The 72,089-nt window shown below is 39.9% G+C and overlaps 1 protein-coding gene across 3 annotated transcripts; it reads left to right on the top strand.

Annotated features, from left to right (window-relative positions):
• Positions 1-53,293: 53,293 nt before the first annotated feature.
• Positions 53,294-68,591, top strand: LOC147606872 (gamma-aminobutyrate transaminase 1, mitochondrial-like). Of its 3 annotated transcripts, none has more exons than XM_086791615.1 (19): positions 53,294-53,455; positions 55,456-55,518; positions 55,623-55,742; positions 56,297-56,369; positions 56,760-56,857; positions 56,936-57,028; positions 58,277-58,350; positions 58,440-58,478; positions 58,598-58,686; positions 58,822-58,898; positions 58,993-59,067; positions 59,159-59,206; positions 61,732-61,815; positions 62,627-62,714; positions 63,498-63,576; positions 63,670-63,763; positions 63,904-63,982; positions 64,924-65,039; positions 68,361-68,591. In XM_086791615.1, exons 1-19 carry the CDS (start codon positions 53,414-53,416, stop codon positions 68,472-68,474), a joined length of 1,545 nt encoding a protein of 514 aa, XP_086647741.1. In that variant the 5' UTR covers positions 53,294-53,413; the 3' UTR covers positions 68,475-68,591. The 3 variants fall into 3 exon arrangements, with proteins under 3 accessions (XP_086647741.1, XP_086647742.1, XP_086647743.1); XM_086791616.1 differs by lacking the exon at positions 53,294-53,455 and adding an exon at positions 54,024-55,118; XM_086791617.1 differs by lacking the exon at positions 53,294-53,455 and adding an exon at positions 54,206-54,328.
• The last annotated feature ends 3,498 nt before the right edge of the window (positions 68,592-72,089 follow it).

Below are 72,089 nucleotides of genomic sequence, written 5' to 3'. Positions count from 1 at the left end.
TAGCAATGGAGAAGGAGAGGAAAGTCTTTTTAGCCGCAACTACAACAACGGAAGCCCTAACCTCTGGGAGTACTTCAAGAGGGGAAGACCGAGTGAGTAGTGTGGAGAGAAGTATGGAGAAACTCATTAGTGAGTTTTCAGAATTGAGGGTCCAATTGCTTCAAGCTCCAAGGCAAAGGCCTCCCTTGCTTCCAAGGCCGGGAGGGGAAATTATATGTTACGATTGCAATGTGCGTGGGCATTTGAGGACCAATTGTCCACATCCAAGAAGGATGACACCAAGGGTAGAAGGTATGGCACCACCACCACCTATTAATGAAGGGGGGAGGGACTCATCTATACATGTGATTGGAGTTGGGGGAGTCAATGATGAAGAAGTTGAGGTGTTTGTGGGAAAGCTAACAAGGTCTAACAATACCCAAGAAGAAGGAGAATCTAGTCAAAAAAAAAAAGAAGAAAAAGAAGAGCTCAAGGAGGAAGATTGGGCTAGGAGATTTTCAGCTTGGTGAAGGAGTGGCCGACTATGATCTAGTAAGGGATGTTAAGACTTTCAAACCTAACATCACCTTACCACAATTGATTGCAATGTGTCCTTCTTTACGTAGGCAATGGTCTAAGTCTGTGTAAGTACCAGATCATCTCGACACAAGAAGAAGAAGGCTTCGGAAGAGGCCCACAAGGTGGACATTGAATTTGTGGATGATGTACTGATCGTGGATGCGGTTGTGAAGGGCATCACAGTTCGACGCGTTTACATGGATGGTGGGGCTGCACAATCAACGTCATGAGCCAATCACTCATGGAGGATCTTGGCTTGAGGTGCACCGAACCATCATCATTGAAGATCAAGCTTGCTGATAGCTTGAGGCTAAAAGATATTGGATCAATGCTTTCTTTGCCAATTAATGTTCTTGGGATAGAAGTCCAAGCTTGTTTTCATGTGATACCTACTAAAGCAGACAAGTTGGCATACCCAATCATACTTGGTCATCCATGGTTGCGGGAGGTCAAAGCTACACAAATATGGGGAACTAGGGAGATCATCTTCTAGAAGGGTAAGAAAAAGGTGAGGTATGACCTAAGGATGGGTCATATTAGCAAAACCCTTCACCATAATGATTCATCTAGTGAATCATCCCTTGATTCGGAGGAGTCTTCTGTATCAACATCTTCATCAGAAAGCTCTTTTAAGTCTAGGACAGATGAAGGGCCTACTATTGCTTCAATGGAATTATTTGGTGTCACACTTGATGCATCACCTAGTCATGGGAATTGTGATGATGTAATTAAGAGTCATGAACTTAATGTAAAGAAGTTGTCTTCTTCCCTCACTATGGAGGAAAAGAAGGAGTATTTAAACATGTTAGACGAGTTTCCTGGCTTGTTTGCAAACTCTTACAAAGAGCTAAAGGGTGTTGAGGTGGTGCAAGCTTGGTTCAAAGCCTGTGGTTCAAAAGCTGCGGAGGCTTGGAGAGATCCAACAGAAAGCTTTGAAGGATGAAATCTCTCGTCTTTTGGCTGCAGGTTTTATTTTTCCTGTCGATAATTCTGAGTGGGTTTCACCAGTGGTGGAAACCCCCAAGAAAGGTAAAAAGTGGCGCATATGTGTGGACATGCGACCACTTAACAAGTGCACAAAGAGGGATCATCATCCATTACCATTTCAAGATGAGATCCTTAATGAAGTAGGAGGGCATGAATTGTACATAGTGTGTGATGGGTATTCTGGATATTTTCAAATAAGGATCGCAGAAGAGGATCAAAAGAAGACTACTTTTATTACACCTTGGGGTTGTTTTGCTTACCGTGTCATGCCTTTTGGTCTTACTAATGCACCTGCAACCTTTCAAAGGTTTATGAATCTTGTTTTTCAGCCATACCTTGGCACTTTTATCTGGGTGTATTTGGATGACTTCTGTATTTACAGTTCTAAGTTGGAACATTGTAGTAAAGTACACTTAGCCTTCAAGCGACTTTACGAGTTCCTAGGGAATTTAAATCCAGAAAAGTGTCGCATTGCAGAGTCCAAGGTGGCCTTGCTTGGTCATTTGGTGTCAGCCGAAGGAATCCATATTGACCCAGGAAAAGTGGATGCAGTTTTGGCTCTTCCTCCTCCAAGTTATGTGAAGCAACTCCGTATCTTTGTTCAAAAGGTATCTTCCTTAGGGAGATTTCTTAAAGAACTATCTCAACTTCTTTCTCCTTTGCATCAATTGACACATAAAGGGGCACACTTTAATTGGTGTGAGGAACACAACACCGCATTTCAGGCAGTAAAGGATGTAGTGAGTTCAGCTCCCATTCTTAAGTAACCAAAGTGGAATAAGGAGTTTTATGCAAATCCTAGCATAGGTAATTATGCAATTGGTGCAGTGTTGTTGCAAAAAGGGGATAAGGGTTACATGAGGCTCGTGTATTTTGCCAATAGGACTCTTCTTCCTGCAGAAAAGAACTATACAAAAGTGGAGAAAATAGGTCTTGCTCTTGTGTTCATCAAAAATTTCGAGCCTACCTTCTTCCAAAACCTTTCACTTTTCTTTGTAACTCAAGCATCATGCCTTATGTGGTTCGGCAAGTAAATCCTCCAGGAAAACTTCAAAAATGGCTATGTGAGTTGTAGGAATTTGACTTCTCTTTCCTAACGGAGGACTCCACCAGGGCTACTCTAGCTGACTTCTTGACTAGGAAGGAGTACGAGGAAGAAATGAGGATGGTAAGAAAGAAGGTGACAGAGCCCCTTACTCTACACTCAAGCTATATCCTAATTACTACCTCATCTCTTTATCTTATAGCCAATGTACTAAGTCCATGAGAACATTGATATACTACCACAAAAATGATAGTAAAATAAATAAGAAGTATTGTTTGCATCAAAAGTCTTCTTTTTTGGAAGTGAGGCATTAGATTCTACCAGAAATTGAATTAGCTAGTTATAAAGGACATGCTATTATGTATATTCTCCTCCACCTCAAATTCTAGTTTGAAGAGGTTTTCTTGTCCTGATATGGGCTCCATATGAAAATGGATGGCCCTTATGATGTGTGAGCACATCAAAACTGAAGGCTTGTTTACAAAGAGCTCCCAGAAATCATCCTCGATTCTTTGGTAGTAGAGTCCTGTAACTACAAGCGATTTTGTAGCACAAATATTGCCCCAATTAATGGGCATCTCTCAAGGTATTCTGTGCTTTTCTTCAGTACACTTCATAATGAAGAAGTCGCCTTCACCTTGCTGCCCATTGTTTGGCACATTGATAGCAAAGTTGTCTCAACACACAATGCGTCACTCAATGCATAAGTGGGGATATCAAGACCCTCTTCTTCACTAGATATGCCATCTTGTGCATCTCCATCACCCACTGGTTGAATGGTGTGATACTCCCATCTATCTACATATGATGTGTTCTTACATCTCCTCCATTTTTCCTTCATACAAGGATCACAAAAGCATGAAAGACTCCTACATCTTAAGGCACATTTATTTGTAGGTGAATATCCATAAACAGAATGCATGGAGCATGAACCTCCATCACACTTACAGTCCCACTTATTACTTCTATTTTCTTCATCCTCCTTGATTTCCCAGAACACTCTATTAACCTCCTTACCACAAAACCTTGCCCTTAGAAAATCCATGACATTAGCTACAGACCTCAAAGTCCACCCATTTGGTTTCTGTTGCTCATGTGTGAGCTCTCGCTTAATCATAGCCCCAGCTCCATCATGTTCCCCTTTCCCATGTCCTGAAGCCCGAAAGATCCATAATGTTTCTAAGCCCATTAAGCTAAAGTGCCTTGCGAGACAAAGTAGAATGGATGGGTGGATTTGAATTAGCATGCACACTCGTCAAACCACACCCAATGATGTTTAAGTGCAAGACCTTGAGCTTTAAGCCCCCTGATCATGTAACAGGAAGCAGTGTTGCACAAAAAGACTTCCATGTATCTTGTCGTATGAAATATACAAATGGAGAGTTTTAATGACATCATTTGAAGAAGTGTGAACATATGTTATGTGCACTAGGATGATTGCTTGATTACAATACCAATGCATTATGTGTATTTCATTTTTCTCTTCGAAAGAATAGTTCTCAACAAAGTTAACACGACTTAGACTACCACATCAACAGGAAATTTTTCAATGTAATCTTTATATTGTTGGGCTTGCCATCTGCAAATGAAGTTTTTTGAGTAAAACTCTTTATGTGCACTCTAAACAAGGATAAAAATTCTATGCACTTCATCTGCCGCACCACAAGATCCTTTCTCTTTTTTATTTCCACCATCTTCATGCAACTATCTTGTCTCAAAAGTTTGACAAGGAGGAGCAAGTTATTGACATTTATTGTCTCATTGGGACATAACACCAGTCTTTGTTTTCCGCATTCACCACACAGTCCCATTAGGCATTTATAATCGTGGAGCATTAAGTCTTCTATCCTAGGGCAAAGTAAGGACTCCCAGATAGTGGTAACACTAGTGTAACCAAAGTGCCTAGCTGTGAACACATCCAATTGCTTGAACAAATTATGCAAGCACATTGGCATGCTACCTCATGAAATCCAAACTAGCTATGCTGCATGTAATTGAATTAATCCTTTAAAAACAACATTTGCACATGGGCAACACAACAACAAGTATATCGATCCTTCAACTTGCACCCAAAAAAGGGCTTAAGGCCCTAAAAGCTTCTTTGAAAAATTCTCAAATGCAGATAGTAGGTGTTGAATCTTTTGTAGAACCCCACTTGCCACCAAAAAACAAGGAGTTTGTTATATAGCTAGCACACTTCAATTTACAATACATCTGGAACATTGTACAATATTTCTGGACAAATTTAGAGTGCTTTTGGACCACTCTACGGGGCTTATGCACAACTCAACACAACTTCTAGATAATGTAATATAACTTCTAGACCACTTTACACTGATCCCATACCATTTAACAATAATTATGGGCCTCTTTAGTAATTCTAGGCAACCTAGGACCACATGAGGATATAACCTTCACACTACTTTGAGACAACCTAACATTACTTCTAGACCACTTTTAAGTACACTAATGACAACCTGAAAGTACTTTAGATGATACATAAAGTACTTTTAGAAGTACTTAAGGACCACATGGAAGTGCTTTAGGTGTGCTAGGAGGACTTGAAGACTCTCTTAAAGTGCTATACATGGATTCAAAGTCCTTTATAACAGCTTAAGTATTATCAAAAACATTTTAACACTACTTGGAAGTGTTCTACGAGTATAAAAGTTACTTAATGACCAGTTGAAAGAGATTTAGGAGGATCAAAACCATTTTAACAACACTTCCAAGTATTTCAGAAGAACATAAAGTATGTTAAGACCACCTTTAAGTGCTTCAGGTCCACTTGAAAATGATTTTTGAACAAGTTTAAGTACTCGTGGACCACCTAAAAGGTTTTAAGGAGTATCAAAAGAATTTTAATAGCACTTCATAATGCTTTAGCAGTATATAAAGTATTTTAGGACCACTTGAAAGTGCTTCAAACCAAGTTAAAGTGCTTGTTTGCAAACCAGCTGAAAGAGGTTTAGAATAAGTGAGAGTCCTTTAGACTAAATGGTAGTGTTTTAGGTGTGCTGAGAGTACTTTACGACAAATGCCGTCAAGTGCTATAGTTAGATTAAAAGTGTTCTGGAACTGCTTTAATAGTATTAAAATATCTAGGAAGTGCTTTAGGAATATCTAAGTACTTTTTAGCCACTTGAAAGTTATTTAGACCAACTTAAAGTACTTAAACAACAAATGGAAGTGTTTTAACTATAATAGATGTATTTTAGGACTCCTTATAAGTGCTTTACTCAGAATTAGAGTACTTCTACATAACCTAGAATTTCCTTTAGTGTATTTAGAGTACTTTACACTAGTACTTTTTGGACCTTAGAAGGATCTTTGGAACTGCTTTGGCACATCAAAGAGACTTTAAGTTTACCTGAAAGTGCTTTAGACATATCAAAAGTAATACACTATTTTAGGACCACCTAGAAGTTCTAGTACACCAATTAAGAGTACTTCATGGCCACCTTGAAGTTCTATAGGAGTATTAAACATAATTTAGGGCCACTTGGAAGCATTGCAGGAGTATTAAACATACTTTATGGCCACCTGGAAGTGTTGTAGGAGTATTAAACATACTTTAGGACTACTTTACATAGAATAGAAGTATCTAAGGCTCGTTAAGCAAATGTGCAGGATGCTTTACAACATCACATCTCCCAATCCTCAATTTACATACATCTTTTTTGTTGGGTGAGATTCTTGTCTCAAACTCTCAAATTCAAATCGAAGATCTTTAACAACATGTGTTATGATGTTACTTTGAGGCGGTTGTCTTTGGCACATTTCCAAGCGGTGGACAAGACTCTATCCTCATCAGATTGTAGGTGAGTATTGGACGCAAATAGGTTTCTTTTATAGATACCTAGCACCCTTGCTACTTTTGCTATGCTAAAACTATTGTTGTTGCCTCCATCTCCATTAAAACCATCACCATTAAGTACCATTTTTATAGAGACCTTCTTTAAGAAGAGCTCATCCTTTGATCATGGCACTTTCACCTACGCCATAGTGTTGCAAATGTTGGCTATCAGAGCTCTTTTGCAACCAATTTGTTCAGGTACAACATCCGTGAATTTGGGATGATGGAAGAGTTCTTCAATTTTTTTTTTTTTTGTAGCTTTGTCTCGAGACCCTTCGTCTGCTCAAACCACGAGTTAGCTACAACCCTGCAAATCCTCCTCATTTCCTTCTCATCCATGGTCTTATTCTCATCAAAAAATGCTTCTCCTTGGCTTTTTTTTTATGCTCCTTTGCTTTGTAGCCCAATACAACCCTTAGGGGGTGCACTAGATGAAAAATGCTCGTATCACGTGCTTTCAAGGGCTAATAAAAAAACCGTAATTACATATGGTTTGTCAAATATATTTATACTAGAAAAACCCCTAGTTACATATGGGTTTTCAAATATATTTACACTAGAAAGTTTGATTTTTTTTCCAAATTGAATAAAAATAACCCTTCTACAGGTACATACAGCTATGCACCATATTTACAAGCTCTATGCGTAGGGTTTATGTATAAAGCTCTATGGATGATCTATGTATAGATAGCTTATGCAAGAGCTCTACATATAAGTTATACATAAATCTATCCATAATCTCTATGCAATGAGGTTATGTAGATATCTCTATGTGTGCTCTATGTATCTGATATCTTGATCTATGTATATATATCTCCATGTAGGCTCTCTGCATAAGCTGTATAAGCTCTGTGCATAGAGCCTCTAGAGCTTATGTATAGTTCTCTTATATGTGCATGGAGGTATATGATAGAACTCTATGCATGTAAATCTGTGCATGGATCTTAAAGCTTATGCATATAGCTTAGAGCATAAAGATTATGCAGAGCTTAGAGCATAAAGATTATGCATAGCTCTTTGGTATAAGAGCATAGAGTTCTATGCATATAGCTTAGAGCATAAAGATTATGCATAGCTCTTTGGTATAAGAGCATAGAGTTCTATGCATATCAAGACTGTAGATATACTCATTGAGTTTTATCTATGCATAGATTTATACATGGATCATAGAGTTCATGCATAGCTCCATATCGTAGAGCCATGAGGTTATGCATATCTTTATACAAAACCTCTTCTACATAAGAGCATAGATCCTTATTCATTAGCTTACACATACAGTTTAGAGGTTAATATGTATATAACTTATATAGCATAATAAAGATGGAGCTTATGCATAGCTCCATGCAAGAGCTATGAACTTATGCATATCTCTATGTATCTCTACAAGAAATCCCTTTTCTGCTTTGCAAGAGACTAAAATTAGCTCTTTTGCATACAAGTCCTATGTATAAGAGGTCTATGCATAGATCTCTTTAACTAGTAGCTCTATGGATAATGCATGGAGCTCTTATGCATAGGAGCTCTATGGATAACACAAATATATCTAGTGCATAAGAGTTCTATATATAATACATGTGTATAAATGCTCGATCCATTGGATCTCCATGTGTGATTACTATATGTATATAGGTCCTATCCACATGATCTATGCTCTAAGTAGAAGCTCTCTTCTCTCCACACATAAGATCTATACTTATATATAACACCCCCTTAGGTACATAGGGACTTTGAAAATCTTTTTTCAACTCTCACATTTCACAAATAATGATTATCCATAGGAGCTTCTATGCATAAAGCTCTTATTCATACAAGATGCTATGTATATTTTTTAAGTAGAATGAGAAGTATAAGTAAGAGGAGGAAGATATTGTTTTTCTTCTTCTTCTAATTCTTATTATTACTTTTGCTAAACTTCCTTGTAGCATTTTTTTTTAAAAGGAGAATGGAAAAAGTGGCCTAATGCAATCCTTTCTACCATCTATAAAGGTATAATTTGGTCAAAATGGTATACTAGCATATGCACTTTTTTAAAATGGTATACTAGCATATGCACTTTTTTAAAAAAGGGGAATGGAAAAAGTGGCTTAATTCAATCCTTTCTACCATATATAAAGGTATAATTTGGTCAAAATGGTATACTAGCACATGCACTCTTTAGAAAGGCATATGCACTCTTCAAAATGGTAGACTAGCATATGCACACACTCTCTCTGTCACTCTCTCTTGCTGGAACAGAGCTCTCTCTCTCTCTCTCTCTCTCTCTCTCTCTCTCTCTCTCTCTCTCTCTCTCCCTTTAAGAAACATAGATTTAGGGTAGAATACATATTCTTTGAATGATATTTTTATGTCAAAGAAATTTGCAGAGTATGGTTGTTCAAGGTCATATTGTTCTAGCAATACTTTCACCTCATCCTAGTATGAATGTTGAAGGGCATGCAGAGGTGCAACCAAATGGAGGTAGGGTCAATGTTGGTCTACCATTATGTCACATGCCAGCATGGATGTTGATAAGCATGCAGAGGCACAAGAAAATGGAGGCAGGGTTGTTCTTGGGAAGGAAGTCACTAAAAAAATGAGGGAGTATCTCGGGGGTTCACTTCAAAATATATAAGTGTATCACTTGAGTTCATCAAAAGGGGTATTTTTATCCAAAAAAATCACAAAAATGTATAACTTATACAGAGCTATTGCATAGAGCTTGTAAATATTATGCATAGCTTTATGTATAACTTATACAGAGCTCTTGCATAAGCTTATGCATAGATTTTTTGTGTAAGGTTTATGTAGAACTTATATAGAGCAGTTGCATAAGATTATTCATGGATCTTTTGCATACACTCTATGCATAGAGCTTATAGAGATTATCCGTAGCTTATATAGAGCTCTTTGAATAACCTCATCGTACATAAGTGCCATCTAATATATACACAAAGCCCAATCATAGTCCTTGCATAGTGTTATGCATTGAGGACAAAAGTATCATTGCTCACACACAAAAGTTTTGGGTTGTAAACATGAAATCCCTTACCCAAGAAGATGGATAGAGTGTCACACAATAGGATCATGTGTAGGTCTCTTGCCCACAAGTGTAGAAATCACAACCTACAATGGAGTTAAGGAAGGTTACACAAAGGAAAACTAAACATCATAAAATATAAAAGTGGACTCTTATGCAGCATGCACGCATAATGCATAAAGATTTACATAAGCTCTATGCTCTTATGCAAAAGAGAGTTTGCATAAGAGAGTTTGCTCTATGCTCTTATGCAAAAGAGAGTTTGCACAGATATATGCATTAGCTCATAGCTCTAAGATTTGCCACTTTGCATATTTTGCTAACACGTTTTTATTACAGCAGCATTTCAATGTCTTCATCAACACTTCATTTAACCATTGAAAATTTGTTCAAGATACTGGATAGCATCAGTATAAGGACGATCCTTTCTCCATAATTTACAAAGGGAACCAAACGCACCACCATTAAGTGAAGCCAATATTATTTTCTTACCGAGCTGGGGCATCATTTCAATCAATATATGTGCAGTTTGGCATGTCTGCGTTTTTATTACTCTTTATTTAAGGGTTGATAATTGACTCGGCCCCATTTTTCTCTCTCTCTCTCTCTCTCTCTCTCTCTCTGCATTGAAGGCAGGGGCAGTGATCGTTTCACAAGACTATAACTAGTCGTCAAGAAAGGCCATGGTACAAATATAGAATCTGTGACGAGAATCAGTGTTACAAAGGAGCACCGTTGACACTAGGCATGGGTCGGGTGAGGTGTCACCATGAGCTTGGGTGAGGCGTGGTGAGGTGTCACCATGTGTATCATTATACGTGAGATAGAAATAGATCATTGTGATATATTGTGATTCTCTCATTCATACATCATTACCACAACACCACCAAGTATTGTGAAAGAACCCCATTTTAGTAGAGTAAAACCACACACATCACTCAAAGCACTAAACACTCATTAATCAAAATGTTTGTCAACATGTCTTAAAAATCATCGATGGTCTAAAAGGTAAGGCCTTACAAAATCCTATAATCTTGGATTAGAAAAAATGTTAGATGGTCTAAAACCCTTACAAAATGTTTGATTGTCTAAAAGAGGAACCCTTACAAAATTCTATAATCTTGGATTAGACCTTGTTTCCACATACGAACCAGCTTTGCAATCAAAAAAAGTGGTCGGTTTCCATGCTTTTACCACAAGAAATGAATGGAGACAGAGAGATAAGGATGTTAAATATTTGGTGGAGACCACTTGTTGGAAATTTCTACCACGTGGTATATTACTTCTAGCATTTACTATAGTTGAATGGTTTGTATGTACACTCTTTTGTCAATATGTCTTCAAACATGTTTGCTTGGAAATTTCTACCACAGGTATCTTACTTCTAGCATTTACTATCATTAAATGTGTTACCATAGTTATATTACTTCTAGCATTTACTATAGTCAAATGATTTTTATGTACTCTTTTGTCAACATGTCTTCAAACATGTCTGCTTGGAAATTTCTACCACAAGTATATTACTTCTAGCGTTTACTATAGTTAAATGATTTGTATATACTCTTTTGTCAACACATCTTCAAGCATGTTTGGTGGTCCTATAATATTGAATACGGCCTTATTTCCATGCTAAAAGACCTGGCCAACAAATGGTTGTCTCCGTGGTGTTATATTATCAACCATCTTAGCAACCATATAGATTGCTTGGCTCCCATGCAAGCAAAAAAGTAGGGGCTATTTTTAGCCCAATGGCAATTTTAGAGAGGACTTTGAGATTGTCATGCTATTTTATCACAAACATTTTAGGAAAAGTATCCCAAAATGTTTTGGTTTTTGGAGATAAGTTTACACTATATGCTATTTTATCACAAACATTTTAGGAAAAGTATCCCAAAATGTTTTGGTTTTTGGAGATAAGTTTACACTATATGCTACCATATAAGATATAAAATTTTAAATATTCTCTCAACTTTTCTAAAGTTCTAAGTTTCTAAAGTTTTAGGTTCATATAAAAAAGTCTTGGGTTTATATAAAAAATGCATTCGCCAACCCATCTATACCTATACAATTATATTTGTATCGTATTTTTTACCTTGCTCCCATGCTTCTATCAATAGAAATGAATGAAGAGAAACAAATAATGAGATAAAATAGAGACGATTTTACTGTTACATTATGGAGATGAATTGGTATTTTTTCAAGTACTAAATTTATGATATAAACACACAAATATATATAGCAATATAGTAAAATAGGGGTAAAAAGACTGCAAGTGTGAGTGTGTCTGAGTTTTGTTTAGAGTGCTACTTCTCTAAATTCATAAGTAGGAAAAAAAAATGGTTGTAAATCAACACTAAGGATTGACAAAAGACTGATCCAATATGCAAATTGCTTTCTTAAGTACAATAGAAAATTTGTGCATTCCTTATCATAATCCTTGAATAGTCAGTACAAGAAAGAGGGGGTCAAAACCACACCCTAATAAGTGACACGGTTATCTTTTTTATCAACATCTCTATGGGTGTCCTATGGAACACTCATTACTAGTAGTGTCATATCTAATGACACTTTGACCACTTATAAAAAAAGGGATTTTAGTGTCTTTAAGAATCACAAAAAATTCACTAAATAATATTGTTGAAAAAAATGACTAAGTAACCACATTTTGAGATGCTTTAAAAAATACTCTCACTCTCACTCTCCCACTCTGTCTCTCCTTCCAATCACTCACTCTTTCTTACTCACTCTCACTCTTTACACTCACTCTCACTCTTGCCCACTCCACTCACTCTCACTCTCTTGCTCCGATCACTCTGTCACCCTTGCCCACTCACTCTCTCACTCACACACTCTCTCTCTGACTCGCACACATGCACTCTCTCTCTCTCACTCTCTTCACTTACTACAAACATGTAGGGTGATTAATTATATGACGTTATAAGTATTATTATCATTTTCATGTTGAGCACACTCATGCTCTGGCACCATAGATTAATATGAACATTAATATATAGTGCTCGTACTTTTCTTAGTGAATGAATTTGAATTTGCTCAATTAAGATTAATAAACATCTCGGGGCCTTCACTACATGAAAAATTCTCATAGCACGTGCGTTCAAGAGGTAATAAAAAAACCCCTACTTACATATGGTTTTTCAAATATATTTACACTAGAAAGTTCAAACTTTTTTCCAAATTGAATAAAAATACCCCTTCTGTATGTATATTTCTGTTAATTTTTGGATTAAAAGTACCCCTTCTAAAGAACTCATGTGCTACACTTACATATTTTAGGTGAAGCCCCCGGGTTAAACATATATATATTTTTAAAAAAACTCAAAGTATAATGTAGAATGAAGGCACATATTTGGAAAATTTGTAAGATTAATGATAAAAAATGAGGTTGCAATAATATCTAATGTGTATATATAAACATAATTGATGCATAATGCCTAGAAATATCCCTTCATTGTGTCTATATAGAAAAATAACCGATGTAAAATGTCAAGAAATATCCCATGACCAATGTATAAACAAATAAATATACATTAGATCAAAACTCTTAGAGATTGTTATACTCTATAAATGTACATGAAATTGCCAATGCCCATTGTCTAGAGATTGGTACTCTCTATAAATGTACATAAGATTGCTAATGCCCATTGTCTATAGCTAACATATAGAAAAGCCTATGAAAGAACATAGATATACTATAAATATACATGAGATTGCTAATGCCCATTGTCTATAGCTAACATATATAAAAGCCTATGAAAGAACATAGATATAAAAGCCTATGAAAGTACATGAGATTGCTAATGCCCATTGTCTAGAGATTGGTTAAATGTACATAAGATTGCTAATGCCCATTGTCTATAGCTAACATATATAAAAGCCTATGAAAGAACATAGATTGCTAATGCCCATTGTCTATAGCTAACATATATAAAAGCCTACGAAAGAACATAGATATACTATATATTGCTACATTCAATAATGATGTCTATGGTAAATAAATATCTTGTCTATCCACCTCATTAGTATGCTTAGGTAGGGAATCACCTAGGATATACTCCCTCCTCTTCTATTGTAGGCTCTACATTGGCCTCCTATGATATTCAATACAAAATTAAACCCATATATATATATATATATATATATATATATAACTTCATTATTTATTTATTATAACATAACTTAATTATAAATTCACATACCTCAGGGATAGTGACTTGACATCATGCTCTAATAACTAAAGGTGTAGCCACAAATCGCCTTGACTAGTGGTGTCTCTAATCTCATCTGCACAGCGAGTGGTCTTGATGACCACAATCATTGCTCTACGTTATTCAAACAATATATAAATCAATTAAGTCCAAAAGTCCATGCTTTTAAAAACAATTACAAGTATAAACATCCTCATCTTCACTTAGAAATTTGGAGATTAAGCCATGCTTATCTCTTTCTCAGAGGTGGTTTTGATCACTTTGCTTAAGCACCACTATGTTGCTCTCTTATTGTGCTCCCATTGCTTCTTTAATCTCACTTCATCCCTAAAACACTCCCATAGGGATATTACATTATCAAATGGATGAGCGACCTTCTTGATTCTTATGCTCCTCCTATATTTAGTAAAATATGGATTTATTATTAATTATTCATACTATTCCAAAAGCCAACATGGCTAACCCATAGTCCATAAATCTAAGATACAATACTCCATGGTTGTATCAACAATTTTATAAGTTTTTGTGTAAAATATATCTTCTCTATATATATTTGTATCGTTTAAATATAATATGTCTATGTGTATGTAACTCAATTGATGTGTTTTTTATTATGAGGGCCTGATACATTTGGGCATCACCCCCTGCTTTTTTTTTTGGAAAGGGGCCTGGGTGGGAGGGGTTACGAGGAGGAATACACTGGCTTGGCACTTCATCTGTACCTGCATTGGATCACAATGGTGGAGGTCGGACAGATTCCCTCAACTCCCTAGCATTTGACACACCTCAGGATTCCTGATGGGAGGTGATCCATGATTAACAGCCTTTGGCATATTTCATGGGCATGCTGTACAGAGACCATTGAGGGGTCAGCCACTCCCCGTGCATAGACTATCAGCGCCATTTGGACAGATCTTTTTCACACGGTCTGATGTGAACATATCTTGGCAAGAGTGGCAGGCATCTCTCTTGCCCAGTTGGCAGCCACACCGCCATCCATCTTCCCATGAACTTGGGTAGCTTCAATAATTGGGACCGCTCCTCTCGTGGCATGTGGGTTGTGTGTGTGTGTGTGTGTGAGAGAGAGAGAGAGAGAGAGAGAGAGAGAGAGAGATTTTCTAATATAAATCTAGATTTTTAAAACTACAAGATAGTGACTTTGAATCATCCTTGTACACCCCTTCTTTGGATCATACTTTTGCATGAGCACACCATTATCTCTTACATCCTTGGTCTCAAGGAAAGCCTTAGAGGTTAATGCTTTATTAGCATCACATGGTGTAGCTTACCTCCTTTGGTAAAGCTTTGTCAAGATTCTTGACCTCGTCTTTTAGTACATATTTATCTTCCCCTTTTTTATTTCCCTTTGGTTTCCTTGGATTTACAATCTTGAGAGTCTTTTTTTAATTTGTATTTCAAGAAATTCTCATCCACCCTTCTTGGAGAGTCAAATTGTGCAGGCCTTTTGGTTTTTTCTTCCACCTTGGTTTGTAAACGTGTGAGCATATTTAAAGGCATAGTGGAAAACCACACATTGGCTACACTTAAGTTATAATGGTGTATACTATTGTGATTTAAAGGCATAGTGGAAAACCACACATTGGCTACACTTAAGTTATAATGGTGTATATTATTGTGATTTAACTCAATTATCTTTGGGTAATCTATGAACAAATTTCTCACATGATAGCACATTTATCATATATTTGGGTAATCTACACTTAATACAACATTTCTCACATGTTTTATGAGGTGGTGTTATTAGGGAATTGGGAGCATTTGGGAATGTGGACTCCCAAAATGGACAAATTTCTACCTCATGTAGTACACACAACAATAGAAGCACTACAATGATCATATATAGCTATTTTCCTAGTAGCTTGTGTTACCATATTATAGTAGTGATGTGTGTGAACACACTTAGGACCGCCGGGGCACTTTTTCCCTCACTAGGAGGTTTTTTCCCCCGTGCATTGTATATACGCCCATTATCTTCTAGGGCTTGTTATCTTTCATTTTTGGCACTCATAATACACTACTGTGTTGTGCTCAAGCTTCCTTATCTTCTTGAAGTTGTGTGTGCATTCCTGCAACCCTAATTCCAACAATTGGTATCAGAGCAGGCTTCCTCCTCCCGGGCAGCATCACCGGCACCTGCCGCTTCATCTCCTCCGATTGCAACGAGGTTTCACGAGCGTCTGCAGGTTAGTATATGCCGTGGGAGAGCCCGTAGGGCTTGTTTTTTTCAGAATTTTGATCTGAAGTCGTTTCGCCCTCCGTTTTTGCATTCCAAGTACTGCGCAGGCAAAACCGTCCTACTGTGCAGATTTTCTGTCAAGATTAAAATCTGCAGGACAGGTGCCCATTCGTCTGTTTTGGGCTGTGCTACATAGCACAGGTCGATTTTATACAGGTTTACCTCTTCCAGACAGCATTTACATCTAGTAGTACAGTCATTGGCCATGGCTGACAACAATGATGTATTCCGCATGTTGGCTGCTGAGGATAAGTTGGATGGCACCAACTATCCATTGTGGGCATATATGATGCGACATGTATTGGTAGCAAAGGGGTTATGGAATATTGTGCAGGGTATTGATGCACGTCCTATTGTGGCTGGGAATGCTGCAAACACATCAGAAACAGGTACTGTTGATGATGGTGCAGGCACAAGTGCTGTAGCAGCTGTTCGGGAACCACCACTTTCAGCAGAGCAGATTCGTTGGGATGGTAGAGATGCGCAGGCTCATGCCTTGATTGCGCTGTCTGTCAAACGTACCATTATCCCACATATTCGCTCCTGCAGGACTTCTAAGGATGCTTGGGATGTACTTGCCACATTGTATCAGGCAAGAAATGAGGCTCGTGTTGCTTATCTCCGAAAACAGTTGGAGAATGAGCATATGAACGAAGGTGATTCTATGGATAGCTTTTTGACAAAGATCAAGGATTTCAAAGAGCAGCTCATTTCTGCAGATGAAATCCTGTCAGACAGTTCACTTGTGCAGACTGTTTTGAATGGTCTACCAGATTCTTATCAGGGTTTTGCTTCCACTCTTCGCTTGATGATGAAAGGCAATCCCAATGCCTTATCATTTGAGGAGTTAGTTTCTGTTTTGCTGCAAGAAGACCAGTCAAGGCAAAACAGGAATAGTATGCGTGTCGCAGATCAAGCTTTCGGTGCTAGTCAAAGAAGCGGGAAAGGTAAAGCTGGCTTTTCTTCTAGTAAGCAGAAATCTGCAAATGCTGCGCAACCAAAGAAGGAAGACAAAGATGAGAAGAAGGGTGACAAACAGAAGACATTTTGCAAGTACTGTAAGGGAAATGATCATGTCATCAAAGCGTGTCCTAAGCTGGCTGCGAAAGAGGCTAAGAAGAAAGAGGCTGGTATGGCTGTTGCAGATGCCTCTCCTTCTAACAATGAATCTGCTAATGTTGTGCTAGATACAGAATGGGCATTCAATGCGCAGTGCAGTTATGACCCATCTTTGCATGACACATGTATGTCTGCAGTAGATTCAGATGTATGGTACTTTGACAGTGGTGCCACTAAGCATATCACCTCGCAGCGCAGTTTATTCACTTTCCTTGAGTCTGCTCCCACAGGGAATACTGTCACTTGTGCCAATAACTCCTCTTATCCCGTTAAAGGAGTTGGACAGATTGTGTTGAATGTTGCAAATGGCAACACCTTTACACTTTTTGATGCATTGTATGTGCCAGGGATCAAAAAGAATCTGCTGTCAGTCTCCGCATTTGCCAAAACAGGTTTGGTTGTAAAATTTGTGGATGACAGATGTACTGTTCATGATCTCTCTTGTGGTGACATCATTGTAGCATCTGGTTCACTATGTCGAGGGCTGTATAAGCTCAATATGGATGGCAAATGTGTAGAGGATTCAGCATGTGCTATTATGGATACGCAGGCTATTTCAAATGCAAAACTGTGGCATGCACGTTTTGGTCATCTGAATTTTGCAAGTTTGCTGCGCCTGCAGAAATCTGAAATGGTGTCTTCTTTGCCTAAGCTTGAGGCACCTGTCAAGCATGTTTGTGAGGGCTGCATATTGGGTAAAATGCAGCGTGCTTCCTTTCCCAAAGATGGATCAGTGAGAGCTGAACGCAGATTGCAGCTTGTTCACAGTGATGTTTGTGGTCCCATGCAAACTCCATCATTTGGAAACTACCTTTACTTCGTGACTTTCATTGATGATTTTACCAGGCATGCATGGGTATATCCTTTGAAGGCAAAGTCCGAAGTGTTTTTGTGCTTCAAACAGTTTTTGGTTATGGCTGAAAATGTGTCAGAAAGTAAGATGGGCACCCTCCGTTCAGATCGAGGGGGGGAGTATATGTCTTCAGAATTTAATGCATTTCTGGCTGAGCGTGGGATAAAACACCAATGTACAGTGCCGTATACACCACAGCAAAATGGTGTGGCTGAGAGAAAAAACAGGTCTCTCATGGAAATGGCAAGATGTATGGTTAAGAGTCAAAGTCTACCACATGGTTTTTGGCTTGAGGCTGTCATGTGTGCCACTTATGTACTAAACAGGTGTCCCACCAAAGCATTACAGGTTGTCACTCCATATGAGGCATGGCATGGCCGCAAGCCATCTGTTGGCCATTTACGTGTTTTTGGTTGCCTGGCATATGCATTAGTGCCTGTGCAACATCGCAGAAAATTGGATGACAAAGCTGTCAAATGTATTTTTGTTGGATATAGTGCTGAGAGCAAAGGCTATCGTTTGTATCATCCACAGACAAAGCGCATTTTGGTTAGCCGTGATGTTGTTTTTGTGGAAGATGCAGTTCAGCCCTTGGTTTCATGTACTAAGGAGACAGATATCAGCTCACGTGATGTCTATGATACATTGTTGCCTCTTTTCAGTGGTGCACAGTCAAGTGCAATACCTCATGAGGCAGTTTTTCAGCCTATGCAGGTTTTAAATGATGGCACAGATCAGCCTATATCTGATGCAGATGTGCATGATGCACTTGAGGATGAGAGACAAGAGATTGAGGGCTCTAGGAATATGCCTAGATGGCTGGTGCAGACTTTGCGTGACAGCAAGTTGGATGCCCCTTTGTCTAGTCGCACTCGTTCTGGCTCTCATGGTGCCTCTTATGCGTCAGATTGTTATGCATTGGCTGTTTCTAGTATGTGCGATGAAAGTGAGCCTGTTTCATTTGATGAGGCACAAAGTTCAGAAAATTGGATGGCTGCTATGCAAGCAGAATACGATGCTATTATGAAGAATGGTACATGGTCTTTATGTGACTTGCCCCCTGGCAAGAAGGCCATTGGCACTAAGTGGGTATACAAATTGAAGCGTAAGCCTGATGGCACAGTGGATCGCCATAAGGCTAGGCTTGTTGCAAAAGGTTATGCTCAAGAGAAGGGCATTGATTTTGATGAGACTTTTGCTCCCACATGTCGTATGACCACTGTTCGTAGCATCTGTGCATTAGCAGCTCATAATGGTTGGAATGTACATCAGCTGGACATAAAGACTGCGTTCTTAAATGGAGATTTGCATGAGGAGGTGTATGTATCGCAGCCTCGTGGTTTTGTTCAAAGAGGGCAGGAAAACAAAGTGTGCAGGTTAAAAAAGGCTTTATATGGTTTAAAGCAAGCTCCACGAGCTTGGTATGAAAAAATACATGCATATTTGACTGCACATGGGTTTCAGAATAGTCCAACAGAAAGCACTTTGTATGCTAAACGTGTGGATGGTGTACATCTAATCATTGCTCTCTATGTCGATGACATGCTGCTCACAGGACCAAATGAGAGTCATATTGCTGATTTTAAGGCTGATTTGAATGCCTCTTTTGAGATGTCAGATTTGGGGCATTTGCATCATTATTTGGGGATACAATTTAAGCAGTGTGATGGAGGTATTGCTTTGTGTCAGACAAAGTATATTGAAACATTGTTGCAGAGATTTGGCCTTGAAGACTGCAAGCCTATTGCTACTCCAATGGAGACAGGTTTGAAGTTGAGTCTTCATGATGCTGGAGATCACTTTGATGTCACACTCTATCAGACAGCTGTTGGTTGCCTCATTTATGTATGCATTACGAGGCCAGACATTCAGTTTGCAGTCTCACAGGTGAGCAGATTTATGCATAGCCCAGGCATTAAGCATTGGCAGGCAGTGAAGCGTATCTTTCGCTATTTGAGTGGTACTCGGCATCTTGGGTTGTTTTATCCCAAGGGGGGATCATTGCCGCCAGATTTACATGCTTTTTCAGATTCTGACTGGGCTGGTTGTTATGACACACGCGTGTCCACGAGTGGTTTTTGCTTCATGCTTGGAAGCTCATGCATATCATGGTTGAGCAAGAAGCAGCCTACTGTGGCCACTTCTAGTTGTGAAGCTGAGTACAGGGCAGCTTTCACAGCTACGGTTGAGTGTGTGTGGCTCAGACGCCTTATGGCTGATTTGGGTGTTGGGCAGCCATCTGCCACCACCATCTTCACTGACAGTCAGAGCGCATTGGCAGTTGCGCGGAACCCAGTGTTCCATGCTCGTACGAAGCACATTGAGGTGCACTACCATTATGTCAGGGAGAGACTCTCTGCAGGAGAGATCAGTTTGGCTTATGTGCCAACACAGGATAACCTTGCAGACCTTTTCACAAAGGCTCTGCCTCGTGAGAAGTTCGAAGCTTTTCGCAAAGCTTTGGGCTTACTCCCTTTTGTGGATTCGTCCACATAGCTAGACACTTCCCTATACATGAGTGCTAGCTCTTGTTCACCGCATCACTCCAGGGGGGATTTGTTACCATATTATAGTAGTGATGTGTGTGAACACACTTAGGACCGCCGGGGCACTTTTTCCCTCACTAGGAGGTTTTTTCCCCCGTGCATTGTATATACGCCCATTATCTTCTAGGGCTTGTTATCTTTCATTTTTGGCACTCATAATACACTACTGTGTTGTGCTCAAGCTTCCTTATCTTCTTGAAGTTGTGTGTGCATTCCTGCAACCCTAATTCCAACAATTTGTACCCCTTGTCTTTTTCCTTTTTCGATCAAGGAAACTTATCTCCCAATAAAAACTCTTGGTCAATGATTGGGCCTTTGATTGATTCATTAAAGGGCCCTTCAACTTTTCAAGAAGTAATAGACCTTTCATCAAGGATGGGGGTGTAACTTAAAATTATTTAGATGAAATATGGATAATGTGGTCCTCCAAAAGAGAAAGGGTTTTTGGCTTCTTTGGTCCTCCAAAAGATGAAATATATATAGCTTCTTTGGTCCTCCAAAAGAGAAAGGGTTTTTTGGAATTGTTTTTTGGAATTATTGATGATTGAGATCATTCCTTTCCAAGCTCTCGAGTAAGGTTTTTTAGTAAGATAGTATAAAACTTCCCTTTTAGATCTTCCTTTCTAAGCTCTCGAGTAAGTTTTTTTAGTAAGGTAGTATAAAACTTCCCTTTTTATAGTTTAGAGATTAATTTCCTTTCACCCCTCACTTATATTAGTTAAGGCAATAAATATCCCAATTCATTATTGTCTTCCAACATGTGGCCATTCAAGCGGATTGTTTGTTTACCACATTGATGAAAAGCATATGGATTCAAGATTATGTGATCAAGTTGTTCAAGGTGTTTTTCTTGAGTCCCAGGAGGAATTATCCCATCTTTTGAGCATCATTGAGTTTCTCCCAGGTCTCACATTGTGATTTCAAGATTTTTGTCCATAGGATGAAATCTCATATGGTTTCTTTACATTTTTGCTCAATTTCTTTAACATCCCTTGCTAAAACCATGTCTTGAAAACTCTGATTTTATATTCACGTGATCACAAAATTTTTTTTGTTAATAACATGTGTTAACATGTTATTAACATGTTCACATGTTAACATGTTCTCAAAAAAGCCGGTGGCAAGCGACCTGGTAACCGGACAAAATCCCGCCGGGCTTTTGCTATACCCGGCGGGCCCGCCGGGATAAAGCAAAACCCGGCGGGTCCCTGTGGGGTCGTCATGTAGCCCGGCGGGGTACAATTTCCTATATATATGGGCCCGAGGGGCCCTTTGGGAGTTCATTTTTGCTGACAGCATACACAGGTAATGAAACTTGTGTGTGTGTGTGTATGTGGGTGTGTTCGTGCGGGCAGCCGCCCACTGTCGCAATGCCGGTAGGATGTGGGTGGTCCGCCACACGAGGGATGTGTGTGTGGGTGAGTTCGTGCGGGCAGCCGCCCATTGTCGCAATGCGCGGCAGGATGTGGGTGGCCCGCCACACGACTGGTGTGTGTGTAAGGCCATTCTTCGGAATGGTGCTTACCCTGGGGCACTTAGTCGGTAACGCGGCTAGTCTGTGTCCTATGGTAAGTATGGCACGCCGTAGCAGTACTAGTCGGTAACGCGGCAAGCATAGTATCGTTATGGCGATGTCACCTTCCCTTCCCTTCCCTTTGTCAAATGCGGACATATGGTCGGTAACGCGGCCAGTGTATGTTCGTATCCTATTTGTATTCCCACAGAATCGGGCGGCATTTTGTCATTAACGCGGCAAGTTGGTGTCGTCCGCTAGTGCATACATTGTTTTTTGCATATTGCGGCATTTGATCGTTAACGCGGTCGAAAAAGTGTCGTAAATTTGCTTGCATATTACGGCATATGATCGTTAACGCAGTCGAATAAATGTCGTAAATTTGTTTGATTTGACTTGTATTGTTTTTATTGTGTTTGATCCATGCGATACTTGGTTGCTAACGCGGCATGAGTATTTCATGGATCAAAGTTTACATCATATTGTCTAAACGTTTTATTTTATAATATCGTGATTCGTAACTCGAAAAATATGAATATCTCTCTCTTCTTACCCCCCTCTCTCTCTCTCATGATACACTTCACAACTCTTTCTCTATCTCTCTTATGATTCACTTCACAACACGATAGATGTGTAGATAATGATTTTTTTTTATTTCTCTTAAAATATACATAATTCTTAATAATTTCTTTTTTCTCCCTCTATTTACTTAAAAATTAAAACAGTACATTATTTTCCTCTTTAGGAACTCACAAAAACATTAAAAATGTCATCTAATGTTTCTTCTCTCTATCTGTCACAACTCTCTCTTCCTCTCCTCTCTCTCTCTCTCTCTCTCTCATGATACACTTCACAATTCTCTCTCTCTCTCTCTCGCAATGATACACTTCACAACTCTCTCTCTCTCTCTCATGATACACTTCACATCTCTCTCTCTATCACGATAGGTGTGTAGATGAGGAGTGCTTTAGGATTTCAAAACATTATTTTTCTCTCTTTAGGAACTCACAAAACTATAAAAAATGTCATTTAATTTTTCCTCTCTCTATCTGTCACACCTCTCTCTCTTCCTCCCCCTCTCTCTCTCTCTCTCATTCGATAATGTATACACTTCGTAAGTAATAATGCACTTGTTGCGGTTGTCTCACGTTCGATAATGTATTGCATGATGTTGAGTTCAGTAATATTGTTTGATATATTCTGTTTTTGTTTGATCATTGATAAGTAATGATACACTTGTTGCTGTTCTCTCATGTTTGATGATGTATTGGATGATGTTGAGTTCATTAAAATTATTTGATATTCCGTTTTTGTTTGAACATTGATAAGTAATGATATACTTGTTGCTGTTCTCTCACGTTTGCTTGATGTTGATTTCAGTAATGTTTGATATTCTATTTTTTTGTGTTTAGTGATATTTGCTAGATTTACGAAGACGATCAACATGCTTTCCCCCGAAGAGCGTAAAATCGTTCTGCGAGCAATTCGCATTGAAGCAGTCATCACAGTGTCACAATGTGCTGATGATGTCGTCAAAAAGATCAATGAGTCTGAGATACTCACGCGAGATCTAATAGACCAAATATGGGAAAATGCACAGCGTCGGCTTCGAAGCGGAGGCAACGCTGAGTTGCTTGATAGACAGAAGATAGCAGATTTCAACCATCAACACATAACACGAACCATTTTGGGGAGCATGCGTGTAGCATGCAGTGATCTTAGAGATGCTGCCGCGCCTGAAGCCAATATGCAACGTCTACAGTTATGGGACGTTGTATGGAGCGAGCAAAGAGCCAAGAGCAAGCGCATGAAGGCGTTGGATGCAAAGTCCCTCCCCAAAAGAGTGCGCATTGCCCAGGACGTCACTGCAACGTCCAGCCAGGCAGATGCAAGTGGTACAGGTGTCATTAATCGTACCATCTACAATTCTATGTGCACACATCTCATTGGCATCCCGCACGAGGCTCTGTTCGAAGGGCGAACAATAGGCTCCGGTGTTTTTGGCACAGTAAAAGAGTATACTGTTAAAGGTATATCATTTTTACCGGAGCACATTACTTTTTGCGGAAAGCACTACAAAGGAGAAGGCAGCGCCAAGTTCGAGAGCTTCCAGGCAGAGCAGGGTATGCAAGTGCTACATCCATCGATTGTCCGGTGCATTGCCTTTACAAAAGAGGCTCCTTGGATCACTATTTTCCCGTACTATAATGGCGGCGCTCTTGGTGATACTCTTCTGAAGGTTTCCTTCAGATTCAGTGAGTTCACCAGAGCAATTTTTCGTTTGGATCGAGGATGGAGACAACCCCCGCCTGATAATATCCCTTTAAGTCATCTAGAACTTTCGAAAATAAAACAAATAGTAATAAGCATGCCACATATTATGCATGCCCTGGTGGAAGGCCTAGCGGCAGCACATATGGCAGGAATTGTACATACCGACCTACATCCATTCAATGTAGTGTTGGATTTTACAAAAGAGCTAAAGCCACGCATAGGTATTATCGATTGGGGGTTACTGCTGAGAGCGCCCAAAAAATGGGTGTCTCTCAATTTTGTATTTGAAGCAGACAAGAACCCTGAGAAGGTGGCACAGGCAGTCTCCTACGCAGACAGAGAGCGAAATAAACGGCCGTGGATAGCCCCAGAGCTTTATGATCCATTTTTGGCAGATGCATACACTCCTACATCTGATGTTTTTGCCTTGGGATATTTATTACAAACTTTATATGACTTTTGGCAGAAAGTGCAAGTGTTGTGGATGGATAATAGTTCCCATGACAAAGTTACCATGGATACTATTATTCATAGAGTCAAAAATTGGATGTTTCTGCCTAATTGCGATGAGCGAAAATCAATTTTGCAAGTAGTTGAATTTTTTAGATCACTAAATACTGACCCAACGAGGGCACAACGTCCTCTTGTAGAGCTATCGGTGTCATTCACCCCAACTTTGTAATGATACAGTATCAAGAGATTAAGTTTCAAGAATGGCATTTTGTTTCTCTCTTCAAAATTTGATGTGTCCAATGTTTGAAAAATTATCTCATTGAGTCTTTGCAATATCTCTCTCCTCTTGTGGTGTTTAAGTTTATGTTTTCTCTTCAAAATTTGATGTGCGCGCATTGTTTGAAGTATTTTTGGAGTCAAGTGGATATTTCTCATCGAGTCTTTGCAATACATATCTCCTCTCGTGGTGTTTAACTTTAAGATTTTGAGAGTAATGGTCAATTTATCTTACGTTGATCTTTACAGTTTATTAAAATCCTAGTCATTTACGTTCATGCAGATATGGCAGAGGCGCAAGCGAACGAGCATCAGGAGTTAGCCAAGAAGGCATATGAGCGAATGAAGGCCCTTGCACATGGCCTGACAGCCCGCGAAGCTACAAGAACAGCTTGCAGGTTGTCGAAATGGACAAATCCAACTTATGCCCAATGGAAAGACATAAACAAACGCGTAACCACAAAGATGATAAAGGAAATATGGCCATGTCCAGATGGCGAGATTAAGAAGGGAAGATAGAAGATTTCACGTTGCACTCACAATGATATCAAAACTAATGCCGAGCGCATTTTCTTGGAGGTGTACGGTCGTCCTCTCCATAACACCGACGCTCCACTCTATTTTGCTAAGATGCTATATGCTCAATTTATCCTAGAAACTCCAGTGGACTTCGCCTCCAGAGAGGCCACTGTCAACACCCACGACATACGTGAAGAGACAGTGACATTCACAAGGGAAGAACTTGCTCTCATGGTGGAGGGCGCTGGATTGGAGTTAAACCAGGTCAAAGAAAGCTTAGGGGCACAGCTAGCAGAGAAGGAGAAAGAAGCTGACCGATTAACTCAAGCGTCAACTCCTCCCCCGGCCAATAGAGGGATTCAAGAGCAGCTAACAAAGATCAGCCAAGATGTGCAGAGCATCTCTTCACGTATTGCTCCTGTGCGCCAAGGAAACCACATCTCTCATTTTTTGATACATCCTGATCTTGTGGGAGTTTCTGCTGAGGCTACAAGTTCCTCCACCCCCCAATGTCCTGTATGTTACAAAGTATTCGATGGGTGGAGCGGCCAGTATATACTACCATGTGGACACTACTACCACTTAATATGTTTAGTGAGGCAAATGCAAAATACTTCCACATGTGCATTGTGCAATGTCCCAATAAATCAAGGTATTTATACAGTGTTCGGCATGGCTAGCGAATATAAACCACCAGGACCTTTAGATGCAACTCCTAGTGCAATTCGTAATTTATTTCAAGATGAGAGCTAAGAAAAACAAATCCTACTTTTGTATTGATAATTTCTCCAAATATGATCATTTGTATAAGTACTTTTTATTAAATTAATGAAGTGACTTCTTCCTCTATGTCAGTATCTTGCTCCAAAATTCTTTCACCGTTTACTCTCTCGTCTGCTAAATTAAGCTCATCTAAGTCAATGTCTAAATAGTCTTCTATCTCAAGGGTGGTGCACAACGTGCGTCCAACATCAAAGTTCTCGTCTACTACATCATCACAATTGTACATCCATCTGGGCATATCTTCTTCATACTCTTCGCTTTCAATGTCTCGCAAGATCTCTTCATTGCAGTACATGTAAACAAGTTTATCTGCTCGATCTGCAAGAAGTCGATTGCGAATAGTACTGTGAATATATTTGTACATGCTCCAGTTTCTTTCTGAGCCTGAGTTTGAAGAGCACTGACTTAGAACCTTCATCGCAAGGTTGCGCAATAAAGCATAATGCTCACCACCATTCATCATCCACCACTTCCATGCAGGTTGCTCTTTAGCCATTTGTTGAACAAGGGAGTTGGAAAATAAACCCTCTTTCAACCGAAATGAGGTCATCTCCTTTATGCACTGTACACCATCATCATCATTATTATAGAAAGTGTTTACCACTTCATAAAAATCTTGCACCACCTCAACGTTGGACATCAAATCCATATTCCAATATTCAGGATCTAACATGTAAGCAGCACTGTGCAGTGGTGAATGCGCTCCAATCCATCTAGCATGAAAGTACTTCAACAGAACTTTTCTTTGTCTACTGGAGAATGGTACACGCCATTGCTTTTCCACCACTGAATGCTCTAATTTCTCAGGACACTCCAAACTCCGCTGGACAGTCCACCATTGCATCCATGCTTTTCCGAGATTAGATGCTCTTTGATCAAGACTTCGTACAGCATACATAACAGGCATCATTACATGGTATGCATCCATCACACTGTTCCACCAACTTCTTCTCGTAAGCGCTCCCTTCAAGACTTTGATTTTCTCTTTCACTTTTTCAAGTTGAGTGTTCTCCCAGTCATGAAATGCCATGCATGTAAATGTTTCGCAAACTGCATCTTTATTTCTATGAAGAGACTCAAAAGTGTAAAAGTGAGTGCAAAACCTAGTCTCCGCTGGAAGCTTTAACATAACTGACATGCGAGGTCGAAACATATCTAAAACTCTCTGTCTCTTGAGCATGAATTTCACAAGCTGGCGAGCAGTGTCGACGATTGAGGCAAACCATTTGGTATCATCAGATTTATACCAATCTTTTAATACAAGATTCAAACTATGAGTATTACAGCCTACCGGAAAAATATGTGGATATTGTCGCTGTAGGATTTTGGATGCATTTTTATAATTTTTTGCATTGTCCATGACGACTTGGACTACATTTTTGGCACCCACTTCCTCTATCACAGAGCTAATGACTTGAGCAATGTAAGCCCCAGTTTTGATTGAACCAGCTGAATCCACGGCACGGATGAAAGTCTCACCTCTAGGTGAAATAACCATTATATTAATTAATGGTTTTCTTTGCACATTAGACCATCCATCACTTACTATACTACATCCAGAAAGCTCTATATTGCTAAGAATTATTCTTTGTACACGTTCTTTTACTTGCGCATAACATTTCTCTAATAGATCATTTCGCATAGCATGGTACGTAGGTGGTGAAAACCCTGGTCCAAACTCACCAATTTTCTTCCATGCTCTCTTCCAATGCTCACTGTCCACCATCATCATAGCACTCCCAGAAAAGTAAATCGCTTCAGCAAGGACGAGTTGTGCATCATCGAGTCAACCTTGACATAGGCTTTCTTGCAATGAAGTTTGACGCATGGGTATATTTCCTACGTCAAAGTTTCGCTTGCAAGAAGATGCACTGGGTAGATTACTTTCTGGTTGCATATTGCCGTTCGGGGTACAAGTAGGCGATGTAGCGGGAGTTTGATGATTAGAACAACAGTGTTCTTGCTGCCTTGATACATTAACGGTAGGAGTGTCATGTTTTCTTGAATCTTTCTTTTGAATTTCTTCTCTTATGCGTTTGGCCACTATAGGTGCAGAGGGGTGGGTACATGACTTTTTCTTCGGTCCGCATAAAAAGTGTTCTCTTAGTCGAGGCGCCCCACCTGATTTTACTGCATGGCATAGCTTACACTCCCAATCTATGAATCGATCACCAACGTTAATTGCATATTGCCACTCTATCCCAGGTGCCTTTTTTTTCCTGCTATTTGAAATTTGGACTCTATTGGAGGTATCACTGGATCCAACATTGTCCTCCATCTCAACAAATAACCTATTCAACCAAGCATATAACAATGAATACACAAATGAAAAAACAACAAATCACTCACGTATAACAAAACATACATTAGCAGACAAAGTACTTCGAAACTATCTTGACAAATACAAAAGATCATCACATAACACAAAACTACTTCAAACTATCTTGCAAGGTCTTACTACAAAACTACTTCGAAACTATCATGCACATTGCACCCCCACCAATGAAGGATGCCTTTTGTACCCAATTAAGGATACTTTACACAATCAAAGATCTATGCTTGCCCAATACTCTAGTATAGGACAATAGACCTTCTCTAACATTCACAAGAAAAATCAAAGATCTATGCTTGCCCAATACTCTAGTATAGGACAATAGACCCTTGTCTACTCTAAACTATATCAAGTATCAAGAACCAATACAAGCCCCTAAGCAGGACTCTTGGCTCCATCAAACCATTCATAAAGCAGAATGAGGTAGATTACGTACGTGGCTCAAATGCAAAGCTGAATGACTCCAAATTTGTCCCTAAATCTCCGCAAGCATTAGCTACGAACCACACCCTGCCCCCAGTTCAAAGAACTAAGGACGAGTGGCTCAATAGCCTTAGGAGTGCCTACAAGGAAAGACGACAGCCCCTAAAATAAGGACGTTCTTCCCAAGAGGACACTTCTAGCAACTCCAGAGCTCTACAAGTACTTTGAGGAGAGATATCACGCCCCCAAAACAAGGACTATCTCCCCAAAAGTTGTACGATGGGTGTCGGGCAGTGTTTATATACAGAATAGTACCCCGTCGGTGTTCCTTCTTTTTCTCGGCGGGCCCGCCGGGCTTTTATCTTTCCCGGCGGGCCCGTCGGGAAAACTATTTATCCCGGCGGGCCCGCCGGGAAAGATAAAAGCCCAGAGGTGTTACGGGACTAGTGGGTTCTGGCACGTCATTGCTCAGGTCATGTGAATATACAATGTGATCACAAGTTTTAATATGTTAACAATAGGTTTTGTTAACGTGATCACGAAATTGTGAAGACGTTAATGAAATCCCTGCTTGAAAATCAGTGAGTAAAGGCTTCATTTAAGTTTCTAAAACAAACTTTTATCTCAGGTCATAAAGTTCTAAACCATTGGCTTGCTTTTCCCTCTAAACACAAATTAAGAAATGCTTGTATTTTTATATGACAATCAAGATTTCAAAAGCTTCACAAACTATATCAAGCATTTAGAGATACTAAGAAGTATTTCTTGTGCCATAAAACATAGCCATAATCTTGTATATTTGCACTATTGAAGTGTTTCTAAAGGGCTTTAAAAGTTTCAGCCCTTGTACAACCACCTTTCCTAGAGTTCTTAACATGGAAAGAGCTTGTTCATTGAAGTGCAAGTAGTGTTGAGAAGTGATTTAGTTAAAATTTATGTCATGCAAATGTCATGTGATTGTTGGAGTCAAGGTAATCATATGTTTAGGAGCTTGGTGGTACCCTAATGTGTACAATGTTTGTTTAAAATGTTTTACTTTTTAGTGGTTTTTGGAAATAAATTCACCAAAAATACACTATATGCCAGCATATAAGATATAAAATTTAAAAAATCTCCCAATTTTTCTAAATTTTTAGGTTTATGTAAAAAATACATTTGCCAACCCATTTATACTTATACTATTATAAACGTATCTTATTTTCTACACTATTCCCATGCTTTTATCACTAAAAATAAATGGAGACAAAGAGATAATGAGGTGAAATATAGAAAACTTTTATTGTTTCATAATGGAGATGAATTGGTATTTTTTTAAAGTAATAAATAATGGAGATGAATCGATATTTTTTATTGTTACATAATGGAGATGAATATTTTTTAAAGTATTACATTTATGATATCAACCTAAAAAGATATATAGCATGGTAAAATAGGTGAAAAAAGGCTACAAATGTGACTATGTACGAGTTTTGCTTAGAGTGCTACTTTTCTAAATTCAAAAGTAGGGAATAAAATCGTTGTAACTCAACACTAAGGATTGACAAGAGATTGAGCCAATATGAGTACCATAGCAAATTTGTGCATTCCCCACTACAATCATCTAATAGTTACTACAATAAATAGGGGGTCAAAACGACACCATAAGTGACACAATTATCTTCTTTATCTACGTCACTATGGGTGTCCTATTGAGTACTCATTACTATTAGTGACACAAAGCGACACTTCTAATGACAGTGTGTCATTAAGAAACACAAAAAATTTCATTAGAGATTTTAGTGTTGTTAAGAAACATAAAAATGACATTAAACAATAATTTTAAAAAGAAAATGACAAAGTTATTTTGTTTTGAGCCTCTTTGAAAAATACTCACTCACTCACTCTCACTTTCTCACTGTATCTCTCCTTCCAATCACTCTAACTCTCACTCTGACTGCCTAGTTTCTCGCTCTCTATATTTTTCACACACATTAGTTCATTAAGGTTCACTAAATGTTCTTCTTCTAGTACTTCTCACAACTGTGAGATTTTGGTTGCCTTGCTTTTGGTCATTTGGGTGTGACAACTTGGTTACCGTCTCGAGACTGGTTTCTCACTCTCTTATCTTTGTCACACACATTAGTTAATTAAGGATTTTTCTTCTATTTATGATGGTTGTAAATTTTTAAGGTCTACTAGACCACATCTAGTACTAATGGTGGTTACTTATCTATAATGCTACAATATTTTCTCTTGCTCTTATTTTGTATATTAACAATGGCAAATTTGGTCATTGTACTCTATATATTTGTGATTACCTTTCTTTGCTGAGATTGAATACATGAAATTTGGCTTCTTTGTACATGCTAAGAGTATGGTCCCATCAGCTGGCTCTGAGGTAGAAAATGCAACATAGGTGGAAAGATTCATGGTCCCATGGTCCATGTTTTTTTTGCTGGGGAAGTAGTTTGATAGCCCTCGTGGAGTGTGGTGGAGGAGGGGGGGTTTGCAAGGCACCCACATTGCTCAGAAAAAACTACTTGACCCTACTAATGGGACCATCAATCCTCTTCTATAACTGCCACTATGGATTTCTTCCTAGAAATCCACTGCCATTGCTTATGGTAGAAAAATCTATGGTGAAGGTTGATGGTACCACACTCTAAGTTATGAATTCTACACTAGAAGCTTAGATTAATAGATAATTGCTTAATAGTTTAAGCCACGAGTCTAGAGATTCAAGTCCTCTCTAATGCTCATTTTTAGATTTATGTGTTGATTTCATGTAGCTTGTATGATTTCTCTTTGAGAATTATCATGTATTTTATCCTGGGTGACATGTACTCTAGTATTCTACATATGCTAAGTTGTGAATTCTACACTACATGTTAAGTTACGAATTCTACACTAGTAGCTTAAATTAGTAGATTGCTTAATAGTTTAAGCCAGGAGTCTAGCAGTTCAAGTCCTCTCTAATGCTCATTTTTAGATTTATGTGTTGACTTCATGTAGCTTGTATGGTTTTTATTTGAGCATTATCATGTATTTTAGCCTAGGTGACACGTACTCTAGTATTTCATTTCTCTAGAAACATAGATATGCATTTTAACATCATCTTTTCTTTAGTTAAAAATCACCAAAATATCTAGCCTAATGCTTACAACATAGTTGATGTTAACATTTAAACTTTAGGTTGATGTTTTTTATATTCCCCAAAATGCCGTCAATGCTTGTTGAAAATGATGGGTTGCTTTATTATGTTCTTGTTAGAAGAAAAATCTAAAATTTCATCTTTAAGATTCACATATATTAAAGATCCTTTCCATGAAGAGTAAAGTATTAGCTGAAAAAGATGCTATGATTGTGAATGTACCAGTTTTTTATAGATGATTAGCCTTTAAATATCTCCATTTTTTAATTGTGCCAAGAATTGTCAAATTTGATGGGTTCTACCTTTGTGTGTTGTCATTTCCTTCGTGAAATGAAACTAGTCCTAAGGAAATAGAACCATGTGAACTAGAGAATATTCACCTTAAAGTGTTCATTTGGTGGAAGCCACATAGGCAACTCACTCCTCAAGCCACCAATCCCATTCTAGCTCTTAAGGAAGAAAAAAAGATTGATGAAGGGGGGTTTAAAAGTAATAATATGTAATAGCAAAATTATACTTACGAGGTAAGTGTAATAATATGTAATAGAAAATTTATATGAGGTAATAATATGTAATAGCAAAATTAATAATAGGTAATAATATGTAATAGCAAAATTATACTTTTACGAGGAAAGGGTAACAATAATGGAAATGAAAAACACACACACACACACATCATCCAAGCTCCCCAAAATCAATATGTAAGTAGAAAAAAAGGAGCCATTCTTTCGCAAAGGAAGAATTTCCACTACAACAAAGGAAGAATTGCCCATGCTGCATGCTCACACATGTAGTGAGCATGTAGCATGGGCATGACATTTGTGTAGACATATACAAAGATATGACCTTGTAGGCTAGTCTAGTACTTAGTCTTTTTTATGTTCTACTTGGGTACTATATATACCAAGTACTTTGTATCTCTTATCTTTGTATCTATCGAACATCTATTGGAGCTTTCTTGTGTGAGCACATTCGTTCACTCGTGTTCACTCCTTGTCTCCATCTTTGTTCCTTCATGTGGTATCAGAGCATTCGTCACTAGAACCCAGATTCAGCCTTGCCTTTCGTCTCGCGGCAAGTTCCCTGGTGTTCCTGTGTTGTTTTCGATCCGACATTCAGCTCGCTCCACTTTCCAGCTTGTTTCCTGACATTTGGTTGCAAGATTTCTTCGGTTTACTTCAGCCATTGCTGCCCCGGGTACTCTACTTCAGGTCGCCTACTCTCTGGGCTTACCAAGAGCAAGTTTGTTTAGTTTCCGCATTGCCGCGCATGCACACGCGCAGTTTACAAACTGATTGGTGGAGTTAAGCTCTTGAAATCAATCTCGGTGTTCCCGGAGCTGTGGAGGTAAGTGTCTTGGAGTAATACCCCCCTTTTGGAGCTGTTCGTGCACTCAGAATTTCATTCTGAGCTACGCTTCAAAAGTTGACTTTTTGTGGGCTACGAATTCATTTAGCATACAGCACGCTCCTGTTCAACACGACTTTGTTCCTGGTAAGAATCCCTTTCATCCTTACAGGATCTCGGTGGACAGGTACCTCTTGCTTGGACACAGTTGCCAGCTTGCAATTTCAGATTGTGTTGGCAAGTGATTGGATGCATTTTCAGTTTTGAGGTGCAGTGGTTTATGCCTTGGCAGTGATTACAAAGAGCCTATTTGCTCTGTGTTGCAAGGAGCCTGTTTGCTCTTGGTTGCATTATTGTGTTTTACTTGCAGTATTTGCAGTCAGTTATTTGTGCAGGCACTATGTCTCTTTCAGAGAACTTTGGCACTATTACAGATGGGGACAAATTGGAAGGTCCAAACTATGCCTTATGGTCATTTATGCTCCGCAACATTTTGGTTAGCAAGGGACTGTGGGATATTGTGAGTGGTGACCAAACTAGGCCAGCTGCTGCTGCAGCTAGTTCATCTTCATCCACAGCTCCTACTCCTGCCTTATTGGAGGAGCAAAGGAGGAGGTTTGATAGGAGAAATGCCCAGGCTCTGTCCTTGATTTCCCTCTCAGTGAAGAGGCACATTATGTCTACCATCAAGTCCTGCAAATATGCTAAAGCTGCTTGGGATAAATTGGAATTCATGTACCATGTCAAGAATGAAGCTAGAGTGCTAGCTTTGACAAATCAACTCAAGGAGTTGAAAATGGAAGAAGGGCAGACAATTACAGAGCACATTGCTAAGATTACTAATCTTAGAGATCAATTAGCAGGTGTTGATGAGGAGATAGAGGACAGAAAGCTTGTCACTATCACTCTCAATAGCCTAGCTCTGTCATTTGGCACATTTGTTACCTCTTTGTCTATCATGCTTAGGGCTGCCCCTGTCTCATTTGATGAGTTGGTAGGGCTGCTCCTACAAGAAGAGGAAAGAACCTCTAATTTTGCTCATTCATCCCGCCAAGGTGAGCAAGCTCTTACCATGCAAGGAAAGGGAAAATTTCAGTCAAAGGGAGGTAATTTTCAGAGAAAATACAGCAATGCATTTCAGCCCAAAAATGAGGGGAATGCAAGCTCTCATGCAAGTCATGGATCTAAGAAGAAGGGTACATGTAACTACTACAAAAAGCCTGGTCATTTTATTGCAGAGTATTAGAAGAGGATTGCTAATGAGAAGAAGAGGGGGACTACAAACAGTAATTTTGTGGCACCTGCTGAAAATTCAAATGCCTCTTCTCATGCACACTATGCCCAAGATGACAAGGATTTTGCCTTCGGTGTTGTGGATCAGGAGATCATTGACACAAGGGGGGAGTGGAGTACTTCACATGCTACACATGCTCATGCTCTTATTGAGCGAGTGTCAGAGGGTATTGATGCATCTTTGGCCACCACTGATACTTGGTATTTGGACAGCGGTGCTTCTAAGCACATGACCCATCACAGAGATTGGTTTGAGGACATTACACCTGTTCATGGCAGACAGGTTGTTTGTGCCAATGATGCCACACAGGATATCACGGGAGTGGGACATGTTCCTATTCTTTTGGATGGTCCAGGGAAGAAACAATACATCCGTGATTTTTGGTATGTTCCAGATTTGATAAAGAATCTGATTTCAGTTTCTTCCATTGTTTATGACCAACATATGTTGGTAGAGTTTCAGGGCAGCCAATGCAGGATTAAGGATCCTAAAAAGGTTTATGCTATTGTGGCTACAGGCACTTATGAGAAGGGGTTGTACAAGCTTGATGCTCAGCCCTATACTCAGCATGCTATGGCTATATCATGTGTATCTCAGGGTGATTTTGGCATGCAAGGTTTGGCCATGTTCATCACAGGGCATTGACCTATTTGTTTAACAACAATATGGTCATGGGAATGCCAAAATTACAGCAGCCAGTCAATGAAGTATGTGAAGGGTGTGCTCTTGGCAAATGCACCGCCTACCTTTCAAAAAGGATGGGAAAGGTGATGTGAAGGCAATAAGAGCATTGCAAATAGTGCACAGTGATGTTTGTGGCCCCATGAATGTTACTACTCATAGAGGGGCAAGGTACTTTGTTACCTTCATTGATGACTATTCCAGATTTACATGGCTCTTCCTCATGAAGAAAAAATCAGAGGTGTTTTATTGGTTCAAGATATTCAAGGCTATGGCTGAGAATCAGACCAATTCCAAGATACAAATGCTTAACACAAACAGAGGGGGAGAGTACACTTCAGATGTATTTGAAGGCTATTTGCAAGAATATGGCATCAAACATCATTTGACTGTGCCATACACACGCCAACACAATCCTATTGCCGAAAGGAAGAATAGGACTCTTGTGGAAATGACAAGGTGCATGCTGAAATTCAAGAAAATCTCAAAAGGATTTTGGGGAGAGGCCATTACTACAGCCACATACATTTTGAACAGATGCCCAACAAAAGCTTTGGTTGACAGGACACCATTTTGAGGCATACTATGGGTACAAGCCCAAGGTCAATCATTTCAGAATTTCTGGGTCGGTTGCTTATGCTTTGATCCCTGCTCAACATAGAACTAAGCTTGATGACAAGAGTGTCAAGTGCATATTTGTGGGGTACAGTATTGAGAGTAAAGGATTTCGTTTGTATGATCCTGTTACTCGGAGGGTTATTATCAGTAAAGATGTTGCCTTTGCTGAAAATGAAACCATGCAACCGGTCAATGTTGACTTGCCACCATATGATGATGTGCCTCTTGATATTATTCAGTTTGATAATGATGAGATGGATTCTCCATCCTCCTCACCCAGTTCAGATTTGGTGCCACGTGTTGAGGGGGGATTTCCCTCAAATGTTCCAGAAGGGCAGCCAGCTAGTGGGGCAGGACAGCCACATGTTTGGAAACATTGCCACCATTGTGCCAAGGATGCTACACCCAGTGGTACAGCCAGCGGTAGTGCTGAAAATTCAGTTCCAAAATGGGCACGGTTGACCCTCAGAGAAGCTAATGTTCAGCCAACTTTGGGGAGAACCAGGACAGCCACAAAGAATGCATCATCACAGGTGAATTATGCTTTGATGGCTTCAATTATGGGCACGGTTGACCCTCAGAGAAGCTAATGTTCAGCCAACTTTGGGGAGAACCAGGACAGCCACAAAGAATGCATCATCACAGGTGAATTATGCTTTGATGGCTTCAGTTAGGGAAGCTGAAATTGAGCCCTCAAAGATTTGAGGATGCCAAGGAACATCCCGCATGGCAGGAAGCCATGAAATCAGAAATTTAGTTCCAAAATGGGCACGGTTGACCCTCAGAGAAGCTAATGTTTAGCCAACTTTGGGGAGAACCAGGACAGCCACAAAGAATGCATCATCACGGGTGAATTATGCTATGATGGCTTCAGTTATGGAAGCTGAAATTGAGCCCTCAAAGATTTGAGGATGCCAAGGAACATCCCGCATAGCAGGAAGCCATGAAATCAGAAATTAGATCCATTGAAAAGAATGCCACATGGGATTTGGTTGATAAGCCCATTGGGAAGAATGTTGTTGGCACAAAATGGATCTATAAGGTTAAGTATCATGCAGATGGTACTGTTGAAAAACACAAGGCCCGGCTAGTTGCCAAGGGATATGCCCAAGAGAAGGGAGTTGATTATGAGGAGACCTTTGCTCCGGTAGCCAAGATGACTACCATTCGGTCTGTCATCTCTCTTGCTGCAAGTTATGGTGGCTGGCCCGTCTTTCAGATGGATGTCAAGACTGCCTTCTTGAACGGTGATTTACAGGTGGAAGTTTATGTGCAGCAACCCCAAGGTTTTGAGGTTAAGGGACAAGAGCACAAGGTGTGTAAGCTATGCAAGGCGTTGTATGGGCTCAAACAAGCACCCCGTGCCTGGTATCACAAGATACATCAGTATTTGCTGTCCCAGGGCTTTGTGAACACACATACAGAGTCCAATCTATATGTTCTGCAAGAAAAATCAGATTTGCTGATTTTAGTTCTTTATGTGGATGATATACTACTCACAGGTAGTGGTACTCAGCAAATTGCAGCCATAAAGACCGCGTTGTATTAGACATTTGATATGACAGATTTGGGCCTCTTGCACTATTGTCTTGGCATTGAGTTTTGGCGAACCCAGGAGGGGATATGTATGTCACAGACAAAGTATGCAAAGAGTCTCTTGGAGAAATTTAAGATGGAAAATTGCAAACATGTGGCCACTCCATTGACAAAAGGCCTTAAGCTTTCAAAGCATGACACAGCAGAGAAGTTTGATGGCACACTTTATAGACAGTTGGTGTGTAGTTTTATCTATCTGTGTTCTACCAGGGCTGATATTGCACATGCCGCAGGGTTGCTAAGTCAGTTCATGCATTGTCCCACAGTCACACATTCGCAAGAAGCCAAGAGGGTTCTCAGGTATCTACAAGGCACTCTTACTCATGGATTGCACTATGCTGCAAATTGTGACATTTCTCTGAGTGGTTTCACCGACTCAGATTGGTCAGGGGACATGGATGATAGAAAATCAACCACCGGCTATTGCTTCTCATTGGGTTCAGCATGCATATCTTGGCTCAGTAAGAAGCAAGACCGTGTTTCTCTTTCCTCTAGTGAAGCAGAGTATAGAGTAGCAAACGTAGCCACTACAAAAGCAATGTGGTTAAGGAAGCTTATGTTTGATTTGCATCATGCCCAAGATGGTGAGGCCAGCTCAATTTTGTGCGACAGTATGAGTTGCATTGCCATTGGGAAAAATCCTATTTTTCATGCCTGCATGAAACACATTGAGAATCATTATCATTATGTTCAGGATTGTATACAGGATGGCTTCATTGATCTTATCTATTGTCCTACTTAGGATAATGTGGCGGATATCTTCACTAAAAGCCTGTCAGCCCATTTTTTACTCTTAATCGACAAGGCTTGGGGATATGAGATATAACAACAATGTCAAGGGGGGTTATAAAATAACATTGTTATTCATGTGTTACCCCATAGGTTGCTATATCTTGATGGATGAATTTGTGCAACCATGGTACTTCAGGTGCCCTAGGTACTTCTGAGACGTTTCCAGAGTACTTCAGTCATATCTTTGAGGGGGGATTTGTAGACATATACAAAGATATGACCTTGTAGGCTAGTCTAGTACTTAGTCTTTTTTATGTTCTACTTGGGTACTATATATACCAAGTACTTTGTATCTCTTATCTATCGAACATCTATTGGAGCTTTCTTGTGTGAGCACATTCGTTCACTCGTGTTCACTCCTTGTCTCCATCTTTGTTCCTTCAGTTTGGTAGTCCATTCTACATATGGCTAGAAGCATGTTAACATGCTCACTGTTTGGTGTCTGGGACAATGCTAATTAACATGATTTTTATGATATTTTTAGATCCAAAGATGAACCACAATGCAAAGTTTTGGGTAACAATAATGGAAATGAAAAAAACACACACATCATCCAAGCTCCCCCAAATCAATATGTAAGTAGAAAAAATGGAGCCATTCTTTCACAAAGGAAGAATTTCCACTACAACAAAGGAATAATTGCCCATGCTACACGCTCACACATGCAGTGAGCATGCAGCATGGGCATGAGGTTTGGTAGTCAATTCTACATATGGTTGGAAGCATGTTAACATGCTCACTTTTTGGTGTCTGGGACAATGCTAATTAACATGATTTTTATGATATTTTTAGATCCAAAGATGACCCACAATGCAAAGTTTCCTATCATACATACTATATATCATTGGAAAGCTCTTGAAACATAGAATCTTGATGTATAATCTTCGACAAATTATGATTTGATTTGGAAAAATTTTACAGCATGCCTATTTTTTAATACTACTACTGCTAAAAACCACAAAAACCGTAGCACGTTAACATGCTTCCACCCATATGTAAAGATAGCAAGGTATACAACCTAAGCACTATATTCTTAGGGTTCATATCCTAAGCATTCTACGCACATAACATAATCACTGAGATAAACATTCACACTCAATCTAATATCCTTCAAATTGCCTAAAATACTCTAGAAAATAAGAAACTAATGCCACTCAAATGATTATTAAATGACTTTCTAGCTCTAACCACACATTAAAATATGGGTTAGTCAAGCCTCCGTACATAAAAGATATCAAGATATACAGGCTATAAGCAGTCTATTCATATACCAACCAAGCAACATTCACACTCAATCTATTACCATTTAAAAAACCCTTCAAAATAACTAATAAATATCTAGAAAAGAAGAAAAATATTCCACTTAAATTATTATTCAATACCTTTCTTACTATAACCACATATCAAAATATGTTTTTCACTAAAAGAGCATCATCAAACAAGACACTATATCCATGAAATTGCTTTGAGAGAGTCATCAAACAAGACACTATATCCACTAAAAGAGCATCGTCAAACAAGACACTATATCAATTAAATTGCTTTGAGAGAGTCATCAACCAATCCCTTGTATCCATTAAATTACTTAATTACAAGCTACCTCTAACTTCTAGAAGACACCCATACACATAATGAGTTCAAGAAATAAGGGAGAGAAATACTTAAGATGGACTCAAAGAAACAACACACATGAGTGGATTCCAACTTTGGATAAAGGGAATGAATTCTCCTTTCATCATACTTTTATTATATAGGAAACGATGGCTATCCTCCATGCGCCATACCAATGGACTCAAAGAGAGAAAACACATGCGTGGATTTCAACTAGGTTTAAAGGGAATGAGTTCTCATCTTACCATGATCTCATCCTCAATCCTCATTCCACACATAGGGAGCTCACACGGATTACAACCAAAAAGGTGAGGACATGCCCATCATCCTCATTTGCAAAGGTATCAACCATATCCTATGAGAACTAAATTAAATACGAAGGTAATTCAATGTGTGCACGTGTGTGCTAGGCACATGGTATAAACCATATCAAATAAGAACTAAATTAAAAAAGAAGGTAATTCAATGTGTGCACATGTGTGTTAGGAACATAGTATAAACTATATCCTATAAGGACTATATTAAATACAAAGGTAATTCAATGTGTGCACATTTGTGATATGTACAAGGATAACTACATGGTTGTCCAAGAAGTAAAGTTAAAGGGTTTAACACACATACATATACATATAGATACACATATATATGTAAACATGTAAGTACAAACATACATAGATCCATATATATATGTAAACATGTAAGTACAAATATACATAGATCCATATATATGCATATATGTATATGCATATACATATAGATCCATATATATATATGGATACATATACATATATATAAATATACATAAACATGCATACATACATGCATGCATACATACATACATACATACATACTTATATACATATATACACACAAACACACACACACACATGTGTGTGTGTGTCAATATATACTCGGGGTGTGCACTACATGAAAAATGCTCATATTACGTACGTTCCAAGGGCTAATAAAAAAATTTGAATTTTTTTTCAAACTAAATAAATTTACCCCTGTTGATTGAAGTCACATGAAACACTTGTATATTTTCAAGTGAACCCGGCAAGTTATATATATATATATACACACACACACACACACACATATATGTGTGTGTGTGTGTGTGTGTGTGTGTGTGTGTGTATGTATGTATGTATGCATATATATCTATATATAGAGATATACATATCTACACACACACACACACATATATATATGTATACACACACATACACACACACACACACACATATATATATGTACGTATGTATGTATATATATTTACACAGATATATATATGTACACATAGACATATACATATGCATATATGTATATATATGTACACATAGATATATATATGCATGTATGTGTGTGTGTTTGAATATATATATATACATGTATATGTATATGTTAACCCATTTAGTGATTAATTGATAATCCACTATTATTCTATATCAAAGAGAAAATAAAAACACACCAAAAGGATGTAGAATCAAGATATGAAGTAACAATGTCCAAATCTAGATAATGGACAAGAACCCATAATAGACAGATTGTGATAGTGATTCTCGCGGGGTTCACTTAAAAATATGTAAGTGTATCATGTGAGTTCATCGTACGTGTATTTTTATCCAAAAACTTCATAGAAATGTACATACAGAAGGGGTGTTTTTATTCAATTTGGAAAGAAATTCAAACTTTCTAGTGTAAATATATTTGAAAAACCATATGTAAGTATATTTGAAAAACTTTCTAGTGTAAATATATTTGAAAAACCATATGTAAGTAGGTTTTTTTAATTAGCCCTTGAATGCACGTGATATGAGCATTTTTCACATAGTGCACCCCCCGCGAGTAGTCATTTTTGTTCTCCAAGAGAATGTAACATTTATATAGGAAGAGCATGTAGCATTTTTGTGCTCCAAGGGCATGTAACATTTATATAGGAAGAGTTTTGTAATAATTTAATCCATGGATGTATTATAACCCACCCAGCCATATCATTACTGTGTAAATATGTGTGTAAATATGGTCTTGTATATATAAGTCACTTTATCTCATCATATGAAAGGATAATTTTTCACTATATAATAGAGTTTTTTTCCTGTTAATTATTTCTCTAATCTTCTTCTATAATGCATGTTAGTGAGCCTATATGAGTGTGTAAATATGACCTTGTATATAAGCCACCTTACCTTATCATGAAAGGACACTTTACCTCTCTCTAATATAGTCTTTGTCTTGCTAGTCATATCTCTTATCTTCTTCTCTAATGCATGTTAGTGAGCTTATATGAGTGGTGTGATGTGAGAAAGGGTTGAGGAGCATAAGTAGTGCAACATGGTAGTGTGATAATGCTTATGGGAGAATGACAATTAACAAGCTACCAAAGGTAGTGTTGAACTTGAGTGTTACAAGTTCATTCAATGAAAAATTCACTATGAAAGTACTCAAGGGGTGCACTACATGAAAAATGTTCATATCATGTACGTTCACGAGGTAATAAAAAAACCCCTACTTACATATGGTTTTTCAAATATATTTACACTAGAAAGTTTGATTTGTTTTCTAAATTTAATAGAAATACCCCTTATGTATGTACATTTTTGTGAATTTTTTGGATTAAAATACCCCTTCTGATGAAGTTAGTGATACACTTACATATTTTTAAGTGAACCCCCCCACAGTGAAAGTATAGGTGAGGAGAGGTATAGTGGTTTCCTTGTCTCTAATTTGATACATTTTTAGAAATGTCGTCGAGGAGTAATCGCTTAACTTTGTTCTTTGTTCTTTGTTTTTCTCTAAATCTATGGTTTCATACTCTTGAGTAGTGAATTTCCATGAAAAAGGCTTGGTTTTCATGGAAATTTCTATAAAGAAGAAGGATAAAAGAGCTTATTTTGTGATTCTTTATTTTGTTTACTTTTCCATGGATCTTTGTTACATTCATGGTTTGTGTTGCTTTGTGTTTGTGTGTTTTCTCTATTTCTGTGTAGATCTTTATTACACTACAAGAGAATGGGCCTTTACCGAGGATTACACCGACCCTATGTACAAAGAATTTTTTTTGTTGAAAATGGTCCTGTCATCGCTCGGTATCCACGTCAATGTAAGAGCATCAGTATAAACATCAGTATATACGTCGATACAACAGACAGTAAGAACGTCGAAAAATAAAATCTATTTTTCAACGCGTATACCAAGGACTATATCGACGTATATACCAAGATCTATATACCGACTCTGCAAAAGAGCATACCGACGCACATACCGAATCTGTGCATAAAAAAAATTAGACAGAAAGTGGTAGCTTGGGCCTGGTGTTGCCCCCAAACTGCCACATTCTGCCTGTAACCTCCAAATCAAAAAATGGAGTCCTTAGTGACAAAAATAGATAAGAAAGGCCACAATGTGACACATAGAACATCAATTTTATTGATTTCGAATAGATTTCCAAAAAATTGCTCATAGCATGAGCTAGCATATAGACATGTACAGAAAGTTTATCATAGCATGATCTAGCATATACCCATATACAGAATATTTCTGATAGCATGAGCTAGCACAAAATGTATACCAAAAAACATAGGTCTATGCATGTCCTATGCGCTATGCTCTATGAATGCATAGGGCTATGGTCTAACAATATGCTTATTGGTCTTAAAACCCCTACATACATGAATGTGACCCTTCATATCTTTCAAAGTCATGGTGTTGCACCCTTGGCAGGTGTGCACTTGAAAGAGGAAGTTGCTTTCCATGTCACCAATTCTGATCCCACCATGTCTTCTGCGGCGGTCATCTATAGGTTGATGTGTGAGAGGATGTGTGGGCCCTTGTCTTCTGTACTTAAATTGGTCTTTTGCCATCTTCATTAGTCTCTGATAAAAGTGCATATCTTTTGATGGTGCAACACCATGACTACTAAAGATATGAAGGGTCACAATAGTGTATTTAGGTTTAGTAAGACCAGTAAGCATATTGTAAGACCAACAACAAGCAGTCTTTTATAGAGAGGAGCTTCATGATGTAGTTGATGCATTAAGGCATAGACTCTATGCATGCCCAAGAATTTGGACATAGAGCATAGGGCTTGCATAGCCCTATGCATTAAGGCATAGAAAGACCTACAAAACAAACACAAGCCCAATACAACCACAAGCACCGAAACCACGCTAAGCAATGACAAAAAAAAAATAGAGATAGAGATAGAGATTGAGCACTAATCGAGGGGGGGCAAGAGCAGTAGAGGAGGGGAGGAGGAAACACCTACAAAAACAACCAACAAACACAGAAAATAATGCATTAAGATTTTTTTAAAAAAATCTAAAGCACTTTATTTTGCAAAAGAGTATAGGGTGAGAGCCCAACCAAGAAGAGGAGGCAAAGGGGGGCAAGAGCAGTAGAGGAGGGGAGGAGGAAACACCTGCAAAAACAACCAACAACCAAAAACAAAAAACCTAAAGCACTGTATTTTGCAAAAGAGATCTAGGGTGAGATCCCAACCAAGAAGAGGAGGCGGGGTGGGCAAGAGGAGTAGATAAAGGGAGGAGAAAACACCTGCAAAATAACCAAGAATACATAGAAAATCCAACATTAGGTTTTTTCAATACAAAAGAAGAAGAAGGAAAATGCAAAGGTGAGAGGGTGAGAGACCAACCCTAAACCTGTGTATGGAGGAGAGGGATGGAGTATGGTGTGTAGGGCAAGAAGGGGAGGGAGTATGGTAGAGAGGGAGATTTCAAAAACAAACACTGATTAAATTGTGACTATTTTTTATGTAAAAAGACGTCACCGTGAGTCGGTATCAATTAAAATTGTTATGTCGGTATCTTAGTCGTAAAAACATCGAAAACATGAATGCTATACCAAAAACTATACTGACATCCAGTCCGACCAATATACCGATGTATGCTTTCATTGGGGATGCAGTGAGGTACTGTACTAAATGTCCAGCACCGAATGTCGGTATAGTCGTCGGTAAAGAAGTCAGTATAGTGGTCGGTACAATAGTCGAGAAAAATGTTTATTTACTAAGGTCTATACCGATGATTTTATCGAGGAATGTACCGAGGTGTACCGAGGCCTGACTCTCAAATTAATTTTGGCTTGTAAACATGTAGTGTTAACCAACATTTGGTGATAATTGCTATAAATTGGAGCCATATTTTGCATTTCTCCCATCAACAGATTTCTAATATTCACTCAATTTCTGATATTCATTTCTCCGGGACATATTTTTGATATTCAGTCAATGTGGAATTCTTCTAGGATACACAAATCGAAGAAGAAATTCAACCTTACCTTTCTGGAGTACCCAACCTTACTCATGAGTTTGACATACCCACCTTCGCCTACGAGAATATTGAATGGAAGGAGAAGGCACATCATCGAGCCTACATCAACCACCTTGCCAATACCTTGTTCCCACCTTGCATTGGGAACAATGGAAAATGGACCTTTGGTACTAGAGTCCATGCAAGGGTTTTTCACCTTAGGTTACGAGAGAATCTCACCATTTTGATGGCAAGCTTATGTCTGAATTTAGTCTCTCAAGTAATATTTTATAGATCCCCAGGTCGAAACGTGATCCATCGATCGACAAAATTATAGAATACTCAAAAATTTTGTACCCCCTGAGAAGCTTGTAGTCTATGCAGCCTCCCCAAATATAATCTCCTCGAGTTTATCGTGGACTGCATAGAGATACCTATCGTACGCTACATAGAGCTCAGATGCACCCCTAAAATGCTCTTTTGTATCCAAAACTTTGTAATCTCTTTTATGAAATAAATCAGTCTTGTTTTGTTTTTAACTCAAAAATTCATTTACCCTCAGAGGCCCCCAACCAACAGGTCATTTCTATTCAAATGTTTTTGCACTATAGAGGGTCCTTAAAATTGGGTCATTCCAATCATACATGATGCAAACATGCTCTGATAGTGACCAAACTTTGCAAGGGTGTCTACATGGGGTCCCCCCCACACCCTTGAGAAGTTTGGTCACCATCCGAGCACATTTGGTTCAAAAGTTTAAGCTACATGCATACTTTTAAACCTCTCTTTGTACTATGGAGGGTCCTTAAAATTGGGTCGTTCCAATAATAGACAATGCAAACGTGCTCTGATAGTGACCAAACTTTGTAAGTGTGTCCACATGGGTCCCCCACAAACCCTTTCAAAGTCTGATCACCATCTCAGAACATTTGGTTCAAATGTTTAAGCTACAGGCATACTTTTAAACCTCTCTTTGCACTATAGAGGGTCCTTAAAATTAGGTTATTCCAATAATAGACGATGTAAACGTGCTCCAATAGTGACCAAACTTTGCAAGGGTGTCCAAATGGGTCCCCCACACACCCTTGCAAAGTTTGTTCATCATCTAAGAACATAATTTTTAAGTTACAGGCATACTTTTAAACCTCTCTTTGGACTATAAAGGGTCCTTAAAATTGGGTCGTTCCAATAATAAACGATGTAAACGTGCTCCGATAGTGACCAAACTTTACAAGGGTGTTCACATGGGTCCCCCACACACCCTTGCACAATTTGGTCACCATCCGAGCACACTGGTTTAAATGTTTAAGTAACATGCATACTTTTAAACATCTCTTTGGACTATAGAGGGTCCTTAAAATTGGGTCGATCCAATCATAGACAATGCAAACGTGCTGTGATAGTGACTAAACTTTGCAGCAAGAGTGTCCACATGGGTCCCCCATTCCCCCTTGAGAAGTTTGGTCACCATCCGAGCACATTTGGTTTAAATGTTTAAGTTACAGGCATACTTTTAAGCATCTCTTTGGACTATACAGGGTCCTTAAAATTGGGTCGTTCCAATCATAGACGATGCAAACGTGCTTCAATAGTGACCAAACTTTGCAAGGGTGTCCACATGGTTCCTCCCACACCCTTGAGAAGTTTGTCACCATCCGATCACATTTGGTTCAAATGTTTAAGCTACATGCATACTTTTAAACCTCTCTTTGCAGAGGGTCCTTAAAATTGGGTCGTTCCAATAATAGACGATGTAAATGTGCTCCGATATTGACCAAACTTTTCAAGGGTGTCCACATGGGTCCCCCACACACCCTTGCAAAGTTTGGTTTAAATGTTTAAGTTACATGCATACTTTTAAACCTCTCTTTGGACTATAAAGGGTCCTTAAAATTGGGTCGTTCCAATAATAGACGATGTGTAAACGTGCTCCGATAGTGACCAAACTTTGCAAGGGTATTCACATGGGTCCCCCAAACACCCTTGCAAAGTTTGGTCACCATTCGAGCACATTTGGTTTAAATGTTTAAGTTATAGGCATACTTTTAAACCTCTCTTTGGGGGTCCTTAAAATTGGGTTGTTCCAATAATAGACAATGTAAACGTGCTCTGATAGTGACCAAACTTTGCAAGGGTGTTCACATGGGTCCCCCACACACCCTTGCAAAGTTTGGTCACCATCCGAGCACATTTGGTTTAAATGTTTAAGTTACAGGCATACTTTTAAACATCTCTTTGGACTATATAGGGTCCTTAAAATTGGGTCGTTCCAACCATAGACGATGCAAACGTGATCTGATAGTGACCAAACTTTGCAAGGGTGTTCAATGGGTCCCCCACACACCCTTGCAAAGTTTGGTCACCATCCGAGCACATTTAGTTTAAATTTTTAAGTTACAAGCATACTTTTAAACATCTCTTTGGACTATAGAGGGTCCTTAAAATTGGGTCGTTCCAATCATAGACGATGCAAATGTACTCCGATTAGTGACCAAACTTTGCAAGGGTGTCCACATGGGTCCCCCCACACCCTTGAGAAGTTTGGTCACCATCCGAGCACATTTGGTTGAAATGTTTAAGCTACATGCATACTTTTAAACCTCTCTTTGCACTATAGAGGGTCCTTAAAATTGGGTCATTCCAATAATAGACGATGCAAACGTGCTCCGATAGTGACTAAACTTTGCAAGGGTGTCCACATGGGTTCCCCCCATACCCTTACAAAGTTTGGTCACCATCTGAGCACGTTTGGTTTAAACGTTTAAGCTACAGGCATACTTTTAAACCTCTCTTTGGACTATAGAGGGTCCTTAAAATTGGGTCATTCCAATAATAGACGATGTAAATGTGATCCGATAGTGACCAAATTTTGCAAGGGTGTTCACATGGGTCTCCCCCGTAGCCTTGCAAAGTTTGGTTACCATCCGAGCACATTTGGTTTAAATGTTTAAGTTACAAGAATACTTTTAAACCTCTCTTTACACTATAGAGGGTCCTTAAAATTGGGTTGTTCTAATAATAGACGATGCAAACGTGCTTCAATAGTGACCAATCTTTGTAAGTGTGTCCACATAGGTTTTCCACACACCCTTACAAATTTTGGTCACCATCCAATCACATTTGGTTCAAATGTGCAAGCTATAGGCATACTTTTGAACCTCTCTTTGCACTATAGAGGGTCCTTAAATTTGGGTCATTTCTATATAATGAGGAGCAATAGAAGACACATCAAGAAACATATATTTTTGGTACTTTCAACCAGAAGATGCAGAGATAGCATTCGAAATAGATCTCTTGGGAGCCATATGGACATTCTAGAGGATGAATTAGCATCTTTTTGTACTCTATTTTAATAGATGATAATTTTTACATGCAAATCAAAGTCTTTTTAGTTAAAAACATGCATAAAAAATCTTGCTTACCAATGTTTTTTTTAACGACAATACCGACACACATTATCCACGGTAATACCGACATCAATACCAAGGTCCATACCTGTATACCGAGCCCTGTAACTTCATTACCGACGTACATACCGAGCCCCGTAACTTTTTCAGAAACTTGCACAAAAAAAAAACTATCTCCCCTAAACCGTCGGGCGAAAAACGTCGGTACATGCCTATTCTCTTGTAGTGTTATCTTTATATTTTGTGTTATTTTATTCTACTAGGGAGTAGCTAGATACATTTAGAATGATTTTATGTGTGTGTAATAGCTTCATAACTAAGATATTTTAACATTTAGATCATTTATAAAAGTGATTTTAGGCATAACCTTGTGTGCACTAATACACAAGTACATTTTCTTTTTTATTAATGAAGTCAAGAGGTTAATTTTAAAAAAAGTAGATATTAGACTCTAAAATGGGTTCCATCAAGTATACAATATTAATTCTCATGATTCAGAGACCCAGTTTGAATATTCAAGGCATGTAAAATCATCCAAAACTCCCCCAATATCAAAATTTTAAATTTCATACACTTTTATGTTCCATGGAACTTGCAAGTTCACATTTCATGAAACTTTTAGTTTCACAAAGTGAATATTAACGTGGGATTTTCACTGTGATTTCTTGGATTATTGAGCTAAAAAAAGTATGATCTTATCTTATCCCCTCTACCATGAATCTACACATTTACAACCATGAATCTTCTGATCTACAAATTCACGTTTCACAATTTTGACCATTTTATGCCATAGAGATGTTCTATATGCTATAAGTTATACATGTGTTCGATATCAATTGAAGTTATAGAGGTGTTCTATATGTTATATGATGAGTACGTCCTCTAGAAACAAAATAATTAAAACTCTATCAACCATGAATTTGTATATTCATGGTTGTAAATTTTTAGACTTATAAGTTTATTTTCCTAGATGTGAACCAATTTTGTTCAAGAGTGAAGTCATAGGGGTGTTGTAAAAATAGTATAATCTTATCTTATCCCCTTAACCATGAATCTGTAGACCTAAAATTTTGAATTTTAGGGGTGTTGTAAAAATAGTATGATTTTATCTTATCCCCTTAACCATGAATCTATAGACCTACAAATTTTCATTTTAGAATTTGAACCAATGTTAATAAATTGAACTCATAGGGTATTGTATATGCAATGCTTAGTACATCATGTAGAGAGAAAACGAAAGGGCCTACAACAAGTGTGAAACATAGCCATGAAACCCTAGTTCATGATATGGCCAACTCATGATAGTGTATGAGCATTTTCATGCCATAAAAACCCTGATCCAAGGTATTTCATTTCATGGTTTTATGAGCAACTAATGCTATGAACCTCAAAATTCACATCAAAATTATTAGCCATTTCACACTATACTACAAGAAATCAAACTATGAATCTAAAAATTCATGTCAAGGTTGTACAAGTAATTCATAGTAATGTACAAGCATTTCATGTCGTGCAGTTGTAAATTCACATCAAGAACTTTTGGCCAATTTTTGGTATGTGAGAATTTCACACCATGAACATACAAATTCATGTCAATATTGGATGGCCAATTCATGAGCATTTCACATCACAAATATATAATGTCGTGTCAAAAATGTATGACCATTTCACACTATACAAGAAATCCACATTATGAATCTACAAGTTCATGTCAAGGTTGTACAAGCATTTCATGCCGTGGGACTTGTAAATTCACATCAATAATTTATGGACAATTCATGGTATATGAAAATTTCACATCATGAATGTACAAATTCATGTCAAGCTTACATGGCCAATTCATGGTTTATGAGCATGTCAAATCATGAATCTATAAATTCATTCCAAAATTGTATGACCATTTCAAAGGTGTATGAGAGTTTAATAGCCTTGAAAACCTAATTCAAAATATGGACATTTCAGTGTGTACAATCAACAAACTTTGAATTTCATGTCAAGGTGGTATGACTAATTCATGGTGTATAGACAAACCTGCAACTTAATGGTTGTAAAGCCCTATACTTGCAAATTTATGATGCAAGCACATGTGCTAGAGAATGAGTATGAGAAAATATAGGGACAAGCGAGAGTGGAAATAATATTTTGAGAAGATTGCAAAGACTCTCTATTCACACTGAGAAGGTTTAGGGAGAGGTTGAGACTCAAGACACCCCCTCAAGAAAAGGGAAATATTTCATTGGAAAAGTTGGAGGGGCTGTTGTTTAGAAAAAACAAAAAACACCTCAAAATCATACACAAAGTATTCACAAAAAGAGACCCATGTTTTGGGTTAGACTATTTTTAAAAATATAAAATTGAGCATACATGTTGAAGAACACAACTGGGATGGATGACCTCTTAAAAACTTTGTTCTCTAAATGGTTTTAAAGGTTTTGGCAATATACTTGGTTGGGATTTGTCAAGGAAGAGAATATGGGATGTTTGTTAGGTCTATCCTAGAGACACCAAAGTACACACCAAAAGCATGTCCAAACTACCACATTCAGTTCATGTGTGTCTGTATGTGTGCATAATTAAAGATAGAAATACTATTTCAATTACAAGTGTTGTACGCCATTATACACTTGTGCTTACTTTTGTGCATCTGTAAGACCCAAGTTGAATTGTTTAAATAATTTCATTATCCTTAAAAGGCTATCTGCATGTAAATTCAAGAAATTTCATTATCCTTAAGAGGATACTTTCATGTAAATAAGTCTCTTTGTTCTATCAGGCTAACACCTTAATAAAGAGTACACCACAAGAGACAAATGCCTATTCTAGGAGGTATAAGCATCCCTATGCACATATAAATACCTAAACTAGGCCTAGAAGTTGGCCTTAGTCAACCATTAAGGGCTATGTCACACATTGAAGCCCTTGGCATGTCACACAGGCCTGTACCACACATAGATACCATGGGCATGTTACATTCTTTAGGGCACCCACATTGGACAAACATTGTACAAAGAGCTAGCTAGTAAGGAGTGGTGAATGACTGGCTAGGCCCATTGGTGGGCCACAAATTACTACAAACGGCAACTTCCAAGGCGATTCCATTTAAAAGAAATTAAATTAATTATATTTTCCTTACTCCTAAAGAATTATTATTTTTACCTTTTGTTTTTTCATATATTTCTTTTAATGTTCAACACTTGCAAGTTGCCCTTTCTTAGAAGGCTTGCACTAAATCTTTGCCTTTCTGTGAGAAGGGAAATTATTTGACGTTGCAGTTCCTTATAGAAAGAGTGAAAAGTCCTTGTAAGCACTAAATAACGACAAATTAATGTAGAGGGTAGGGTTTTTGTAAAGAGCTTTCAAAAAAAAACCCTTCTCAGATTGATGTGGATGGGAGAAGGAAAATTTCCTTTTTCATATTAAGGTGCGAAGAAAATGCTTGTTAGAAATTACAATTTCCTATGAAATTCATAGTTAAAAGAAAAGCTCATTCCCCAACATGGCAAATATATGTGATATATAATATGTGTCAAGTGTAACTTGGAACTAGTTCCTTGTGATTAACTATGAAAATGCTCATTCCCCAATTGACATGGCAAATATGTGTGATTTATAATATGTGTCAAGGAGGTAGTTCCTTTTGATCTTATCCTTGTGATATATAATATGTACAGATGTACTCTCCAATAGTGCAAATGCATGTGATATATAATTAATCCAAATGGAGTACACTTACAAGTGTAAGTGCTATTAGAAAAGACAAGCGGAGTACACTATGCAATGTGCATGTGATATAATGGAGTACACTATGCAAGTGTAAGTGCTGTTAGAAAAGACAAGTGTAAGAAGTTCCATGTGATCTTAGCCTTCCTTAGAAGGACATGTGAGGAAAACTAATTACACTACTAAGAGGAAAGAAAGAAAAAATAATACTCTCCAACAGTGCAAATGCATGTGATATATATAATTAATATGACAAATAGAATTACACTATGCATGTGATATAATGGAGTACACTTACAAAAGTGTAAGTAGTAGTAGTACTATAGAAAAGACAAGTGTAAGAAGTTCCATGTGATCTTGATTCTTATCCTTCCTTAGAAGGACATGTGAGGAAAAGTAATTACACTAAAAAAACAATATATATATATATATATAGTGCTCGATAAAAATCGGGTTTAGTGTAATGGCACCTTCAAATTTTGAAAATTACCTGTAAATTTAAAATTTGAAGGTGCCAAAAAACCTGCAAATTTTGTGAGACGGTAGAAGAAAAACCTTTAAGTTTTGAAAATTCCCTTTAATAATAACTTTTGAAATTTAGGATGATGGTTTTTTTAAAAAAAAATTTGGCGAGAAACACCGGTTTATATACCACCGGCTGAGACATCGTCCACTTTAACCACTCCACTCTACAGCCGTGTTCCCGTCATGTCCGTTTCTGCGCATGCTGCCCACGATGTCGGTGGACGCTTATGATAATAATAGGACAAAACAGTTTTTATATTTGAAGAAAAAAAGAAAAGAAAGAAATTCCCGCCCCGACAAGGTGGTGTGATGAGAGGATCTATAAGAAGAGATGGTCGTCGACACCCAGCAGCAGCAGCTCAATTCACAATTCCCCTTCCGCCAACATGTTGTCGCAGCTCTCCTTCATTCATTCATTCTCCAGCTCGGTACGTGTATTAAGCAGCTGCAGCCTTCATCTCCTGAATATTGATTGCGCAGAGAGGCTCTGATAGATCTCCTTCTGCACCTTTCTAATAATCTGAATGCAGCTCAAATAATTAGGTGTGTTCTGTGTTGCTCGTTGGGGCAGTGCTCGACAAAAACCTTTTTCCCGGCCCTTAAAAATAAGGGCATATTAGAAAATTGACCGGTTTTTCATGCTTGATTTAGTCATTTTGCCAGTAATATACTCTAAAAACAGTAAATTTCACCCCTTTAAACGTAAGGGCATGACTGGTCGGTATAATTACATGTAAATGCCGTTTTCTTCTATCACTAGCCCTAAAGGAAAGAACTAAGTGTTATTAATAAATTATAAATAACAATAAATCAACAACGTCCGTCACCCCAACGGGTGCATTTGTAAACGTACATCAACTGGGTTAGATTATGGTTTACACCACCATACATGCATCTCATGCCCTCATACATCCACGTGTATAGGCGCCCACATGCATTCACCACATGCACCCTTAGGCACCGAGTAGTTAGGTAACCTTCTTGTACCTACTCTTCACCCTTGTATACATCAATCTCGTACATACAGTTCAATACATGCACTCTGTTCTGGTCTACACAGCCATCCATGGCTTCTTCCTAGCTTAGCCCCTTTCTAATTATTAACATGGTATCGGCCGCTCTCCTGGGTTCCCCTGGGGCCCATCTTTCGGCTGCCCCATACTCTGGCTGCCATGTCCTACTCAGTTCTCTGCAAGACCGCTCTTCAGAGGCTCGTATGGTGCATGGCTGTTCTCTGACAGCACGAAAAAGTGCTGCGCTTCAGAGAGCCCCTTCGTGTGCTCTGGCCACACTTGGTGAAGGTAGAGAATCACACTCTTCTCTCGATGCACCCGCCAGTAAATGTTTTTCCCCTTTGGCAGGGATGCCTGAAGAAGTTGGGCACGTGTCTTGCCCCTCCTCAACAAAACCCTTTATGGGTCGGGCTGTATTCAGAGCCCTGAGGGCCTCTACACAGCCCTCCTTCGATCTTGCACGAGTACATACCCACTGTGGCACTCATTCGACCCTCTACAGGTTTTCCCTTGCTGCTCTAGGTGAACCGGCCCCCTCAAACGATGGGGGGCCATCCTGTTCGTCTGATGATACTGCCTGGGCTCCCTCAAACGATAGGGGGCCCCTGTTCCTATCTGGTGAAAACGCCCCGTCCAACGATGAGGGGCCATCACCGTGCTGCCAAGCCAATACAACCCCCGAGCATACAATTGCTCCTGTACCTGCTTGGTCCTCAAACCCTCTCCACAGAGGTTCATCTCATCTGGTGCATGCTTGCTCTCTGCAAGCATTTCCTCGTGTTGCCCAACCAGCGGCCCTTGCTGGTGCCCTACACGCACCAAGTGATGGCAACACCCCTGCCCTTGCCCTAAACGAACCAACCGCCCTTGATGCAAGCATGGCTTCTACACTCCCAACCTCACCTCCGAACTTGCAGCAGAAGCCCCCTCAACAAATGGGGGGCCCTTGATCGAACCTGAACATGAACTGTTGCAGCTCTTCCCAGCTCTCTAATTATTCGGCCTAGAGGAGAGCTGGCTAGCTAGGGGAGTAATTTGACTAGACCAGCTGGTAGAAGCTGGAGCTAGCGAGAGCAGGGTACGTAAGATTGTTCTTAGAGGGAATGATATGGTTATTGTTGGAGCTTGGCATCTCAAAAAAGAAGAAGAAGAAGAAACAACATTAATTGCATCGCCTGCCTGTGCAACACTTTGCGTGTAAAAACAACTGTGGCAAGTGTGACTCGTGGGACGCAGCTATTTTAAAAGAACTGCATCTTCTGGTCTCACCCATGCCATGACTAGCAATTATAGAGGAGGAGAAAACCCTATAGAGACCACCAAAGCCCACCTCGAGTCAATATGGTCAAGGCCATGCTGCTTGTGGATGTCTTGATCATTCCCTGAGAAACCTGCCCTCTTTTCTTTTTTGGCAGGATATTAGCCAGCTTTGGCAGCAGCGTCATCATCCGAAGAAGACGGAGTTCTATGTGGCGAAGGTGGTCACTTTTTTATTACATCAAACTTCTTTTCTCTCTCCCTCTCTCTATTCAAGTTTTAACAAAATTTAAAACAACTGGTGCTGCGTGCATACATTCAATAGCTGAAGTTTCTTCGTACGAGGGCTATGCATGATGAAGCTCAAGGCAATGGGCGCGGCGCAGTACTGGCTCCTTTTACGGCAGCTCGAGAGACCAATCCATTGGTGATAGAGAGATCTGAGGTAATATTTTCATTTGCAGCAGTACTTTGATATTTTTGAGAGTGAAGACCTGGTCTGCTACTTTAAACGGTCCTTCATGTAGAATTGATATCTTTTTAAAAAATTAATTTAAAAAAAACAAAATTTGGCGGAATCTATATTATGTAGTCATAGTGGCTCAGTGATTGGTATTGGAATAATAGCCTGGGTGGTAGTCGACAGAGGTGGGAGCTCCAGCCGCCGCGACTCGAGAGCAATTAAGCTTGTGTGTGTTGGTAGCTTGGCTTGCTTCTCGCTTGCTTGCATGGTTCCCCACATAGATGCAACGTATTCGGTTCATGCTAGCATACCCCAAGAGCACCAGGATAGAAATCCCAACTTTGGGAGGCATCACAGCCCTATCTGGTGAAACCCTCCACTACCTGGAAGTATACTTGACTACGCACCCATGGAGCTACACACCCATGGAGCACTTTCAACCCCATGATTTTCACCTCTTTTCTTTATTTCTTTTTTTTGGAGGGTGTTTGAAGCATAATAAAATATAATGGTGTAACATTTTCTATTGCTCTCAGGGATCATACGTGTTTGACAAAACCGGGAAAAAGTATCTGGATGCCCTTGCTGGCCTTTGGTGCACATCTTTAGGCAAGTGTTGTACAACCGAACATCTCGCATTACACGATTGGGTTGGGTTGGATGTTTATTTTCAATTCCGACGTTCTAATGCAAGGTGCCCATGATCCGTGTGTTGGATTGCTAACATCCTATGTAAGAAAAAGAGCTCTCTTTTTCATCTGAGGCCCTCTACACACATGATGCTTGCTTACACTCAGGCTCACGGGCCTATATTCTTGACCGCCCGTGAGCCTTGGACATTAGGGAATCTCCCCAATTCTAAGCCCCCGTGCCTCACCCATCTGATGGGATGGGCTGAGCTTTGTGTGTGAAGAGCCTTGGTAATTACTTGCAAGAAACCTTGAAAAGGAAAAAGAAGTGATCATGAGTCTGACTGAGAAAGACATTTGGGATTTACAGGGGGGCAAGAGCCTCGTCTTATCAATGCTGCTGTGAATCAGATGAAGACTCTGCCGTTTTACCATTCGTTTTCGAACCATATCACAGGACCTACTATGGTAACTCTGTTGATTGCATGTACGTCTACATTTTGTACACTCAGTTGCTCATTAATGTTGGAGGATGTTAACTTGCAGGAACTGTCCAAAGAGCTAATCGATCTTTTTACGCCCGCGAAGATGTCGAAAGTATTCTTCACGAACGATGGCTCGGAGGCTAATGACACCCAGGTTAGCTCAAGTCCTTGTAAACATGCAGCCCTACTTATGTGAACCAAGCGCCCGCTTTCAATTTATACATCCTCTGTTTGACTCCTTCCTTTGCATCAAATTTTGGTGCACTGCATGGCCTGGCTGTGGCAATTCTCATTTGCAGCTAATACTTGTATAAGATTCAATCCATCCAAGATGGTTTGTCTGTGGGGCCTCTGTGAATACTTGCCTTCCGGTAGAGTGCTTCATTCTCACAATTTTCAATGGGACATGTGCAAGTTTGTCTTTGTGGACTCTCAAATTCTGTTTTGGTCACATTGTTAGGGTATTTACACACCGAATGTGTGCCTGCCCGCCCTACGTCAGGGATGGGCGGGCAGGGATGGGTGGGCAAGCATTTTAATGATAAAGAACGCCCCTGCTGCCCAAACACGGGCAGCCGGTGGTGTGTAAACTGCCTTAATGTGCATTTTGCAAGAAATGAGACCACTATTAATTAGGAATAGAATGATACAAAACCGCGGCCAAGGCTGCACAATAAGAGCCCCGGCCCACGGAGCCCTTAGGGGAGGAGCAGTGAATTCGAGCAGGCCCAAAATGGAGAAAAGTCCCTTTTCCACGAATGTCTCCTATGTTTTCGAAGTGCTGCTAAAACAATGAATTTCTGAGTGTTAAGCTAAAACTACGGTGAGTAACGTTGGAGCTCATTTCTCGCTAGATGTTTTGGATCTATGAAACTAATTATAGTATCTGATAAATAAAAATTTCAGCTGAAAACAGGTAAAGTTTAGGTGAACCTCTGCATGGGACTAGTGCAACCTCCTTGCGCTGCTCCTCCCCTAAGGGCTCTGTGGGTTGGGGCTCTAACCATCCCAAAAGGCAAGTTCTTCTGGGGTTTGATGATTCCCAAAGAGTATTGAGGGAGTGGAAGAGAAGACTAGGAGAAGGTCCCATGATCCCAATTTTCCCTATGAAAGACAGTGCACCTGACTTGTGCAGATTCTGGAGGACTCTGGATCCATGCCCGAGTAGCCACAAGAGTATAACAATCTCATGTAGAGCTTACTTATGCTCAGAGAAGCCCGTGGAGAGCTACCTGGCTGAGCTTGTCCTTTTCCCAAACATTGTTTTCTGCTCCTTCTCTTTGTATGTGGGTGTGCACGCGCGTGCATGTGCACACATGTATGCTTGTGCCTGTGTACACGAATGCGCGCGGGTTCAAAGTAAATACTTTCAGCCTTCCCACCCTTGGAGAGCTGTTTGCAGGTGAAGCTGGTTTGGTACTACAACAATGCTCTAGGAAGGCCACAGAAGAAGAAAATCATTGCCCGACAGACGGGGTAATTTCTCTAGGTCTTGGCTAAGGCTGCTAGACTTCATCTTCCGAAAGAGGAAGAGTGTCTAACTTCTTGTCTCTGACTGTTGGCAGCTATCATGGATCAACCGTAGCAGCAGCAAGCCTCACGGGGTATCATGTTCTTGTATAGAAATACAAAGCTTGTGATTGATGAGTTTTTATGTTCTCATTACAGCCTATCACCAGAGGTCAGCCTATTTGTCTGACCTCATAGTTTCATTGTTTTGTAGACTGACTGACCTTCACAGGAGCTTCGATTTGCCAATACCGTCTGTCCTACACACAGATTGTCCACACTACTGGCGCTATCACAATCCAGGCACGAATCTTGTGCAAAGCCTCATACTTTTTGCAGGATGTTGTTTTACATTAATGTTAAACTGATGAATTTTATGTGAGTTAATAGTAATTTCTGTATGTTTTCTCATGCTTTCTTGCAAAAATGTTGTAACAGGTGAGAGCGAGGAAGATTTTGCAACTAGATTAGCAAATAACCTGGAACAACTGATCATCAAGGAGGGTCCAGATACTGTAAGTACTCAGTCCGAGAAAGAGAGAGAGAGAGAGAGCTGTATGTAGGTGTTGTGCTACTGTCAGCATTATGTGATCAAAATGGGTTGCACAGATTGCAGCGTTCATTGCAGAGCCTGTCATGGGTGCTGGTGGTGTTATCCCTCCTCCTGATACCTACTTTGAGAAGGTTAGCTGCATCAGATGGATCTCTTAGTCAAGCAATTTCTGGATTTGTTACATGTTCAGTCTTAAGAAGGAAAGTTGTCATGATTTGACAGGTTCAAGCTGTGCTGAGAAGACATGACGTCCTCTTCATTGCTGATGAGGTATACATTTTGCGTCTTAAAATACCTGTTGATTAATCAAGATTAAGCATGGAATTAGAAAGTCTATAACCTCAAAGTCGAAATCTTAACTGCGGGTATGGGATGTGCCATACCCCAGTTTGGCCAGAAATGACCCTGAAAACTGTCCAATTGGCAGTCGTCAACTGGGATGCACATGGTGGCAGCACAGAAGCAAGGCTTGGATATTGGGGATAGCAGAGAGGGTGGCAGCTATGCCAGCAAAGGCCCTGATTTGCCAGAAGACAGCTTGCAAAAGCGGCTCATGAGGCCTTTAAGAGCCACATCTCATCACTATCACTTCTCTCGTGAACTGTCACTTCTCTCATGAACTGGATACATTGTACAAACAAAATCTGTCCACTCTTCTTCCCCACTAGACTGAGTCGGCCCTCTACACCATAGCGCTAGATCTACGAGATCTTTTAGAGTCACAGGAGTGGGGTCTATATAATGTCACATATGTGAGTCAGCAACCAGGGCTGTGAATGGGCGATTGGGGGCAATCGGTGAATAGGGGAGCCACTGGTCAAACAGGGCAGTGACTGGGTGATTGGGCCAGTGAATGGGCGATTAGGGCTGAAAATGGGCAATTGGGGTCAGCAAAAGGGTGTTTGGGTAGCAAATGGACAAGCCGCGCACATAGCCTCAGGTGCATAGGCCATATAAAGAGACAGATTATTTTGAACGCCTACGAAAGACCCTGAAGGGTCTATGAGACTAAAATGAGCACATGTGAATATTTACATGTGCCCATGGCCCATATGCGGTGCCCACATTGCACTAGAGAGATCGCATCCCCTCTCGTAACTTCTTCGGTGTGTGCAATGAGACGGTCGTGGGCTCAAGTGTGTCGTCCATGACCTACATGCTCCCTCTGGTCGTGCAAGGATTGGGTGGTAGCTGCTGTGTTTGTCTTGTGGGGCCCAAAAAGGTGTGTAATGGAGGTCTGAGCAGTGTCATATTGAACCTGCCTTCTTGACTCATTAGGTTCTTCTGATGACTGTGAAGCTCCAGCAAGTACAAGCCCAGGTGTCTGTGATCTCTATACTGCATCACCCATGAAAGGGGAACACAACCATCACGGGAGGCAATGGATTCTCCCGCATGTCTCTAGGTAGGTTGGGCATCGGCACGTGTAGTGCTCCTCCGTCCCAATCTCCACAGGCTTGCATAACCTACATATCTGTGCCTCCTGTGGAATGCCCTCGGCTCTCCCAGGCTCGATGCACAGATGGTGTGAGGATATATCAGCTGGTTAATGGCAATCCGCATGGCATGCGACACGTGTCTTTGGAGATAACCCTGGTGTCTCAATGAAGCCATCCTCTGAAACCCTCAAAACAAGCTCTCTGGAATTCCATGGGAAGCTGTAGCGGGTTCACCCGTGCCCGACTCATGTGAAGCCGGGTAGGTCCAAATAGATGATATAGTTGATCTGTTGCCGAGAGAGATCCAAGAATGGGGAGGCAGTCAATCTGAAGGCATGCATGTCAAACCAGCTCACAACCTTTGAATACCAAGATATGCTCAGGTCCTCCTGTGTAAGCTGTAAGACTGAAATACCATCTTTGGGAGGGGGATCTCTGTCCAATGTGTACAAATGGGAGATGTATGTGATGGTTTGAAAGAATGGATCAAGAACCAGCTGTGCCGCCCTAAACTCGGCCAATACTATCTCATGTGGTATAGAGAATATCACTGTCTATCCCCGTCTAATCCTTCTTTCTCAAATCAGTCCTCCAGAATGGAGCCGAGTACTTCATAGGTAATCTCACAAATGTGTGTGAAAGAGAGAGAGAGAGAGACCCAATGGGTCTATGAGACCAAAAGTGATACAAAGATGTCCATGGAATATCTCATCATGGAAAAGTACAAAAAATAAAGAAACATACTAAGTATCTAGATATAATGATGTCCTTATACAAAACATACTAAGTATCTAGATACAAAGATGTCCTGATACAAAACAGTGATATCTCAATCTATGATAGACTAAGTGGTGTATCAACAAGTGGGAGGTAAAGTATAAAGATCATCCTTGTGGTTGAGGTAGGGGCCCGTCCAGAGTGTCCCACCATGGGAGAGATGAGCCGAGAGTCGAGAGACTCGCTGTATCCGTCCGACGTGAAAGTGGCATTGTGGCATTGGAGAGTGTCTTGGATTTGGAGCTGCCAAGCGGATTGGGGCTGGCATCAAGGGGGTCGAGGACGCTGCGCATGTTGGAGTGTGCTAGCTTAGTCCAAGGTGAGTCCACGATGCCAGGGTATATACAGGGGACAGTAGGGCAAGGTCTCCAGGTTGAGAGAGAAAGAAAGAAAGTTATATGAAACGTCTACTAAAGACCCAAAGGCTCTATGAGACCAAAAGTGATACAAAGTTGTCTATGGAATATCTCATGATGGAATATTACACACACACACACACACACACACACACACACACACACACACACACAGAGATTTTCAACTGACATTTGTGCAACCTCTTTCATTGTCAATGAGTAGGTGATTTGTGGTTTCGGAAGGGTAGGAACAATGTTTGGGTGTGAGAAATACAACATCAAACCGGATCTTGTAACAATTGCTAAGGTAATGGATCTTCTATTGACTATCTGACTCTTAAGTGGGTGACTTTATTCTAGCATGTGTGGATATAATTTACAGCAGGAGTGTGGAAATGTATAATTGATTTTGTTTTATGATCTGGAAAGTTTTTAAGAATTTTCAACGAATTTTAATGAAGTAGATGTGGAGTATACTTTATGATAAAGAAGAAAGTAGAAGGAACTTGGGGCAATAGCCTTGATGATGTGGCAAGGAGGGTTTACACTATAAGAAATAGGTTTCACACTCATAATACTACTAAATCAGGTGCACAAAAGATTGAATGCATTTGTTATGGTAGGGACGGGCTAGTTCAGGCAGGCGAGGTTTTAGAAACCCATGTTGTGAGCCCTAATCCAAAGAGGGACAAGGAAAAGCTGTGTGTAGGGCAGGGTACCAACGTCCAAGAATGGGCAATAGGATGCTCACCCAACATCTAAGTGTGAATACAGTTAATACAAAAACACTCACAAATCAATGCAAGCTGTCCTACCATCTCTCCCCATTCTACAAAGTCATTGGGAGCAGCAAAGGGAGACATTTAAAGAGCATCCAATTCATCTCAAGCAGCAGCAATTACCACAGATGAGTCTAGGGCTTCCTGTTGCAGTAGATCCAGGGGCCTAGAGATCATGTGCTGTTTTCAATCCCACTCTCTGTGTGCATGCTGCTTAAGCAATTCCTGTTATGCTTACTAAGATAGCGTTGCTAGATTAGTCCATTAAGTATACATGCGTGAAAAAAGTGTGCCACAGTGAAAAATGTTGTTTACTTTGAAGAGCATGTGGGATTACAGGCACTGTCATCTGGTTATCTGCCAATTGGGGCTGTCTTATTGAGCCCACACATTGCTGAGGTAGTTGGCTTACAGAGTAATCGGATTGGTAAACACCTCTTCTCTGCTACTGTCTTTTAATGCAGTCTAGTTGATGTTGAGATTGTAATTTATAGCAGGTAGGGAATTGCTTCATGTGCATGATTTTACATGATGGATGACTTAGCTCCTAGAAATACGGCGCTAGTTCCTGTGCCTTGTCTGCTGGAGGAAGCCATCTTTTAATGGGAATCACCTTTCTGAGTAACAACTAAGAATAGATTGCATGGTCAAGTTAGTTTTGAAATGTGCTCAGCACACATGAATCATCTGGGACCAGGATGCTTGTGGCATGTCTATTGGGCGACCCTAGGATGATAGGGTAAGGAGAGTGTTAGTCATTTCTGAACCCTAATTGATAAAGGGATAGACCCTTAGTAACGGGAATGCACATGGTAGATTAGGTGCAGTGACATAGGCCTATGAGAATTGACAAGCCAGAAATATATGGAGCAAGTATGGACAGCAGGTATACTCAGCATGGACAGCAGGTACAAGGAAAAGTAGGAGTCCTGAATGCTTTCTGGGTAGCCTCTGCTATCCATGGGCAGCCCCAAAACAGCCCTGACCAGGTGCCCACCCTTTTCTGGAAACCTCTGCATCAATTGAAATGAGCCCGGAGTGTTGCATATGTAGGCCCTTGATCCGCACTTGATGTATAAGGGACTTACCAATTTACTTAAGTGTTTCGTACTTTAAAGTCTACCGGAAATCCACGCCACTCAAGCATAGCCCACCGTAGCCATTGTTGTTCTTGTACTTGCAGTAAAATGCTTCTCAATTTTGATGCTAGGATCTTTCTGGCACGGTTTTACATACACTGGGCATCCGGTGCCAACTGCTGTTGCGATCGAGACACTCAAGATTTACAAGTGGGATGTGACAAATGGAAGTTTCTTTTCTGTAAGATAGTGATTGTCATTGACTGGATTGTTCCTTTTTGTAATGTCATTCTTTTTCCACAGGGAAAGAAAAATCGTTGATCATGTGAAAAGCGTTGCTCCTCTTTTTCAAGAGGGTGTGCGGGAGGCCATTGCTGGAAGCCCTGTGGTTGGAGAGGTACTGGATCCAAAATTCTGTCTTGGCATGCATGGAATTGGATAAGTTCTACAAAGCTCATCTAATCTCCACTGATGATTTTTGTGAACTTAGCTCTACAAAGCTCATCTAATTTCCACTCATGATTTTTGTGAACTTAGGTGCGTGGAATCGGGCTTGTTTTGGGAATAGAATTTACAAGGAATAAGTCTCCGACTGACCTGTTTCCAGAGTCATGGGGTTTGCTCTCAACTGGAATTTAGATATTTTGAGCTTGGTTTTATTTCCTTGAAGGAAAGAGACATGGTACTGCTGTGAGGAAGTCACCTGAGAGCAATGAGGGTTTAGCTAGGTAGACCCTATGTAGGTGCCTAGGCTTTGGAGCAAGGAGACAATGGGTTTATTCTAGGTACTTCTATCTGCATCCATATGAAAAACATGTGTAACCCCACACGCCCCCCACCCCCCCACGCCCCTCCTCTGCCATCCAATAAATAGGATATTCATGTAATGTGCCTCTGCACATAATGTGGTCGTGCTATTGGAGAGCTACTAAGATCTAGCCCTACTCAGACATACAAAAGGCCGACACTTCACAAGGTTTGATGGGGCAACTGGTGCTGTTGTATCAATGGTGACCTTCTCCTGCCTTATTAAACAGCTTCTTTCGGTTTCTTTTGGCAACCTTTACCAATGTGGTGCATGGATATGTGGTAACTTTTATTGGTTGGAGCTGCTTCCTTGGAGAGTTGAGGAAGCAACTCTCCACAACTAGCATTGCCCTTTCACCTGTGCCTTTGTTTATCCTGGTATTTGAGAATCCAAGATAGCACCATTGTATTTTTTCCAGAAAAGAAAAACTGTTTGCAACCAATACCTCACTTTGGATGTTACGATGATGCTCTACAAGTGGAGAGGGACCCCTCTTTCTAGGCCCAGACCTTGGCTGTGCACCCCTGTTTCTTGGCCCAAGTTTGACTGACCTTGACTGTGCACCCCCTTTCTGCGGGCCAACATTGTTGGGCACCCAAAAGCCCAGTCATTGTTATTTCACACACGCATGATTTGCAATAAGCTTCCCTCATTCACAGCACCTTTTTTTGCACTAAGTTTTTTGTTCACCTTAATACTCCTCTTCTTGAAAAGCAGTAAGGGTCTCATGTTTGTGATGCTGTGTGCAGCCATAGGGAAGTATTTTGCAAGTCAGTGTGCAGAGCAAGGTTTGCTGCTGCGTTTTGCAGGGGATACGATCATGATGTCACCCCCGCTTATCATCACCAGAGAAGAGATCAACCAGGTTTGGCAAAATAAATTGAGTGTCTATTGACCTTTGGCATTGATTAGGCGAGTTTGTATTTGGTTATTTTTCTCAGTGTTTACACAGTTGCACACCCTACTTCTCTGACCCCTATTACATGTGATACCAAGCATGCATTTATGTGCTGAAATGGAGTAAGAGATGGGTGGAAACGTCATGTGATGAACATGGGTATTTATTTATGAATGATTCTCTCTTGAGCTCTTTGAGACTGGCCACCCAGTGAATGCATCTTTATGGAGGCAAGTTCCTCTAAAAAGGCCCTTCCTCTCATGCTGTCATTCTCCTGGAAAACCCTAGGACTATGGATGATTTGCTAGCCCTTTGATTATTATAGGTTATGTGGAGCACCTAGGTGACCTTTATGCCAGGTATTTGTTCACATGTGCTTCTGAATGCTCCGGTATATGTAGGGTTTCTTGATATCTAGGACCTAGCCGAGGTTGCTCTCAAGGTCCAATTCAGGGGACGCGAAATGCACGAAAGAGTGAGAAGTTGTGACCTTCTCATGACTGCTTGACAATGCTTCTTGAATCATGGCAACATTATGTCCTGTGAGCCAAAAATACTTTTTTCATACGCATCACTACATCAAATCAGACACATCGATAGGCTAATGGCAGAGATGGCAAGAAATCAGAAGACCCTAAGTGAACCAGGTAAAGGGAGTAAAGATAGCCAGGGGAGCCTGCTAATATCAGAAGCCAACCTCATATCTTAGGGGCAAGGCTAGTATCTTTGGTGCAGCTGGCAAGGCCAACAGGCAGGGTGACCGCCTGACCGCCTTGAGCCAGCCATGGACCAGATTGGGCCTATAAAAAGAGTTGCCAGCCAGCCCAACAATTCCTAGTGTATCTCATCTGTGCAGTGTCCTCTTGAGCTCTATTGTGAGAGTGGAAACTTGGGTTTCTTATCATGAGCTTTACAAAGAAATCAGAGCTCTACCTTGCATATTGTATGTGGTATGTATTTATTGTTCTTTGTGCCATGATGCTCACGTTCCAAACCTTTCCAAAAAGTTTGAAACGCGATTCAAAAAAACCCCTTGGAGCATGTATAAAATCAAAGCCATATATGTTGTTTATATGCAAGAATATGTGTGATCAGTGAAAGCATTCAGCAAATGGTGCTATGCTGAATATATGCATGAATGTATTGGATAGCAAATGCTAGATATACGTGTAAATATCTGAGCCAGATGTTTTTAATATTAAAAAAAAAAGTGCAGGTTTGAAACGGGTTTGAAATGTGGCCAAGGTTTGAAACGGGTCCCTTTCAGTTTGAAACGGGTCCCTTTCAGTTTGAAACGCGTTTCAATGCAACTGGCTCCGAGATATGAGGCATCTGGTCTTTATCACTCCGAGATATGAGGCATCTGGTCTTTATCACTCATGTGACAAGTAACAACATCCATCCTTTTGAACTGGCTGCGATCAACATCTCCTAGCAGGGAGTGTCCTGAATTATCTTGGGCCTAGTCCATATGCCTAGAGTAGTAATTTGCCTTGTCCTCTTTGTGCTTTCTTCTCCTCTTTTGACCATCTATCATGTAGTCGAAAGATGTGGTGATTCTCCCACTCCCTTGTTTGTTGTAGTGTGAAGATCATAGTGCTGGTTCTAACTTACATTGTGCTGATAACAAAGGGCCTTGAGCGCTTTTATCATGACCTTAACTAGCAGGAAAGACCTCTCAACAAAATCTGGGTACAGAGTCCAAAAATGTGAGTGATAGAGGTCATTCCTGTTGTGGAGGCTGAGTTGCAGCTAGCCCTTCTTCTTGTGACCATTCACAAAAAGCTGATGTATTGGAGCATACATGTCTTTCCCCGCCTTGCTGTCTGGGCTAGCAGCATGTGACTGGCTAATCAGGTGCTTCTTGCCATGATGCGGTACGTTACTTCCCATTGGCTCTCCTGCTCTTGCATTGGACAAGTACAGAGATTGATCCAGAAATATATTCGATCTGCGGGCAATGGTTTTGGGATACCCTCATCTTCCCCATGACAAAGTGTTGTGGCCCTCCTCATTTCAAGTCCGCAAGTAGGAGGAGAGTGCTATAAGGCTTCACTACTGGGCATAACAGGGCTGAGCTGTGCAGATCAGAGTTGCAAATGGTGGCTGTATGTGGCTCTGCAGCTGGTGGAGCAAAGTGGTAGAAGGCAGCGCTGGTTAGCATAGATGGGGAGTTTGTTGGCAGTGCTGTATGGTGCTGCTGTAATTGTGCTAGGCTGTGCAGAGATGTAGCAATATGAAGCAAAGTAGCTCTGCAGCATGGTGTATTCAGATGCATATAAAGGTGACCGAAATCGGCTCAGCAACACGGGCAGCCGAGAGTTGTTATATATATATAGCGCCTGCTGTACAGCTACGGCCAGCGTAGGCTCTTGTGCGCACAATCAAATTATGGCGGCTTCCTCTTGAGTGGGAGCTCCCGATCTCCTCATACCCAAGCAAGAAAGAGCATGTGCGATTCCACTCCCCGTCAAGCAAGCAAGCAAACCTAAGTGCAAACGTGGAGGCCAGACACCCTCGTGCCAGTATGAGGAGTACCATATTGGGTCCACATGTATGTGAAAACATAGCATTCAAAAACATATTTCAGGCATGCATTTAATTGTATGCATGCACATGCACTATACACAATCCCCCCCCCAGTCTCAATAGCATTGCACCTTCAGTATCTGCTTAGGTCTAGTCGCGGGTATCAAGACCCCAAGTCAGTTGCGGGTATCAAGATCCCCCCCACGGGTACCAAGGCTAATCCAAGCCTAATATCACGGAGACATGTCCCAAGGTCCCTCTATACCACAGGATTCTAGGTAGGAGATGATCACTAGTCTCGTTTCTTGCCAGTGGCCTTAAGGTCTTGGGTTTTTGAGGCATGTGTGGCAGTCCATTCGGACCCCCCAAAAAAAAAAAAAGCAAGCTACTTGACTATTTATTAGCTGGACAGCTGCATGCCGACCACATGACCAGCCAAAGCAAGGGCAAAACTTGCCCTGTTTGCCCTTGTAAGACCAAAACTAGTAGGTGCATTTGTAAGACCAAAAGGCATGACCAAGTACTCATACAACCCAAACTGTAATACGGAATCTGGTCTTATGCACGTCCTGCAGTACAACCCTAATCTGGTGTGCTAGCAATCAGTGTGTGCTAGCAATCATTAGAGTGCGCCATGTCTTTTCAACCATGAATGTCAAATTGAATCATAGTTTCATTTCATTTATATGCTTGCCAACCATGAACAACTTTGCATTCAGCTCACAAGATTGTTGATGACTTTCATGTACCATCTTGCAGTTGATATCAATCCTCAAGGAATCGGTGAGACGAACAGAGATACGAATTTCAGAGCTTGAATTTCAGAGCTTGAATCCTAGGAGGCAGACATCTGACATAATGGCAAACAAGTGATCAGCGGATGGAGTGTGATGAAGACACTTTGTGGCTGATACTTTGAATGGTTAATTTCTGTCTGTATTCTTCTTCTTGTAATCCAAGTGTGATGATGAAGACCTTTTTTTTTTCTCAGTGCCAAGTGGTTAGTTTCTTCACTCGTCTTCTTGTGATGTAGCGTGCAGAATTTTATGTACAGTCTAGGGAAATCTTCTTCATGGGAAGGAAAATTAAGTGATTGAGGCTAGGGAAATCTTCTTAAATTAGGTTGAAAGAAACGCATTTAGGATTGTTTGTATATGTGGTTGCTTTTTAAAAGTGATACATGCCATCAACATTAATAGAGGAGACACATTGTGTCCATGTTAGGCAGGACAAAGTGATTTAGGTTAGTACATGACCACATCCACGTCACCTTGTAATATCGTGAAGATTATTGCACCTCTTAAATGATCATTCTCTTTCCAAATGCATCTTGTCTAAGAGTGGTTGTTGCTCGTTGTGGCTTGGTGGATCTTTTGTGGGCGTGGAGGTTCTTATATTCCTCTACCCTTAAGTCTTTTTGTCGCATCCACATCTAGTCTATCATGGCTCCTTAGGCCATTTTATGTTCTTCGCAACTCTTGAACTTTGGACTTGTCTTCCCCTTTGCCCAATAGTCTCTCCTTGCTTCTTTTGTAGATGTTCAATCTATAGCTAGCTGTGCTCTTGCGTCTCATTAAACATATTGGCTAGGATCACAGTAGTCGTGATTGTGATCCTTTGCCTTACCATTTTTGAGTCTTTGTATAACTTTAAAAATGAACTTGTTAGGAAAATGGCATCTACACTGGGTGAGGGGGATGTCAATGGGAGCTACAATGGAAGGGTGTCTTTGTAAGATTCCCATTTGGAGGGGTTAGTAAGGGGAAAGGTGAAGTCTAGCGAAAAGGCTTTGGAGTGGGTGCTCTCACATTGAGCCACCAGCTTCTTACAAAAGTACTCGACCCAGTTGTTATCTTTGTTTGGGGGTTCTCACATTGAGCCACCAACTCCTTACAAACGTACTCAACCCAGTTGTATTGACTGGGGTTGTTGAGGTGGGCTAGGGTGCTGAGGTTACACCTATTATACCTATCCTTCTATTTAACATGGGTCAAGAGTGTGAGCACATGTGCACCCACTACTGGAGGATAAGATCTAGTCTCTAGATCTACTCCCACTCCATTGTGTTCCTTGTCTTAGTCTTGGGAATAAGTCCCTATACACAGGGCTTTGTTGCCATGTATTTTTTCTAGGGTTCTTCAACCAGTGGAAGCTAGGGAGCAACATGGAGTCCATCAAGCAAGAGTTGGTGGACCTGTAGCTCTTGCCCTACCATTGCTCTCAATTTCCTTGTTCAGTGCTTGGGGTCATATATTGTGAGAAACTAAGCACACCAAGCTATATTAGGTCCTCACTCTGCGATAGCTTGGCCATTCCTCTAAGGCATAGCACATCCATGTGTGGTTTCACTTGTGCAAGGAAATAACAGGAGCATGTATAATAGCTCACTCTAAATGGCAACTTTTGCTCGTTTTGGATGTGCGAGTGGATAAGCCTACCTTGCACCTTAGCCAAGGAATCCATGGACATTTATGATATGTCTTTATGTTCAAACATGGTATGTTATTTATGGGAGTAGGGCAATTTCCTAGGGGATACTTTGGTGCTCATCGTGTGATCTATGCATCCTTCCAACTCTCTCAAGCTTGACATAGTCCTAGGTGTGTGAGAATAAGGAAAAGCGTGTGAGAATAACGGTAAATAATGACGAGTGTAAGAAAAAAGACTCAATTACGTTGTGGGAGAAATAGTGGTAAGAGTCTGGTTTGTTATTTGTTAAAGGAAAGCTTGGAAGTGACCAGGGGAGGATTGTTTTTATGGCCCTTTGAAGACTTGTACAAGAATTATTAGGAATAACACATGAATCTTAAGAATGATGTATAGAAATCCCAAGAAAAAGGAAGAACAAAATTACCCTTCATTTTGTAAGTTTGGGGTCAACTATCTTAGGAAGGACAATTTAGAAAGTTTGGGGTCAACTATCTTAAGAAGGTCAACTTAGAAAGTTAGCCTTCCTCGGCAAAGGAAATTTTTATAACTTTCCGTTCCATAGATGGTATTTAAACCACAAGTTTCCATCAACCATCTTAATTAGCATTCTTTAAACCATCCATAGTCCAATGTGCATTGCTCCAATCCATATCAAGAAGACTTTTGTACAAAGTTTAACAAAGGTGGTATGTATTCTTGCATTAGGATGCAAGCCATTCCCAAAATTTAAACCAATGTGCATTACCAATCCATGTTTAAAGAAAGGAAGCAAAGTCAATAAAGAAAGGAAGCAAAGTCAACAAAGGTCGTACATAATCTTGTATTAGGATGCAAACTAAGCCATTTTCGAAATGTGCCATGATGGTATAGTCCCAAAAAATCTACATCAAGAACTTTATAGAGGATCTCACCAAGTACCTCTACATTATGCTTTCTATGTTATCGTACCCACGACATCATGATGGTTTTGCTCCAATTCAACAACATGACCACTAGCTTGCCATGCCACATGCATGCGCTTCCTAGGGCATATACGCTTCAATTTAACCATAAAATCCTCATATTCCAACTTTCTTTGCATCTACATCCACCAAAATTGCAAACTTTCTCAATAAAACTTCTAACCATTCTCTTTCCATGACAAAGGAACCTTGCAAATCTTGTGGATAGTCTCTTGGGCTAAAGATCTTTGCGGCATCGAACAACCTTAATTAAATTCCAAAAACTATCAATGAAGCATATGATATAATCTTTCCACGGCTATGCAACTTTTCCATGAAATTAACTCCCTACGTTCATCCTTCTCACCTAGATATTGATTATGTAGAGCATAGAATCCATGTGTTTATGCATTGGATTGATAAGTAATGTATCTATCATTTGCTCTTGTAACAAATGTTGCAAAGTATTTTGAACCTTGTCTAAAATCAATCAACTAAAAATGAGTCTTTAAAATGTCCATAGCCACCACATGCTTACATTAAAATTTCTTGTTCAAAATCTACAACCAAATGTAAGAAAAATTATATCCTCAAAGATGTGAAGTGCATAAAAAAAGCACATCTCTCATGCATCCATATGCCTAGCAAAGTTGGCATAATAGTTGTATAAGACTTTTAGCCACTTCATCTCATGAAAGCCAATGCACATCATGCAACGGTAAAACCTCATGTACTGCAAGTGAAATTCATCGACAAGTTCTTTAAGCCCTGCATGCCCCTTGCATGAGTTACACACCCATTTATATGCTCTTGCATGAGCTACACACCCATTTATGGGCTCTTGCATGAGCTACACACCCATTTATAGCATTTCCTAGCACCCTTTTCAACAAGTTCAAAGATAAAAATAGTTAAATTGCAGCCTTGGCTACCAATGCTTGTTGATGTGCTATGCAATGCACACCTACCAAATGAGGCATGTCCTTTTTGCAAATTTAGTTATGAGCCCATCTTTTGAACTAACCATTATACTACATCAGTTTATTGCAAGCCCAAACAATTTTGTTTTTGACAAAGAAAGCTATGAAAGACAACCATTACGTTTTTCATATAGGGC

This window comes from Cibotium barometz, chromosome 56 (assembly GCF_041138505.1).
Source record: "Cibotium barometz isolate CiBa-2024 chromosome 56, ASM4113850v1, whole genome shotgun sequence".
In the NCBI taxonomy this organism is placed as follows: Eukaryota; Viridiplantae; Streptophyta; class Polypodiopsida; order Cyatheales; family Cibotiaceae; genus Cibotium; species Cibotium barometz.
Note: the sequence above shows the minus strand (reverse complement) of the source record. Positions and strands in the feature narration are given on the sequence as shown.

Excerpts from the sequence above, each read along its gene's own strand:
- LOC147606872 (XM_086791615.1), top strand. The coding sequence starts at position 53,414 with ATGTTGTCGCAGCTCTCCTTCATTCATTCATTCTCCAGCTCG. Across the intron at positions 55,743-56,296 it reads TGGTGATAGAGAGATCTGAG|GGATCATACGTGTTTGACAA; the intron begins GTAATATTTTCA and ends TATTGCTCTCAG. Across the intron at positions 61,816-62,626 it reads ATCTTGTAACAATTGCTAAG|GCACTGTCATCTGGTTATCT; the intron begins GTAATGGATCTT and ends GTGGGATTACAG.